We start from the raw sequence: 72,089 nt of genomic DNA on the forward strand, positions 1-72,089 counted from the left end.
CTTAAGGTGCAGACCAACACATGGTGACTCATTTCGGGTAATCAGACAGTCAAGTGTGGTATTTGCCACTTTGACCCTTGGTAACTCTAAATATCATTCTGAGCAACTGAGTTTTGTATTTTTTGTAGTTTGTACTCATTTGTAGTACTCTTTAAATTTGACGGTTGGTCGTTATTTTCTTCATTTTATTTTATTTATTAATGGTATTTCTTAAGTAACAACAATAACAATTATGGTATTTGTTAAGCATTTACCATGTGCCAGGCCCTGTACTAAGTGCTAGAGCGGATACAAGCAAATAGGGTTGGATACAGTCCCTGTTCCACATGGGGCTCACAGTCTCAATACCCATTTACAGATGAGGTAACTGAGGCATAGAGAAGTGAAGTGACTTGCCCAAGGTTACATAGCAGACAAATGGCAGTCAGGATTAGAATCCATGATCTTCTGATTCCCAGGCCCCTGCTCTATCCACTAAGCCATGCTGCTTCTCTAACTATGCTTCACTTACTGTGTTTCAAGCGCTATACTTAGCTCTGGGGTAAGTACAAGTTAACCAGGCCGGATAGAGTCCCTGTCCCATGGGGGGCTTCAAATTTAAGTAGCAGGGTGAACAGGTATTGAATATCATTTTGAAGTTGGGGAAACTGAGGCACAGAGGAGTTACTTAGGAATCTTGCTCAGCCATGTTTAATTGAAACTTTCACAGAATTATCATTTGGGTCCCAACTGGAGTTCCTATTTTTTTTAATGGCATTCAATAATAATGATAATAATTTGTTGAACAAACAGTTGGTTTGAAGCTAGTCAGAGAAAGCATGCTATAATGACCAAGGCCATTTGCTCCCAGTGCGGAAAGCAGTAATGTCGAAAAAAAAGTGGTTTAACAATGATAATAATAATGGCATTTATTAAGCACTTACTATGTGCAAAGCACTGTTCTAAGCACTGGGGAGGTTACAAGGTGATCAAGTTGTCCCATGGGGGGCCTCACAGTCTTCATCCCCATTTTTACAGATGAGGCAACTGAGGCCCAGAGAAGTTAAGTCTAACTCTTTTAGACTGTGAGCCCACTCTTTTAGACTGTGAGCCCACTGTTGGGTAGGGACTGTCTCTATATGTTGCCAACTTGCATTTCCCAAGTGCTTAGTACAGTGCTCTGCACACAGTAAGCGCTCAATAAATACAATTGATTGATTGATTAAGTGACTTGCCCAAAGTCACACAGCTGACAATTGGCAGAGTTGGAATTTGAACCCACGACCTCTGACTCCAAAGCCCATGCTCTTTCCACTGAGCCACGGTATGTCTAATGATAGTGAGAAAATCCCAAAACAAGTCAAAACTGCTCAGAGGTTGGAGAGGCAAAATCTGGTTGACAGGACAAGGTTAACAAATTCACATAGGTCAGAACTGGTGAAAATGTTATTGTTCTGTCCCATTCTTCATTGAAAGGCTTCATGGGATCAATCAATCAATCAATCGTATTTATTGAGCACTTACAGTGTGCAGAGCACTGTACTAAGCACTTGGGAAGTACAAGTTGGCAACATAGAGTGTGAGCAGCGGCTGTTTGGCTTCAATCACTATGGACGGGGAGCGTGTCTGCTGATTCTGTTTTATAGTACTCTCCCAAGTGCTTAGTACAGTGTTCTGTGCAGAGTAAACATTCAATAAACACCACTGATGGATTGGTTGATCCAGCACATGGCTCTAGTACCCCAGAGAGATGCTAATTTGTAGAGTTCAAAGGCTAAACACCACTCCACCATCCCAACCCTCAGAATGGGCAGCACTAAGATGTTGCCCAGGCCTGCTTATCTGATGAAGTGATGGCTCACAGTCCTTTGGGCTGCTCATCATCAGAGTGATGAGGTCGTGTGGTTAAATGGCAGAATCGGAATGGCTTGCGGGAGGCAGATGGGGTTGGTTTCTCTTGGTTGGCCCATCTCTACAGAGAATTTAGAGCAAGTTCAAAAGTTAGAACAGAGTAAATAAAATCAGAGCCTCTTCTGTGGGTAGGAAAGGATGCTGGTTCACTCCTCCCTCACAGGCTGATCTTTCCCAGCAGAATTCTTTGTTGAGAGCAGAAAGCTCGTATCTGTGGTAAAGTATAATTTAACTTGTTTCCTCAAGGTAAGGCAGCCAACTTTTATATTGCCTCCTAAAGAAGTCTCCCCTTCTGCAGTCTCCATTTGCTTCCCATGAGCTTAGATCCATTTGGCAGGGGAGGGGCTCGGTGCGGGGGGGGGCATGAAATGCATCTCCCAGCATTTCCAGGAAGTGAAGATTTAATGTCCAAGTACTATTTCTTCTACTCTGCTCCATCCTAATTATTTTATTTTGCTGCCTATCTCCTAAACAGTTGTTTGGTTTCAGTTTACTTCCACTATCTAGTCCAGTTGCTGTCCTGCCTGTACACATCCTGGCCTCGTTGACTCTCCCCCTACACCACTGAGGTATTCATTGTAAAAACATTAAGATCGACTGAGCTCACATGGTTGAATGCAAACGATGTCATGCCATTGGAATTTTATTGAAATTTAACCACAATTTAGCTCCATTTATTTTAAAGTTGATCTGGAAAACAAATTACAAAACACTCGCCCCACCTTTTCATAAAGCTGAATCTGGCTTCAGTAACAGTTTCACTCTAATGCTCTACCTTCAAGTATTTAAATTATCTAGACAAGAAAAGATCAAAGATGAACAGTTGTTTCTAAAGTATCATTTGATCCCTAATTTGGATTCCTTCTCTGCTGTGCAGTGTAGAGCCCCATAAGCCGTTTAAGGAGAAGTAGCAAGATAGGAAGCAGAGCTTCACAAGCTGCTCAATGCAAATTCACAGCCTTTTTGAGCTCACTGCAAACTCATGCCATCCATTTAAGTGGCTGAAGTTCTTTTGTTAAGTTTTCTTGCAGATTTTATGTCCTAGATAAAGCCCAAAATAAGCATCTTTCCCTTCCAACCGCCACTGAGTGATTGCTTCACCCCTGGTTTCAGATTCTTCCTGATTCTCTCTGCCCCTTCACATCCGCCAGACCACGGCACTCCCCATCATCGGAGCTCTTCTGAAATCTCATCTCCTATAGGGAGCCTTCCCTGATTATTCTCTCATCTACCCTCTCAACTTCCATTTTCAATCACCTCATCAATCAATCAATCAGTCGTTTTTCATCGAGCGCTTACTGTGTGCAGAGCACAGTACTAAGTGCTTGGGAGAGTACAGGAGAATCTAGTGTTTCATAAACCATAAATAGTCCTCCTCCCACTGGGATTTATGTACATACCTGTATACTCCATTTCCTCTCTCTTGGCGTAATCTGTTTTACTGTCTATCTCTCTGACAGCAAAGATCATGTCTGCTACTTCTAAAGTACTGTTCCAAATGTGGATCACATAACACGAAAGTCAAAAATATACAACTAGCTGGATGGATTGATTGAGGAATTTCCATTCGCACATCACTGAAGTGCTCGACACCATGTTAAAAGCAGTCTTTTCTTTCATAATGCAGCTGCAGTGACCTATTCCCATGTATTTAGCATTTACTGTGTGCAGAGCACTGTACTAAGTACTTGGAGTAGTCCAATTCAATCGAGTTGGCAGACATGATCCCTGAACTTCAGAAGCTTGCAATCTAGTGGATAATAAGGAGGTTAATACTACTACTACTAGTACTATTTGTCTTGTCTTATGGTGTCAAGTCGCTTCCAACCCACAGCGACTCCTTGGACACATCTCTCCCAGAACTCCCAATCTCCCTGTGCAATCATTCCGGTAGTGTAACCGGAGAGTTTTCTTGGTAAAAATATGGAAGTGGCTTGCCATTGTTTTCGTCCACACAGTAAACCACCTCACAGTAAACCACCACAAAGTTAACCACAGTCTCCACCTTCGATTCTCTCCCATGCCTCTGTTGCCCAGCACTGGTGAGTTTTGGCTTGTAACAGATCGCCTTCCTCCCTCCTGGCCAAGCTAGGAATGGAGTGGGTAGGTTATTTATTTCACTTGTATATATCTATTCTATTTATTTTATTTTGTTAGTATGTTTGGTTTTGTCTCCCCCTTTTAGACTGTGAGCCCACTGTTGGGTAGGGACTGTCTCTATATGTTGCCAATTTGTACTTCCCAAGCGCTTAGTACAGTGCTCTGCACACAGTAAGCGCTCAATAAATACGATTGATGATGATGATGATGATGCTTGACTCTTCCTCCTGTAGCCGAGACTGGTAGAGTACTGGAAACTCACCAGATGCAATCCTGAGAGGGGACTACTACTACTATTCATTCATGCATTCATTCAATCGTATTTCTTGAGCACTCACTGTATGCAGAGCACTGTACTAAGCGCTTGGGAAGTACAAGTTGGCCACATCTAGAGACGGTCCCTACCCAACGGCGGGCTCACAGTCTAGAAGGGGGAGACAGAGAACAAAACAAAACATATTAACAAAATAAAATAAATAGAATAAATATGTACAAATAAAATAAATAGAGTAATAAATACATACAGCCATATATACATATATACAGGTGCTGTGGGGAGGGGAAGGAGGTAAGGTTGGGGGGAAGGAGAGGGGAAGGAGGAAGGAGAGGGCTCAGTCTGGGAAGGCCTCCTGGAGTAGGTGAGCTCTCAGTAGGGCCTTGAAGGGAGGGAGGGAAGGGAGGAAGAGAGCTAGCTTGGTGGATGTGTGGAGGGAGGTCATTCCAGGCCAGCAGTCATATTACTACTACTAATAATAATAATAATGACATTTATTAAGCGCTTACTATGTGCAAAGCACTGTTCTAAGTGCTGGGGAGGTTACAAGGTGATCAGGATGTCCCATGGGGGGCTCACAGTCTTCATCCTCATTTTACAGATGAGGTAACTGAGGCACAGAGAAGTTAAGTGACTTGCTTAAAGTCACACAGCTGACAATTGGCAGAGCCGGGATTCGAACCCTTGACCTCTGACTCTAAAGCCAGGGCCCTTTCCACTGAGCCATGTTACTACTACTACTACTAAACTACTACTTCTAATACTAGAAGCAGTGTGGCTTAGTGGAAAGAGCTCGGGCTTGGGAGTCCCTCCCCCTCCCCCCCACGCCTTACCTCCTTCCCCTCCCCACAGCACCTGTATATATGTATATATGTTTATATAGATTTACTACTCTATTTTATTTGTACATATTCTATTTATTTTATTTTGTTAATATGTTTTGTTTTGTTGTCTGTCTCCCCCGTCTAGACTGTGAGCCTGCTGTTGGGTAGGGACCGTCTGTATATGTTGCCAACTTGTACTTCCCAAGCATAGTACAGTGCTCTGCACACAGTAAGTGCTCAATAAATACGACTGATTGAATGAATGAATGAATAAGTCAGAGGTTGTGGGTTCTAATCCCACTCTGCCACTTACCAGCTGTGTGACTTTGGGCAAGTCACTTAATTTCTCTGGGCCTCAGTTACCTCATCTGTAAAATGGGGATTAAAAGTGTGAGCCCCACCTGGGATGACCTGATTACCTTGTACCTACCACAATGCTTAGAACAGTGCTCGGCACGTAGTAAGTGCTTAACAAATACCATCATCATTATTATTATGATTATTATTAATGCTACTACTAATATTGAGTTTCTTAAACACTCACTATGTGCCAAGCACTGTACTTAGCAGAGGAAGAGATACAAGATAATCAATTCAGATGTAGTTCCTGTCCCACATGGGGTCCACAATCTAAGGAAGGGAGAGTACAGGTCTTGAATCCCCATTTTACAGAGGAGGAAACTGAGAAGTTAAGTCATACAGCAGGTCAGCGGCGGAGCGAGAATCGGAACCCAGGTCCTCAGACTCTCGGGCTCACATTCTTTCCACTAATCCATGCTATTTTCCACGGTGTAGATTTATATGTGAGGAATGCCATCATATCATTTTTTCCACACATTAAGACACTGTCTAAATGCCTATGAATTTTGCCATTTCAACTTCCCTATCGTTTATCATCTTTCAGACTGAACTGCCACAGGCACGGTGGATTATTTTCTTGTGAATCCTAATAAGTCAATTAGGACGGGAATAGACCCAGGGAAATGACTTTGGAAACTTGCTCTCTCACAGCATGAGCACGGTTGAGGCTATGCCAGAACATTTGCTTTCTTTCCTTTGTTCGTTTTGTTATTTTTCCTGCAATCCAATGAACCTTTCCCTTCCTAATTAGTTTTGTGCATGGCACCTTATCAAGTGAGTCTCTTCCAAACCAAATAGATCAACCCGCTCTCGAAGACTGCTAAGAGACTCCAAAGTTAAATAGCATGGAAGGGTAAAAAATAGCTGTTCCTGGATTCGTTCTGAGGTTTGTAGAAAACAGAAACATGCTCATTATTCTCTTCAGTCGGCTGTCCCACTTCACTCTTCAGTTAGCTTTGGAGAGTCACAGTGAAGAGCATGATTTTTTTTTTTTATCTGCAGCTAGGCAGTATTTGGATAAGAAAAAGGCAATTCTATTCAAGCTTTTCATTTCCTGGACAAAGACAGACGAAATCATGTTTTTTCAGTATGGATTTTATTCCTCCAAGACAGTTCACAGGACTGTTCTACGTAAATATCATTAAATTACACCTTAAACAGCTTGTGTTTGTGAATTCCGAGACCAGAATTTCCTGACAGTTAAAGGATAAACATATACTTTATTTCAAGAAAGGGTTTTTTGTTTTATTTAATGCCATTGTGCCCGAAGACTTGTGGCCAGAAAGCCTTGCATTTGTTTAAACACGATGCCGTGCACAGAACCGGGCCAATGAGATAGAACAGTATTCCAAATGTGAGCCCTTAAGCAGGTAAACATCTCACTGGCTTGAAGAACAGGGTGCTAGGATATATCACTCGGTTTCCAAGAAGATTCCCACAATAGAATCACAGGATAAGTGTTGCCCCGCCTAAAGGCTTTTCTCCTTTTCCAAACCCATCATTTCCATTTGTTTTGGCCAAGATAAATCTCTTGAAAATATGGAGATTTCAACAAAGGAGACATGTCAGGTAAACAGTTTCATTCTGTGGTTTTTGGGCTCAAGCTGTGTTTAAGCATTATTGTTTTGAATATCTATTGTCCACCCAGGCAAAATTTACTCAAGACGGGAGTACAACCCATTGGATTGCCTGCTTTGTAACCTAGGCACATTTACTTAACTTCTCGGTACCTCAGTTTCCTCATCTGTAAAATGGGGATATAATGGCTCTTCCTCCCTACTATTTACAGCATTAGAGTGTAAGCTCCTCGTGGTCAGTGAACGTATCTCTCGTGCTTGAACTGTCCTTTCAATCAATCAATCAATCGTATTTATTGAGCGCTTACTGTGTGCAGAGCACTGTACTAAGCGCTTGGGAAGTACAAGTTGGTAACATATAGAGACAGTCCCTACCCAACAGTGGGCTCACAGTCTAGAAGGTGTTTAGTATAGTGGGAAGCAGCATGGCCTTGTGGGTAAAGCCTGGGCCTGGGATTCAGAAGGATCTGGATTCTAATCCTAGTTCTGCCACTTAATAATAATAATAATAATAATAATAATAATAATAATAATAATGGCATTTGTTAAGCGCTTACTATGTGCAAATCACTTCTAAGCGCTGGGGAGGATACAAGGTGATCAGGTTGTCCCACGTGGGGCTTACAATCTTAATCCCCACTTTACAGATGAGGTAACTGAGGCCCAGAGAAGTGAAGTGACTTGCCCAAAGTCACACAGCTGACAAACAGCAGAGCCGGGATTTGAACCCATGACCTCTGACTCCCAAGCCCATGCTCTTTCCACTGAGCCACGCTGCTGCTCTACTGCTTCTCGCACTTGTCTGCTGTGTGACCTTGGATAAGTCATTTCACGTTTCTGTGCCTCAGTGACCTCATCGGTAAAATGGGGATTAAGACTGTGAGCCCCATGTGGGACAGTGACGGTGTCCAACGGAATTTGTTTGTTTCCACTCTAGTGCTTAGTACAGTGCCTGGTACATAGTAAGTTCTTAGCAAATGCTCTCCCGCTCGTTCCCCTCTCTATCCCCCCCATCTTACCTCCTTCCCTTCCCCACAGCACCTGTATATATGTATATATGTTTGTACGTATTTATTACTCTATTTATTTATTTATTTTACTTGTACATATCTATCCTATTTATTTTATTTTGTTAGTATGTTTGGTTTTGTTCTCTGTCTCCCCCTTTTAGACTGTGAGCCCACTGTTGGGTAGGGACTGTCTCTATATGTTGCCAATTTGTACTTCCCAAGCGCTTAGTACAGTGCTCTGCACATAGTAAGCGCTCAATAAATACGATTGATGATGATGATTGATGAAGTGCCACCGTTATTATTATTATTATCACTACTTCACGTCTCCGTGCCTCAGTTTCCTTACTGTGAGCCCCAAGTTGGGCATGGCCTGTATCCAACCCAGTTTGCTAATAGCCACCTTGGTGCTTAGTAAGTGCTTAACAAATACCGCAATTATCATTACTGTGTCTTTGTGGCCGAAAGGGTTGAAAGGGGGTGTTGTAGAAGCATTCATTCATTCATTCAATCGGATTTATGAGCAGACAGGCAACTGTCCGGTATTTTCGGCTGGTCCAGGGGGCCGCTTCCAGCTCCCCTGGTCTCCCCCTAACCCCCCAACACCTAGCCCCTAAATCATGGCCACCAGCTCAGGATTAAGGCCACAGTTTGGACACGAAAGGCCCAGCCCGGACCTCAGTGATCGTCAGGGGCGATGGTATAGGAGGCTTTTTTGGCGCAGAACCAGTTGGCTTGGACCGGAGTGATTTTCTGAGCCAAGCTCCAGGCTTCCACTGCTCATGAGGAGGGCCGGCGCTGGATAGGGCTCTGGCTGGTTACCCACTAGTGTCGGCTTTTAAAAATAATAATAATTCTGGCATTTAAGCGCTTACTATGTGCCAAGCACAGAGGTAGACACAAGCTTAGCGGGTTGGACACAGTCCCTATCCCTCAGGGGGCTCACAATCTCGATCCCCATTTACAGTTGAGGTAACTGAGTACTTCCCAAGCGCTTAGTACAGTGCTCTGCCCACAGTAAGCGCTCAGTAAATACGATTGAATGAATGAATGAATGAACTGAGGCCCAGAGGAATAATAATGATGGCATGTATTGAGCGCTTCCTATGTGCGAAGCACTGTTCTAAGCGCTGGGGAGGTTCCAAGGTGATCAGGTTGTCCCACGGGGGGCTCACAGTCTTCATCCCCATTTTACAGTTGAGGGAACTGAGGCACAGAGAAGTTAAGTGACGTGCCCAAAGTCACACAGCTGACAAGTGATGGAGCTGGAATTTGAACCCATGACCTCTGACTCCAAAGCCCGGGGTCTTTTCCACTGAGTCACACAGACTTGCCCAAGGTCTCACAGCAGACAAGTGGTGAGCCCACCTAGACTGTGAGCCCACTGTTGGGTAGGGACTGTCTCTATATGTTGCCAACTTGTACTTTCCAAGTGCTTGGTACAGTGCTGTGCACACAGAAAGTGCTCAATAAATATGATTGATTGATTGACATTGATTGGTGGAACTGGGATGAGAACCTAGGACCTTCTGACTCTCGAGGCTGGGTTCTATCCACTGCACCATGCTGCTTCTCTATTGTGGTGCTCATTAAGTGCTTACTAGGTGCCAAACACTGTGCTAAGCGCTGGGTAGATTCCAGATCACCAGGTCCCAGTTGGGGTTCACGGTCTACGAAGGAGGGAGAACAGGTATTGAAGCCCCATTTTGCGGATGAGGGAACTGAGGCACAGAGAAGTTAAGCAACCTGCCCGAGATCACACAGCAGACGGGGACAGAACTGGGATTAGAAGTCAGGTCCTCTGACTCTCAGGCCTGTGCTCTTTCCACTAGACCACACTGCTCTAATAACCACCATAATTGCCATATCTATGTCTTTGAATCTGTTCCTGGCAAACTGGGAAAAGCTCCCTGCCCCATCCCATCATTACCTCTCAAGTGACAGGAGAAGCAGCGTGGCTCAGTGGAAAGAGCCCGGGCTTTGGAGTCAGAGGTCATGGGTTCAAATCCCCACTCCGCCAATTGTCAGCTGTGTGACTTTGGGCAAGTCGCTTAACTTCTCTGGCCCTGAGTTCCCTCATCTGTAAAATGGGGATGAAGACTGTGAGCCCCCCGTGGGACAACCTGATCACCTTGTATCCTCCCCAGCGCTTAGAACAGTGCTTTGCACATAGTAAGCGCTTAATAAATGCCTTTATTATTATTATTATTATTACTCGAGAGCATGGACTTTTGAGTCAGAGGTCATGGGTTCAAATCCCAGCTCTGCCAATTGTCTGTACCTATTTATTTTATTTGTACATATTTATTCTATTTATTTTATTTTGTTAATATGTTTTGTTTTGTTGTCTGTCTCCCCCTTCTAGACTGTGAACCCGCTGTTGGGTAGGGACCGTCTCTATATGTTGCCAACTTGTACTTCCCAAGCGCTCAGTACAGTGCTCTGCCCACAGTAAACGCTCAATAAATACGATTGAATGAATGAATGAAAGGATCTGGGTTCTAATCCCGATTCCTCCATTTGTTGGCTGTGTGACTTTGGGCAAGTCACTTCACTTCTCTGTGCCTCATTTACCTCACCTGTAAAATGGGAATTGAGCCCGTGAGCCCCATGTGGGACAGGGACTGTGCCCAACCTGATTTGCTTGGATTCACCCCAGCACTTAGTACAGTACCTGGCATGTAGTAAGTGCTCAACGAGTACCACAATTATTATTATTACAGAGCAGCTTTGAGCAAATGAGAAAGAAGTAGAAGTAGAGAAGCAGCGTGGCTCAGTAGAAAGAGCCCGGGCTTTGGAGTCAGAGGTCATGGGTTCAAATCCTGGCTACACCACTTGTCAGCTGTGTGACATTGGGCAAGTCACTTCACTTCTCTGGGACTCAGTTCCCTCAACTGTAAAATGGGGATTAAGACTGTGAGCCCCCTGTGGGAAAACCTGATCACCTTGTAACCTCCCTAGCACTTAAAACAGTGCTTTGCACATAGTAAGTGCTTAATAAATGCTATCATTATTATTTGGAGTCAAAGGTCATGGGTTCGCATCCCAGCTCTGCCAACTGTCAGCTGTGTGACTTTGGGCAAGTCACTTAACTTCTCTGGGCCTCAGTTCCCTCATCTGTAAAATGGGGATTAAGATTGTGAGCCCCCTTGGGGGCAACCTGATCACCTTGTAACCTCCCTAGCACTTAAAACAGTGCTTTGCACATAGTAAGTGCTTAATAAATGCTATCATTATTATTTGGAGTCAAAGGTCATGGGTTCGCATCCCAGCTCTGCCAACTGTCAGCTGTGTGACTTTGGGCAAGTCACTTAACTTCTCTGGGCCTCAATTCCCTCATCTGTAAAATGGGGATTAAGATTGTGAGCCCCTTTGGGGGCAACCTGATCACCTTGTAACCTCCCCAGTGCTTAGAACAGTGCTTTGCACATAGTAAGTGCTTAATAAATGCTATCATTATTATTTGGAGTCAAAGATCGTGGGTTCGAATCCCAGCTCTGCCAACTGTCAGCTGTGTGACATTGGGCAAGTCACTTAACTTCTCTGGGCCTCAGTTCCCTCATCTGTAAAATGGGAATTAAGACTGTGGACCTCCTGTGGGACAACCTGATCACCTTGTAACCTCCCCGGCACTTAGAACAGTGCTTTGCATGTAGTAAGCGCTCAGTAAATGTCATTATTATTATTATTATTATTATTATTATTATTATTATTAAAGTGGAGAGGTGGGTAATAATGATGATGTTCCTTAAGTGCTTACTATATGCCAGGCACTGTAATAAGCACTGGGGTGGATCCAGGCAAATGGAGTTGGTTACAGTCCCTGTCCCATGTGGGACTCACGGTCTCAATCCCCATTTTCCAGATGAGGTAACTGAGGCCCAGAGAAGGGAAGTGACTTGCCCAAAGTCACTCAGGTGACAGTTGGCAGAGCCGGGATGCGAACCCATGACCTGCTGGTGCTCTATCCACTGCCCCATGCAGTGCTATCATCATCATCATCAATTGTATTTATTGAGCGCTTACTATGTGCAGAGCACTGTACTGAGCGCTTGGGAAGTACAAATTGGCAACATATAGAGACAGTCCCTACCCAACAGTGGGCTCACAGTCTAAAAGGAGGAGACAGAGAACAAAACCAAACATACTAACAAAATAAAATAAATAGAATAGATATGTACAAGTAGAATAAATAAATAAATAAATAAATAGAGTAATAAATATGTCCAAGCATATATACATATATACAGGTGCCGTGGGGAAGGGAAGAAGGTAAGAAGGTAAGATGGGGGGATGGAGAGGGGGATGAGGGGGAGAGGAAGGACGGGGCTCAGTCTGGGAAGGCCTCCTGGAGGAGGTGAGCTCTCAGCAGGGCCTTGAAGGGAGGAAGAGAGAATCGATGAGCTGCGGTCCATCAGAGCCACGGGAACCAGCTAAAGCTCACTCTCAATTTAGCACTCAAAGACCTGTGAGCCTGATGTTCTCAACACATTTCCCATCTGTGAAGCCGGTGGGAGAACCGCCGTCGGAAGGAAATGTGATTTCATTTAAAATTAGCCCGTCCAGACGACAGAAATAGCCGCCCTAATACCAAAGTGGAGAGGATGTGGCAAACGACACCAGCCCGAGGAATGTACGAAGTACAATTAGGCCGGACTGTGTGGAATTCCAATGACTTCTGTGAACAGCACTATTCTTTTTCAAGCAATGACTCCAGTGTAGACCTGATATCTGCGCAAGGGCCGCTTTGTGAGGTTCTTCGTTGCCTCATCACTTTGGCACGGGAGCTGAGATTAACAGGCCAGTCAGCCCAGGACTATGGGCCTCTTGATAAGTTCAGAGCTGTAGAACAAAGCCATCATTCTCCCGAGCAGTTTAATGTGCTATAATGAACTGAAATAAGGCAGAATGGAAGGAAGGGAGATACAGGCACTCTGGTGGAAAGCAAAGTCATTAAAAATAATGAGCAGCCTTTCACTTCCTCCTTTTTATTAACTTTCTGCAAAGGACAACCTGACACTTTATTTTTTAACAGTCTGTCCTCAGCTAATACTCTTTAGCAGATGGCTAGAAAATTTCCACAACATGATCCATAATACTTAGAGAAGTGCTGGGGAAAAAAAAAAGCAAAACTCCTTTTTCTCCTTCACTCTAGATAAAATGCCAGTTTTTTTCCCCTTTGCGTTAGCAAGAAGAGGAGTGACAGAGTTGACTTCTTAATGATGCCTCTAAGCTAAACAGCAGGTTGCCAACCCTGAAAAGTATCAGAAACATAAGCACTTTTTAAAAGAGAATTGAGGACACACACCTATAACTGAAAAATTATTTTAAGTTCGGAGGGAAAGAGCTATTCATTCAAGATTTTGCATTTTTCCTCAAACCTCTGCAAACATTTATGGGAAAAAGATCTGCAGCGATGACTGCTTTGCTTGGGGAAATAACAATAATAATGATAATAATAATAATGATAATAATAATGATGGTGATGATAATAATAATAATAATAACAATAATAATAATAGACTTTACTAAGCACTTATTAGGCACCAGGTTCTGTACTAAGCACTGGGGTAGATAATCATTCATTCATTCATTCAATAGTACTTATTGAGCATTTACTGTGCGCAGAGCACTGTACTAAGCGCTTGGGAAGTACAAGTTGGCAACATATAGAGACGGTCCATACCCAACAATGGGCTCCGAGTCTAGAAGGGGGAGACAGAGAACAAAACAAAACATATTAACAAAATAAAATAATTTGATATGAGGTAATTGGGTTGGACACAGTCCCTGTCCCACAGTGGGCTCACCATTTTCATCCCCATTTTACAGATGAGGTGAGCCCACTGTTGGGTAGGGACTGTCTCTATATGTTGCCAATTTGTACTTCCCAAGCGCTTAGTACAGTGCTCTGCACATAGTAAGCGCTCAATAAATACAATTGATGATGATGATGATGAGGTAACTAAGGCACAGAGATATGAAGTGACTTGTCCAAGGTCACACAGCAGGCAAGTGGTGGAGCTGCGATTAGAACCCAGGACCTGTTACCTCCCAGGACCATGCTCTATCCACTAGATCACAGCACTTCTGGAAACTGACGATAAGAGAGTGGACCCGGATTATCTTTGTCCAGAAACGCTCTGGACATATTACTCCTCTCCTCAAAAACCTCCAATGGCTACCGATCAATCTGCGCATCAGGCAGAAACTCCTCACCCTGGGCTTCAAGGCTGTCCATCACCTCGCCCCCTCCTACCTCACCTCCCTTCTCTCCTTCTACTTCCCAGCCCGCACCCTCCGCTCCTCCACCACTAATCTCCTCACTGTACCTCGCTCTCGCCTGTCCCGCCATCGACCCCCGGCCCACGTCATCCCCCGGGCCTGGAATGCCCTCCCTCTGCCCATCCGCCAAGCTAGCTCTCTTCCTCCCTTCAAGGCCCTGCTGAGAGCTCACCTCCTCCAGGAGGCCTTCCCAGACTGAGCCCCTTCTTTCCTCTCCCCCTCGTCCCCCTCTCCATCCCCCCGTCTTACCTCCTTCCCTTCCCCACAGCACCTGTATATATGTATATATGGTTGTACATATTTATTACTCTATTTATTTATTTATTTATTTATTTTACTTGTACATTTCTATCCTACTTATTTTATTTTGTTGGTATGTTTGGTTCTGTTCTCTGTCTCCCCCTTTTAGACTGTGAGCCCACTGTTGGGTAGGGACTGTCTCTATGTGATGCCAATTTGTACTTCCCAAGCGCTTAGTACAGTGCTCTGCACATAGTAAGCGCTCAATAAATACGATTGATTGATTGATTGATTGATTGACTAGCAGAGAGGCAAAGTGAGTGAGAGCTTTGGGCAGAGAGAGTTCAGATGTGCAGGACTGAAGATATTTCAGTTTCGGACTGGGGTTCCCTTCAGACCTGCTACCTGTGTAGGTTTAGCTGCCACCCCCAACATGAAATCCTCTAATTCCCAGGCCCTTGCTCTATCCATTAGGCCACACTGCTTCTCGGAAAGGTGGCACCAGATGATGGAGGGCCTTGAAGTCGATTGTGTGCTTTGGGTTGTGGTCTCATGTAAGCTCCCTGTGGGCAGGGAATGTGCCTGTTTATTGCTACATAGTCCTCTCCCAAGCGCTTAGTACAGTGCTCTGCACCCCCTAAGTGCTCGATCAATACAACTGAATGAATGAAATCCCCTATCTCAGACAGCGGTCATCAGACTGATAATTTGTTTTCATTTTTCACTTTGTTTTAACTTGCCCCACTCTTCCTTCACCCACTATCTAAAACTCACTCCTCCACCCCAAACATTTATTTGAACTGACTTGCATATTGTTCTTTTTTGAAACAGTGCTTAGTAGGTACTTGTACCTCGGTCTCACCTATCTCGCCACTGACCTCTCACCCACATGATGCCCCTGGCCTGGAACTCCCTCCCTCTTAGTAATAATAATAGTAATAATGATGGCATTTATTGAGCACTTACTATGTGCAAAGCACTGTTCTAAGCGCTGGGGAGGTTACAAGGTGATCAGGTTGTCCCACGGGGGGCTCACAGTCGTCATCCCCATTTTACAGATGAGGTAACTGAGGCACGGAGAAGTTAAGTGACTTGCCCAAAGTCACACAGCTGACAATTTGCAGACAATTGTCCCATCTGACAGACAACCACTCTCTCCATCTCCAAAGCCTTATTGAAGCGCTCAATAAATAAATTGAATGAATAAAGGCACATCTCCTCTAGGAGATCTTCCCTGACAAAGCCCTCATTTCCTTTTCACCCATTCCCTTCTGCATCACAGTAAGTGCTCATTAATACAATTGAATGAATGAATGAACGCATTGCCCTTGCATTTGGATTTGCTCCCTTTATTCACCCCTCTCTCAATCCCACAGTAATAATAATAACAATGATGGTATTTGTTAAGCACTTACTATGTGCAAAGCACTGTTCTAAGTGCTGGGGAGGTTACAAGGTGATCAGGTTGTCCCACGGGGGGCTCACAGTTTTAATCCCCATTTTACAGATGAGGTAACTGCGGCACAGAGAAGTTAAGTGATTTGCCCAGTCACACAGCTGACAGTTGGCGGAGCCAGGATTTGAACCCATGACCTCTGACTCCAAAGCCCGGGCTCTTTCCACTGAGCCACGCTACTTCTCTACTCATCTATGATTTATTAATTTATTCATTTATATGAATGTCTTTCTCCTGCCTTAGACTGGAAGGTCACTGTGGGCAGGGAATCTGTCTACCACCTCTTTTTTTTGGACTCTCCCAAGCACTTAGTACAGGGCTCTGGATACAGAAAACGCTCACTAAATATGATTGATTGATTGATTACCAGAGACTGTATTAAGTCCCGGGGCTCATAGTCTCTAAAGGAGGGAAGAGGATTGAATTCCTGTTTTACATACAGGGTAACCAAGGCACGGAAAAGTTAAGTGACATCCCCGAGGTCACAGAGCAGACAAGTGGCTGAGGCAGGATTAGAACGCAAATCCTCTGACTCCTAGGACATGCTCCGTTTGCTTGTTTCCACTGCTTTCCTAACAAGGACTTTCCTCCCATCCCCATTCCCATCCCCTCCCCCAATCAATCAACCGACCATATTTATTGAGCGTTTACCCTGTGCCGACCACCATACGAAGTGCTACAGACTTGGCAGACACATTCCCTGCCCATGGCAAGCCTTCAGTCTGGGAGACAGAAATAAATATAAATAAATGAACTAGATTATGGGTAGGTACATAAGAGCTAAGGGACTGAGAGGGGCGGGGAATAAAGTATGCCAAACCTACTGCGAGGGCGACGCAGAAGGGAGTGAGAGAAGAGGAAATAAGGCCTTAGTTGGGAAAGGCTTCTTGGAGGAGATGTGCTTTTAAGAAGGCTTTGAAAGTGGGGAGAGGGATCACGTGTTGTGTAGGAAGAGGGAAGGTGCTCCAGGGTAGAGGTGGGACACGAGTGAGGGGTTAATAGAGAGGTAGATGAGATCAAGATACAGTGAGTACCAATCTCAGACATCTCCCATCTCCAACCTCTTTTATCTACCCCTTTTTATAAACCTCAGGCCTGTGAAAAGCAGTGTGGCCTAATGGAAAGAGCACAGGCTTGGAAGTCAGAGGACTTGAGTTCTAATTCCAGCTCTGCCACTTGTCTGCTCCCACTCGTCCCCCTCTCCATCCCCCTCATCTTACCTCCTTCCCTTCCCCACAGCACCTGTATATATGTATATATGTTTGTACATATTTATTACTCTATTTATTTATTTTACTTGTACATATCTATTCTATTTATTTTATCTTGTTAGTATGTTTGGTTTTGTTCTCTGTCTCCCCCTTTTAGACTGTGAGCCCACTGTTGGGTAGGGACTGTCTCTATATGTTGCCAACTTGTACTTCCCAAGCGCTTAGTACAGTGTTCTGCACACAGTAAGTGCTCAATAAATACAATTGATTGATTGATTGATTGATTCTGGGCAAGTCACTTCATTTCTCTGTGCCTCAGTTTCCTCATCTGTAAAATAATAATAATAATAATAATAATGGCATTTATTAAGTGCTTACTATGTGCAAAGCACTGTTCTAAGTGCTGGGGTGGTCACAAGGTAATCAGATTGTCCCATGGGGGGCTCACAGTCTTAATCCCCATTTTACAGATGAGGTAACTGAGGCACAGAGAAGTTAAGTGATTTGCCCAAAGTCACACAGCTGACAAGTGGCGGAGCTGGGATTTGAACCCCTGACCTCTGACTCCAAAGCCCGGGCTTTTTCCACTGAGCCACACTGCTTCCCCAAATAGGGAAGCAGTAAAGTGGAGATTAAGACTGTGAGCCCCATGTGGGACAGCGACTGGGTCCAACCCAATTATCTCATATCTACTCCAGTCTTTAGTACAGTGCTTGGCACACACTAAGAGCTTAACATATTTATTTTATTTTACTTGTACATATTTACTATTCTATTTATTTTGTTAATGATGTGCATATAGCTTTAATTCTATCTGTTCTGACGATTTTGACACCTGTCTCCATGTTTTGTTTTGTTGTCTGTCTCCCCCTTCTAGACTGTGAGCCCATTGTTGGGTAGGGACCGTCTCTATATGCAGTTGACGTACTTCCCAAGTGCTTAGTACAGTGCTCTGCACACAGTAAGCGCTCAATAAATACGATTGAATGAATGAATGATTATTGACCACCCACACCCATTGGTAGACTACAGACCTTCCACCCCCTTTGGCAGGGGACTGGTGGGGGACTACAGATTTCTCAGCCCCATTGGTGGGCGACAGCAGACCACCATCTCCTATTGTCCAGAGACTACAGACCACCCCAACCACTGGTGAGGAACTACAGACCACCCCAACCACTGGTGAGGGACTACAGACCACCCAACCCCATTAGCAGAGTACTACAGCCTGTTGACTCCTATTGACAAAAAACCAGAGCCCACCCGCATATTGGCAAGGCACTGCAGCCCACCCAACCACCCCCATGGGTAAGGCACTACAGCCCACCCACTCCCATTGACTCTGTGCCAATTCCGGCCTCCAAGATCTGCTCCCCTTTACCCCATATACCTGGCTCTCCCACAGGGCCCCTCTGGATGGTGGAATGGGTGGGAGAGTAGAGACAACAGTGGAGGGCATTGCTAGTGGGGCCATTGACCCAGGGTTGGGCTGTGTTCATTCATTCATTCATTCAATCGTATTTATTGAGCACTCACTATGTGCAGAGCACTGTACTAAGCACTTGGAAAGTACAAGTTGGCAACATATAGAGACGGTCCCTACCCAACAACGGGCTCACAGTGTAGAAGGGGAAGACAGACAAAAAAAAAAACCACATGTAGACAGGTGTCAAGTTGTCAGAAGACATAGAATTAAAGCTAAATGCACATCATTAACAAAATAAATAGAATAGTAAATATATACAAGTAAAATAAATAGAGTAATAAATCTGTACAGACAAATATACAGGTGCAGTGGGGAGGGAAAGGAGGTAGGGTGGAGGAGAGGAAAAAGGGGGCTCAGTATGGAAAGGCCTCTTGGAGGAGGTGAGCTCTCAGTAGGGCTTTGAAGGGGGGAAGAGAGCTAGCTTGGTGGATGTGTGGAGGGAGGGCATTCCAGGCCAGGGGGAGGACGTGGGCCAGGGGTCAATGGCGGGACAGGCGAGAATGAGGTACAGTGAGGAGGTTAGCAGCAGGTTAGAAGCAGTGAGCAGCTTTAAGCAATAAAAAGTAGGCAGAACAGGATTGGGCATGGGGTAAATCATGAGGGGTCAGGGCCAAGTGGAGTGTCCCCAGAGTCATGGATTGAGCAGCCTGGAAAAGCAACGTCAACTGTTCCTGCTTCCCCAAGAGGCAACGGTGTTGCCATCTCTTGTGGAAAAGAACAGATAAGAAGGGACAGCTAGAGGAAAAAAGTTATTTCAGCCTTTGATATAACGGAGGGCTAAAGCGATCAATCTTCAGAATCCAGCTAAATGGATTTTGACGAGCCATTATTTAGAGATTGGATACATTCAATATATCTTTGTCTTACTTGATAAGTGGAAGATGGTTGTTGTCATGAATCAGTTGGGAGGATCTTTCTGGCAAAGTCATCTCTAAACCAAAATGTATTTCAGGATAAGTCAGTTTTAATCAATAATGTTCTAAATAATGATTAGTAACCACTGAGATATAATTCATTCCTTCAATCGTATTTATTGAGCGCTTATTGTGTGCAGACCACTGTACCAAGTGCTTGGAAAGTACAATTCGGGAACAGATAGAGACAATCCCTACCCAACGACAGCCTCACATAATGATTATTTTTAATGATTACTCCCCCAAGGGCTTAGTACAGTGCTCTGCACACAGTAAGTGCTCAATAAATATCACTGCTTGATTCTTTTTTCAATTTAAATTATAATGATTAAGCACTTACTCTGTGCCAGGCACTACACTAAATGTTGGGTTCGATACAAGGTGGACAATGTCTGTGTCCACATGGTGTTCCAAGTCTTAATCCCCAGTTTACAGGTGAGATAACTGAGGCACAGGGAAGTTAAGTGACTTAGGTCACATAGCAGACGAGTGACAGAGCAAGGCTTAGAACCCAGGTCCTCTTACTCCCAGACCTGTGTCCTTTCTACTAGGCTATAATGCTTCTCAGATTAAAAGTATCATCACCTACTCTGAAAGTCCTTAAACCCATGATTTCAATAATTCCCAAACTTGAGTCATGTAAGAACATCAGATGCTCAGAGTAAATAAACTGCCCGGTAAGCTGCTTAAATAAGAAATGACTTTTCCAGAGAAAAATTCTGAGGAAGAAAGCCTGCTGGATAAGGAAAAACAAACAAATAAGGATTTCAGGGTTTGTTTGCTTCTTTTGGTTGCCTTGCCTATGCCCTTCAAAGTTTTCTCAGACCCCATTTCTACACATATTCATTTCAATTTATTTTTCAAAGTAGAACGTAAGCACTGTTTTGTTGTGGAAATCCCAGTCAGTGTAGGCCCCGTGGGGAGAGGAAATGGCACCCCAGTCATTGAGATGTCCATGTGTGTCTTCATACATCTTTCATCTTGTGCCCAGAATGCTTCCCTTTCATTCTTGAGCTGCTCCGCCTACCCATCTCTCATTCCTGCTCAGCGAAATTTCTAAGCAGATATAAATGAAATAAATTGGTCCAAACACCACTGATGGCTCACTCTTAGTTCCTTCTTTTTCCTTGACCTTCTTACCTTGAATTAAGAAACATTTAATGATAATCATTTTATTAGTTTTTATTAGGACTGAGAGTAAGAAGTTCTAATCCTAGCTCCACCGCTAACCTATTGGGTGGGCCTGGGCAAGTCACTTAAATTCACTGGGCCTTAATATCCTCATCTGTAACATGGGAACTGAATCATCATCAATCATCAATCATCAATCATCATCAATCGTATTTATTGAGCGCTTACTATGTGCAGAGCACTGTATTGCCTCGCTCTTAGTCTGTGGGCTAGTTTTACGAGGAGCAGGGACTATGTCTGATCCTGTAGTTTGGTATCTACCCCAGCACTCAGGAAAGTGCTTGGCACACAGTAAGCGGTTAAAAAATACCCCAATGATCATAATTCTCATTATTAATATGATGATTACTTTGGCATTTATTAAGCACTTGCTACCTGCCAAAGCACTGTGCTAAGCACCGGGCTAGGCAGCATGGCAAACTGGTCAGAGCATGGGCCTGGGAGTTGGGAGGTCATAGGTTCTAATCCTGACTCCACCTCTTGTCTGCCGTGTGACCTTGAACAAGTCATTTCACTTTTCTGTGCCTCAGTTACCTCATCTGCAAAATGGGGATTGAGGCTGGAAGCCCCACATGGGACAGGGACAGTGTCCAACTTGATATGCTTGTACTAGCACTTAGTACAGTGCCCGGCACATGGTAAATGCTTAACAAATACCACCATCATTATTATTATTATTACATGAGTAACACTTAACAAATACCATAATTATTGTTATTAGATGGGAAAAAGTCCCTGTCGTATAGGGCTCTTAATTGAAGATACTCTTCTTCCCATTTTCCAGACAAGGAAACTGAAATTCAGAACAGGCAAGTGATTTCATTCATTCATTCAATCGTATTTATTGAGCGCTTACTGTGTGCAGAGCACTGGACTAAGCAACTTGCCCTAGGTCACACACCAGGCCAGTGGAAGAGCTGGCATTGGAACCCAGAACTCCAGACATCTCTCTCCATCCTCGCTTCACTAGGCCACACTGCCTTCTCATGCTGGCCACCTGTTCCCTTGGAATTGACGGCATCCTCAACTCTGAAGAAAAGCAGCCTGCAAATGTGGTGCAGTGTAGATCTGGGGATGTGCTTGACAGAAAACTGTAACTGTCCACCTTTTGGGCTTCATACACAATTTGGATAAAATAAAAATGTTTACCATTGATAACTATTCCTTCATCTCCATTTAATTCCCTCCTCAGCCCCCCGCACCCCTGCCAACAATCTGGCCATCTACTTCATTAAGAAAATTAACACCTTCAGGTGTGAGCTCCCCCAAATCCCCCCCACCCATCCGCCCTCATCTCAGCCCCCTTTTCAACTTTCCCATCCTTCCCAGCAGTATCTTCAGAGGAGATCTCCTGCCTCCTCTCAAGTATCACCCGCTCCACATGCTCATTGGACCCCATTCCTTCACACCTTATTACAACCCTTGCCCCTTCCCTCCTTCCCTCCTTAATTACCATCTTCAACTGCTCCTTCTCCAATGGCTTCTTGCCCACTGCCTTCAAACATGCCCATATCTCCCCGATCCTAAAAAAACTCACCCTTGACCCCACAGTCCCCTCCAGTCATTACCCCATCCCCCTCTTACCCTTCCTCTCGCCTACACTCACTGCCTCAAATTCCTCTCCTCCAACTCTCTCCCCCTCCAATCTGGCTTCTGCCCCCTTCACTCCACTGACACCACCCTCTCTAAGGTCACCAAGGACCTCCTTCTCTCCAATTCCAACTGCTCCTACTCCATCCTAATCCTCCTCAACCTCTCAGTTGCCTTTGATGCTGTGGGCCATCCTCTTCTCCTCAATACGCTATCCAACCTTGGCTTCACTGACTCTGACCTCTCATTCATTCATTCAATCGTATTTATTGAGCACTTACTGTGTGCAGAGCACTGTACTAAATCCTCTCCTTGTTCTCTTCTTATCTCTCTGGCTGTTCATTCTAATTCTCCTTCAGGGGCTTCTCCTCCCCAACCCATTCCCTAACTGTAGGGGTTCCTCAAGGGTCAGTTCTTGATCCCCTTCTGTTCCCCATTTACACTCACTCCCTTGGAGAACTCATTCACTCCCATGGTTCCAACCAGCATCTATATGCAGATGACACCCAAATCTATGTCCCTGCTAGGCCACGCTGACTTTCCTTTGAGAATTTGAGGAGTGTGAAGATAGGTGGCAGAATGACATTTCAGAAAGATGTTGCCACAACGTTGCTGCAGCATGGCGTAGTGGATAGACCACAGGCTTGGCAGTCAGAAGGTCATGGGTTCTAATCCCAGCTCTGCCACTTGTCTGCTGTGTGGCCTTTACCTCATCTGTAAAATGAGACTAAGACTGTGAGCCATATGTAGGACAGAGACTGTGTCCAACCCGATTTGCTTGCATCCACCCCAGCGCTTAGTACAGTGCCTGGAACATAGTAAGTGTTTAACAAATACCATAATTATTATTATTATTAAGTATTATTGACAGTGCTATGCACAGGATATCACACACACACCTGTGGATCACGCAATGGAAAGGGCCATCAGAGTCCACTCGAAGGGGAAATACACTGGAAACCTAGGTCCAGCTGAAGTGTGGCTGCTACTTTGAAAATTGGCAATGGCCTATTGGAAGTCAGACTCCAGACCTCCAGATCAATAATAATAATAATGGTATTTCTTAAGCACTTACTATGTACCACTGTTCTAAACGCTGGGGTAGATACAAGGTTATCAGGTTGTCCCACATGGGACTCAGTCTTAATCCTCATTTTCCAGATGAGGTAACTGAGGCACAGAGAAGTGAAGTGACTTGCCCAAAGTCACACAGCTGACAAGTGGCAGAGCTGGGATTAGAACCCATGACCTCTGACTCCGAAGCCTCTGCAACTCTGTCCTCACATGCCTTTGTAGGCTGAAGCCTGCGGGAGAATGCACAACCATCCCAAGCCCTCAAATGGTTTCTGAACCTTTGGAATCCATTCCCTTTCTGGCTGTCTTCCCCTCTGCCTTGTTCTTAATCCCATGAGTGGTTGCCTTAGGCAGCATTTCTCACATCATTTTCTTCTCACTTCATTCTTACAGCTTAGTTTCGCTGCCCCAGTCATAAAGCACGATTGTCCGGTGGAGGAAAGAAAGAGCCCCCAATATCTTTCAAAGTGTCTCTGCACACGCAAACTACAGGCATTTCACTATGGTGCTTAAGTATTTTCTAAAGGCCAAAACACTGTGTTAAGCACAGTCCCTGTCCCACACGAGGCTTTGTCGAAGGGATGTATGGCTTATGATAATTACTTACAGGCTGATGATTTTCAAGCTGACAAGAGACAGCTGATACTGCAGAGAAAACATTTTAAAATAAGAGGTATTTCCTAAATTGAAAGCCAACAGCTGTACCCTTTCCTCCTCAGGGAAATAGTTGCGAGTGCTGGTCTGTGCTTGGGTTTTTAAGAAAGACAGAGCAAGGATTTAACGTTTACATAGCCCATATTATGTGGAGACAAGACTAAAGACTGAAATGCTTCACATTTAAGCAAATATTTCTGTTACCCCCGTCTAGCTTGGCATTTTTTGTTAGATTCCCCGCTTGAGAATATTTCAAAATCAAAATACCATATCAAGTACATTCTAGTCTGTGGTTTGTTTACAGAATAATGACAGCCATATTGGACTGGCTTACACCAGAATTTAAAAAGATACTAAGCTTCAACTCAGCCACTCTAGCTCAAATAACCGCACTGTGTTACTGGCACCCAGATCCCTTCCCATAGGGATTATGGAGTTCTTGCAAATAGAAACCTGGTCCATTTTGGCAATCCTCTTGTCACTTTTCCAGAGACTTCTTCCAGGGGTCAGAGACTTCAGGTCCCAGTCTCTCTTGGGAGTTATTCCCTTAAAATGAGCTGATGTCATGGTAATCAACTCACTCATCCGTTCTCCAGCTGAAGATCAGGTATTTCACTACATGTTGTTGTTTCTTTGCCTGCCAGTAGCATTTTAGTCCTAGGAACATCTGAAGCAGCGTGTCAAAGTGGGTAGAGCACAGGCTTGGGAATCAGAAGGTCATAGGCTCTAATCCTGGCTCTGCCACTTGTCTGCCATGTGACCTTGGGCAAGTCACTTCTAGTGACTCGTCAAATCTACATATCCTCCCCTGTTCTCTCTCCCTCCCTCCAGGATCATATCTCCTCCTGACTTCGGGACATCTCCACCTGGATATCTGTCCGCCCCCTAAAACTCAACATGACCAAGACTGAGGTCCTTATCTTCCCTCCCAAACTCTGTCCTCTCCCTGACTTTCCTGTCACTGTTGACGGCACTACCATCCTTCCCATCTCACAAGCCCGCAACCTTTGTGTCATCCTTGACTCTGCTCTCCCATTCACCCCACGGATCCAGTCTGTAACCCAAACCTGTCAGTCTCATCCCCAAGATCCGCCCTTTCTTCTCCATCTAAACCGCTACCTCGTTAGTACAATCGCTCATCATATTCCAACTGGATTACTGCATCAGCCTTCTTTCTAATCTCCCAACCTGCTGTCTCTCCCAACTTCAGTCTGTATTTCACTCTGCTGCCTGGATTATCTTTCTACAGAAACGCTCTGGGCATGTCACCCCTCTCCTCAAAAATCTCCAGTGGTTGCCTATCAACCTTCACATGAAGCAAAGACTCCTCACTATTGGCTTCAAAGCTCTTCATCACCTCACCCTCTCCTACCTCACCTCCCTTCTCTCCTTCTCCAGCCAGTCCACACACTCTGCTCCTCTGCCACTAAGCTCCTCACTGGGCGTCGTTCTCGCCTATCCCACCGTCTACCCCCCGCCCACACCCTGCCTCTGACCTGGAATGCCCTTCCTCCTCACATCCGCCAAACTAGCGCTCTTCCTCCCTTCAAAGCTATTGGCTTCACTATTCACTCTTGGCTTCAAAGCTCTCCATCACCTTGACCCTTCTTACCTCACCTCCCTTCTCTTCTTCTACAGCCCAGCCCGCACACTCCGCTCCCCCTTCAAAGCCCAGCTGAAAGCCCACCTCCTCCAGGAGGCCTTCCCAGACTGAGCCCCTTCCTTCCTCTCCCCCTCGTCCTCCTCTCCATCCCCCCATCTTACCTCCTTCCATTCCCCACAGCACCTGTATATATGTATATATGTTTGTACATACTTATTACTCTATTTATTTTACTTGTACATATCTATTCTATTTATTTTATTTTGTTAGTATGTTTGGTTTTGTTCTCTGTCTCCCCCTTTTAGACTGTGAGCCTACTGTTGGGTAGGGACTGTCTCTATATGTTGCCAACTTGTACTTCCCAAGCGCTTAGTACAGTGCTCTGCACACAGTAAGAGCTCAATAAATATGATTGATGATGATGATGATGATGATGACTGTCTCTATCTGTCACCAAACTGTACTTTCCAAGCATTTAGTACAGTGCCCTGGCACACAGTAAGCACTTAACAAATACTGTCATTATTATTATTATTATTATCATGTGGCATCCTCAAAGATGTTGTCATTCCCCTTTCTTTCAAATCACTTCCAAAATAGTAATAATAATGGTATTTGTTAAGCGCTTACAGTGCTTGTACAGTGCTCTGCACACAGTAAGCGCTCAATAAATTTGAATCAATGTTAAGAGTTTACTATGTGTCAAGCACTGTACTAAGCACTGGAGTAGATACAATATAATTGGGTTGGACACAGTCCACGTCCCCCCTAGGGCTCACAGTCTTAATCCCATTTTACAGATGAGGTAAATGAGGTCCAGAGAAGTGAAACGACTTGCTCAAGCTCAGCAGACATGCAGCAGAGCCGGGATTAGAACCCAGGTCCTTCTGATTCCCAGGCCTGTGCTCTATCCACTAGGTTGTAAGTTCCCTCCTGAAATGTAAAACCTTGAAAAGGCAGCTTGACCATCCCAGGTTCTGCTGTCTCAGCCAGATTTCCACAGGTGAGTGAGGGAGGGGTGACAATCTGTTACAGAATTCATGCCGAATGGCTACCAAACTTTCTGCCCTTCTCCCTCCCTCAGTTTGACCAACAGTGTACTTCCTGTCCTTTAAAACCCTTTTAAGGAGCCAACTCTTCCATCAGGCCTTCTCTCATCTCCCCTCTCCACATCCTGATCATGCTATTTGTCAGTTACCTAAACTCATACATACTTATCTGTTTATTGGTTAGGTTTTTCCTGCTCTTGTAATTATTTCATAGACATCCGTTCATTTCTGGCCTTCCTCCCCATGAGATCACAAATTCCTTGAGGGCAGGAATCACGCCTGAGGGCAAGGTGTGTGCCTTGTATTTCTCTATGTCCTCTACAAGCACCTGTAACTCCCCAAACACCTGCATAGTGCTTTACACACAGTAAACCCTCAATAAATACTGCATCCAGATGTTTACATTTGGGTGCAATTCTCTCCATTTTTAATATAAATTTTGATCTCCCTTCTGACCTACAGCAAATCTTTTCTTTCCCTTTCTCTTTACCTTTGTCCTTTTCTTTTCCCGCTACTTCCTAAAGAAAGAGTAATGCTTTCCCTCCATGATATTCTCTCAAATTGACACCCAAGCCCCTGAAATAGCCCCACTCCCCAAATTTGTATAAACCCACTCTAAAAAACACTGGGTTAGATGTCTGTTTACCTAAACTTTCCTAATTACAAACGGCTTCAATGTCAGTCAATTTATTCTCAAAGAAAGAAAGAATATTTGACTTAATATGCTAATATCTGGAATTCCGTCTCCAGGATGGAATTAAAGTCTTTGGAAAAGCAAGTGGCAAACTGGAAGGATGGTTTTAGAAGTGAGTAGCTTCCATTCAAAAGTGTTTTGGGGATCATGAACGGCAAGTCATAAACAGCGATTGTTCAATGCTCAGATGTCTATGTTAAGGCCATGACAACTACAGTTTGCCTTTTTGCACCTTCCATCAAAAGAGATCAAGTGTACCCGTAACATTGTCTCTTGCTGGCATTTTATGGCCACATTTAATTAAAGTCAAACTGTAGCAGAAACAGTCTTCTTTAATACATTCCTCACTTGTCCCAAATTGCTTTATCCCAGAGTAAATGAAAAATATCACTAGGCAGTTCACTAGGCGCTAAAGAAAAGAATGTAAAATGTAAAGCTTCCATTTTAGTTATTTTCATTATTGCATCGAGGTAGAAGATTGAAAAGACAGAGATGAACAGGAAAGATTTGGCCTCTTGTCTCGAAGAACAGAGTTGAGAGGGAATAGGTTTCAAAATCATGAAGGGTCCAAAAGGCGTTAACAGAGAATTGTTCCTAATGACTCTTATAACAACAGGTGGTGGGGTTGTCATCGGATCCCAGAGCTGACTGGTCCTTTCTCCAGAGGGTAAGTGGATGGGAATCATTGCTACAGGAAGTAGTATCGCTCCAAAGCTTCAGTAGGTTCAGAAAGCATTTGGATAAATTCATTAATCCATCAAGTCAATCAACCAATCAATCAATCGTACTTACTGAGCACTTACTATGTTCAGAGCTCTATACTAAGTGTTTGGGAGAGTACAAGACACCAGATTTGGTAGATATGGTCCCTGTCCACAAGGAGTTTACTGGGTGTGAGTAATGGGCAAGCCTTCCACTCACCTTCACCCCAAATCCTTCCTTCCCTTTTAAGTCCATTGGAATCACTTTTCAAATTAGGTGATAGTGGGTAGGGTTTTTGAATGAAAACCGAATGTCAGGGGCCACAGATGGACCAGTACGGTGCACTGAAATCAACAAAGGAGTATCTATGTTCGAGCAGGAGCTTCATAAGGATCGTGAGACGGAGGCAAAACTGAAAATCTCCAGATCCCACAGATGGTAAAACAAGTCTGTCCTTGTGTGTGCACAGAGCCCCTCCTTCCTCTCCCCCCCCAACCCCCCGCCTTACCTCCTTCCCTTCCCCACAGCACCTGTATATATGTTTGTACAGATTTATTGCTCTATTTATTTTACTTGTACATGTTTACTATTCTATTTATTTTATTTTGTTAATTTGTTTTGTTTTGTTTTCTGCCTCCCCCATCAAGACTGTGAGCCCGCTGTTGGGTAGGGACCGTCTCCATATGATGCCAACTTGGACTTCCCAAGAACTTAGTACAGTGTTCTGCACACAGTAAGCGCTCAATAAATACGATTGAATGAATGAATGAATGAATGAATGAATGGTCTTTCCTACCACATTTGAATCCACAGGTGAATTTCACCATCTGTGAAATTTTTGAGCCCAAAGCACAACTACACTTATCCTTTTCTCCATATGATGCCAACTTGGACTTCCCAAGCACTTAGTACAGTGCTCTGCACACAGTAAGCGCTCAATAAATACGATTGAATGAATGAATGAATGAATGGTCTTTCCTACCACATTTGAATCCACAGGTGAATTTCATCATCTGTGACATTTTTTAGCCCAAAGCACTTATCCTTTTACCTTTAATATTTATCCTCTAGGGTACAGTGTCAAATAATCATTTTTGCATCAGTAAAAAAATGAGGCTTTTTGTTACTTATCAAAATGGGAGGTATTATCTAGATTATTCATCTGATTATCTGGGTTACAGAGAGCTAGAAAGAGGGTTATCACTCTTGAGTTTCCTAGGGGAACAAAAGGAGGAGGGTGGAAACTGAATCGATTCATCTCAGTGGAATGATATGTGGATGGGACATTGAACCGTAGTCGTTTTCAATCAAATTTCTTTTCAATTTTCTTAACCCTTATATGGTCATGCCATTTATCTGCAGTCTTTCACGAGAACAATTGAATCCCCCCATGACTTTTGCAAAGGGTTGGCAATTTATAATCCATTGCAGCAAAGAATACTCTGAAAATGGACATAAGTTTTATTTTCATTTTGCCACAAGTCAAAACTTTTCCTCTTTCAACATTTGGCTATGATAACAACAACAATAACAATAATCATAATAATAATATTTTACTTGTATTTAGATACAGCTAACATTTTTCAAGTACTCAACAGTACACAAAGCATTGTACTAAGCTCTAAGATAAATACAAAATGATAAAATCAATTAATCATTTGTATTTATTAAGCACTTATTCTGTGCAAAGTACAGTACTAGTAGAGTATGGCAATTGGGAAAGTAAAATGGAGTTAGTAGATCACTGCTCTTAAAGTGATCATACTCTGGTAGGAGACAAAATAAATTACAAGTTGGGGGAGCAATACTGTTAAAAATATATCTATATATATATAAGTAGTAGTAATAACCCATCTCAGGGTTGGATCTGGAGAGTTTCCAGTACTCTACCAGTTTTCACTATGGGAGGGAGAGTCAAGCAGAGGCATATCCATTCCATTCCTAGCTTGGGCATCAACTAGCCAGTGGAAGACAATCTGCTACAAGTCAAAACTTACCTGTGCTGGCAGCAGCATGGGAGAAAGTCGAGGGTGGAGACTCATATTTACTACTCCAATTGAGGCAACTATAAACCACGTCCGTATTTTGACCAAGAAAACTCTATGGACACACAACCAGAATGATTGCAACTGGAGGTGGGGCGTTCTGGGAGAGATGTGTCCATGGCGTCACTATGGGTCGGAGACCACTCGACAGCATCAGACAAGTAGTAATAATATTTATTAAGTGCTTACTGTGTGCAGAACACTGTAGTAAGTGCTGGGAAAGAATATGCAGGTGGGAATTAGACATGGACCCCATCCTTCAGGATTGGGAATGGTGGTTCCACAAGTGCTTCGGTGATACACGTTCTCAAACTCACCCACTCTCCCATCCTCGTCCCCATCCCTTCTCTCATCCCCTCCATGATCCCCATCCCCATCTTGCTGTTACTGCTTCCTCCTTTCTATGACTTATCTTAGTGCCTGCCTCCTCAGCTAGACTATATACTCCTCAAGGGATCGAGTTTACTATCTTTATTGTATCTCCAAAGTGCTCAGTAGAGAGGTCTGCTTATTCAAGAAGCTCAATAAACATTACTGATTGTTTGCCCGCTGGGTTCTTGGGCCACAAGGGGCTTCCAATCTAAGCAGGGAGAATCACTCATGTCCAGAAGGCTATGATGCAAATAAGTGAAGCCAGGTTAAGATTAAATAATAAAATAATTTATAATAGAAATAAGTTCACCTAACAGTCCTTGGAGGTGAAAGACTTTGAATACCTCACCAGCACAGGGAAACAGATGGAACCTCCCCAACATATGACAAGGAAGGAAGGCAGCTTCTCCCATTCCAGCGAGAGCGATGAGATTTGTCAGCAGAAGGGGGTGGAGGAGGCTGATTCCGGAGCCCCATTTACACAGGAAAAACTGGATGGCTTCATTTTTTCTCTTCCAACACACTGATATATTTCATTCAATGCAACTCTAATGATCGGATGGCTTTAGACAACTAAAAGGCAGCCATATTTTTTCCCACCATAAAAAACAAATAAATTTAATCGGCTTCTCTCACACTAGTGCCCAAAAGATGATGGGCCTTATGGTTGAGGAAGCACATTTCCAATTGAGCAGTTGGTTTGATAATTTTTTAAAAAATATATATTGCCCTCAGGGCTGGCTCAACTTCTTTTAGTTTCTGGGCAACAGTTGTACGACTGTCAATATGCCTGCTGTTTCACTGTGAATATGTTCAGTTAAATACATCTTTGGAAATGTGCTGAATTGTAAGAGCTTTGCCAAATGTGGGCTCAGGATTTTAAGTTATGTGATTTCTTTTTGAATATCTTGAAAGCTAAATTTATCATCATTGGAGGAGTCAATCTGTGAGGGTTAGAAACTAAGCTAAAATATTGCACATAGCTCATCAAAATCCCACCCAGATGCTTAGAAGTAGGCTCAAAATTATTTATAATTTCCGGGTGATAAATAGTCTAGAAAAAAATCCTGCAAGAGAGCAGAATCAATCATGAAAGTAACAGCATTAGTGACAAGTTAATTAAGGCAAAAAGTAACTGGGCAAGTTCAATTTAAAAAATAAAAAGATCTAATAAATGGAAATGAGCACCATCCCAGTCAACACTTTACAAAATGGCCTCCCAACTTTTAGTTTAATATTGCTGCTGGCGATGATAAAACATAAATCATCCTTTGTCCCTTGCATCATCCTCAGGCGCATTTCATTCAGTGCAAGTCTAATGATCAGATTTAATGCCACTACACAAAAAGAGCAAATTCCTCCCTCCAGAGAGGTATGGCAGCTTTTCAAGCTTTACAAGATGCCTGGTAAAAGGTCGTTACATATTAGCTAATGAAACCTCCAGGGGAGAGGTGCATAGCTAAATGCCTTCCTAAAATTCCAAGCCGATGTCTCAATCTGATTTCTAGCATCTCTGAGGCAAATCCCGCTGACCAAAGGTGAGTTAACTTAGTAGGGGTCCAGGTTCACTGCTAGGTGAAGCAAATGAGAGGCTAGGTTCTGTGTTCTCCTGCGAAAATGAGAAGCCACTTATTTTTTTCTTTTTATGTGTAAATGGAACCAAGGGGGCTAGAGAAAGAAACTGATCTACCACTGCCACAAAGTCCAAAGGTCTATGTGAATGGCATTTAGGGTAGTGGGTTGGTAGCTACTGCGGGGGCTGGAAACCAGTCTGAGATCAGAAGTGTAAAAACCTCATTCACCCTCCAAGGTGATCTGAAGTAGCCATGGAGGAGCCACGTGACATTTTGAGAAAGGTATACTTAACTGGGACAAAACATAATAATAATTATTATTATTTGCTAAGCACTTACTATGTGCCAAGCATTGTTCTAAGCACTGGGGTAGATAAAAGGTAATCAGGTTGTCCCATGTGGGGCTCACAGTCTTAATCCCAATTTAAGAGATGAAGTAACTGAGGCACAGAGAAGTTAAGTGGTTTGCTCAAGGTCACACAGCAGACCAGTGGTGGAGCCGGGGCTAGAACCCACGGCCTCTGACTCCCAAGCCTGTGCTCTTTCCACTAAGCCACATCACGGGATATGATAACAATAATAACAACAATATGAATAATTATAAATACCATTAATAATAACTATAAGTCCTGAGTAGCTTGTATCAACTTGATTAACTTGTATCTACCCCAGCACTTAGTACAATGCCTGGCACAAAGTAATTGCTTAGCAAATACCATTTAAAAGCACTTTTGCACTATCCCTCCTCCTCCTTCCTTTTCATCATCAATCGTATTTATCAATCGTATTTATTGAGTGCTTACTATGTGCAGAGCACTGTACTAAGCGCTTGGGAAGTACAAATTGGTAACATATAGAGCCAGTCCCTACCCAACAGTGGGCTCACAGTCTTTTCCTACCCCTCCTTTGAAGCCCACATTATCCGCCTCTACCACCCCCTCCAGTTTCTTATAGCATCATCTACCACCACCCACGGCCCCACCTCCAACTTCTCTAACGATTTTGAGCCCTTTCTCACCTTCCTTCTCTCTTTTTCCATGCCCACTCTGATCCTCGGAGACTTCAACATCCACATGCATGTCCCTGGTGACTCCTCTGCCACCCGCCTTCTATCTCTCCTAGATGCTGCCATCCTCCTGCTCCACCCCACCTCGCCCACTCACCAACTTGGTCACAACCTCGACCTCCTCATCTCCTATCACTGCACTATCTCCACCCTCACCAACTCTGAAATCCCACTCTCTGATCATAACCTTCTCATCTGCCTCCTCACTCACACTCCTCCCCACCCTGTAAATCTATATTACTGCCCCACAGAGGCCTCTGCTCTCTCGACCCCATCCATCTTTCTCAGCACATCACACCCCACCTCTCCTCCTTATCCTCTCTACCCAATCTTGATGACCAGATTACTGCTCTCAACTCCACCCTCTCTATTCAAATCAACTCCCTCGCTCCCCTTTCCCTTCGTCGCTCTCGTACCACTAACCCACAGCCTTGGATCACTGCCACTGTTCACCTCCTTTGCTCCTATGCTTGAGCTGCTGAACGCTGCTGGTGAAAGTCTAAACACCAAGCCAACCTCGTTCACTTCAAGTTTATCCTTTCCTGCCCTAACTCTGCCCTCTCCTCTGCCAGGCAATACTATTTCTCCTCCCTTATTGACACCCATGCCCATCATCCCCGTCTGCTGTTCCATTCATTTAACTCTCTTCTCAGGCCCCCTGTTCCTCCCCCTCCTCCATCCCTCACCCCCAATGATCTGGCCTCCTATTTCATTAGTAAAGTTAACTCCATTAGGTCTGAGCTCCCCAAAGTCACCCCTCCCCTTCTCCATCCCTTCCACTCTCAACCCTCTCTGCTACTCTCCCATCCTTCCCAGCAGTATCCTCAGAGGAGCTCTCCTCCCTCCTCTCAGTTGCTACTCCATCCACCTGTGCTTCAGAACCCATTCCCTCTCATCTTATGTAATCTCTCTCCCCTTCCCTCCTCCCCTCCTTAACTTCCATCTTCAACTGCTCACTCCCCACTTGTTCCTTCCCCTCTGCCTTCAAACATGCCCACATCTCCCCCTTCCTAAAAAAACCCTCTCTTGAACCCACGTCCCCTTCTAGTTATCACCCTATCTCCCTCCTACCCTTCCTTTCCAAACTCTTAGAACGAGTCATCTAGACTTGCTGCCTAGAATTCCTCAATGCCAACTCTCTCCTTGACCCCTTCCAATCTGGTTTACATCCCCTACACTCCACCGAAACTGTCCTCTCAAAGGTCACCAATGACCTCCTTCCTGCCAAATCCAATGGCTCCTACTTTATCCTAATCCTCCTCGACCTCTCAGCTGCCTTCGACACTGTGGACCATCCCCTTCTCCTCAACACGCTATCCAACCTTGGCTTCACAGACTCCGTCCTCTCTTGGTTCTCCTCTTATCTCTCCGGTAGTTCATTCTCAGTCTCCTTCACGGGCTCCTCCTCCCCCTCCCATCCCCTTACTTTAGGGGTTCCTTAAGGGTCAGTTCTTGGTCCCCTTCTGTTCTCTATCTACACTCACTCCCTTGGTGAACTCATTTGCTCCCACTGCTTCAACTATCATCTCTACGCTGATGACACCCAAATCTACATCTCTGCCCCTGCTCTCTCTCCCTCCCTCCAGGCTCGTGTCTCCTCCTGCCTTCAGGACATCTCCATATAGATGTCTGCCTGCCATCTAAAACTCAGTATGTCCAAGACTGAACTCCTTATCTTCCCTCCCAAACCCTGCCCTCTCCCAAACTTTCCCATCACTGTAGACAGCATTACCGTCCTTCCCGTCTCACAAGCCCGCAACCTTGTTGTCATCCTCGACTCCGCTCTCTCTTTCACCCCACACATCCAATCTGTCACCAAAACCTGCTGGTCTCACCTCCACAACATCGCCAAAATCCACCCTTACCTCTCCATCCAAACCGCTACCCTGCTGGTTCAATCTCTCATCCTATCCTGACTGGATTACTGCATCAACCTCCTCTCTGATCTCCCATCCTCCTGTCTCTCCCCACTTCAGTCTATACTTCACTCTGCTGCCCAGATCATCTTTGTGCAGAAACGCTCTGGTCATGTTACTCCTCTCCTCAAAGATCTCCAGTGGTTGCCTGTCAACCTACAAATCAAGGAAAACCACCTCACTCTCGTCTTCAAGGCTGTCCATCACCTTTCCCCCTTCTACCTCACCTCCCTTCTCTCCTTCTACAGCCCAGCCTGCACCCTCCGCTCCTCTGCTGCTAACTTCCTCACTGTGCCTCGTTCTCACCTGTCCCGCCATAGACCCCCGGCCCACCTCCTCCCCCTGGCCTGGAATGCCCTCCCTCTACACATCCTCCAAGCTAGCTCTCTTCCTCCCTTCAAAGCCCTACTGAGAGCTCTCCTCCTCCAGGAGGCCTTCTGAGACTGAGCTCCCTTTTTCCTCTCCTCCTCCCCACCCCCCAACCTTACCTCCTTCCCCTCCCCACAGCGCTTGTATATATTTGTATGGATTTATTACTCTATTTTATTTGTACATATTTATTATATTTTGTTAATGATGTACATATAGCTTTTATTCTATTTGTTCTGATGATTTTGACATTCATTCATTCATTCAACTGTATTTATTGAGCACTTACTGTGTGCAGAGCACTGTACTAAGCACTTGGGAAGTACAAGTTGGCAACAGATAGAGATGGTCCCTACCCAACAACGGGCTCACAGTCTAGAAAGGGGAGACAGACAACAAAACAAAACATGTGGACAGTCATCAGAATAAGTAAAAATAAAGCTAGATGCACACCATTAAACAAAATAAATAGAATAGTAAATAGTCAGGGAAGGCCTCAAAGAGGAGATGTGCTTGACACCCGTCTACATGTTTTGTTTTGTAGTCTGTCTCCCCCTTCTAGACTGTGAACCCATTGTTGGGTAGGGACCGTCTCTATATGTTGCCGACTTCTACTTTGCAAGCACTTAGTACAGTGCTCTGCACACAGTAAGCGCTCAATAAATACGATTAAATGAATGAATGAATTTTTTTTAAATAATAACAATGATTGTGGTATTTATTCAGCACTTATGAGACAAGCAATGTACTAAGTGCTGGGATAATTAGAAGATAATCAGGTTGGGCATAGTCATTCATTCATTCAGTCATATTTATTGAGTGCTTACTGTATGCAGAGCACTGTACTAAGCGCTTGGGAAGTACAAATAGGCAAAATATAGAGACAGTCTCTACCCAGCAACGGTTAGGATAAGTGCATTCATTCATTCATTCAATTGTATTTATTGAGCGTTTACTGTGTGCAGAGCACTGTACTAAGCACTTGGAAAGTACAATTCGGCATCCAATAGAGACAATCCCTACCCAACACAGTCTATAAGGGGGGAGACGGACAACAAAGCAAAACAAAACAAAACAAGTGGACGGGCGTCAAATTGCGGGGAAGCAGCGTGGCTCAGTGGAAAGAGCACGGGCTTTGGAGTCAAAGGTCATGGGTTCAAATCTCTACTCCGACAATTGTCAGCTGTGTGACTTTGGGCAAATCACTTCACTTCTCTGGACCTCAGTTCCCTCATCTGTAAAATGGGGATTAAGACTGTGAGCCCCCTGTGGGACAACCTGATCACCTTGTAGCCTCCCCTGCGCTTAGAACAGTGCTTTGCACCTAGTCAGTGCTTAATAAATGCCATCATTTATTATTATTAGAAGGGGGAGACATAGTTCCTGTCCCACAGGGGCTCATAGTCTAAGGGGGATGAAAACGGGTATTTAATCTCCATTTTACAGATGAGGAAAGAGAGAACAGAGAAGTTCAGTAAGTTACCCAAAGTCACACAGCAGGTGAACGGTGGAATCACAATTAGAACCCAGGTCCCCTGACTCCTAGGCCTGCGCTCTTTCCTTTCAGAAGGGAACAGTTGGTCACCCTGTCCCGGAAAAATGGTGTTTTTCTGTTTCTCTATTGGCGCTGTACTTGCTATACCAGAAGCATCCAGTTAGCTATATTCACCAGCGGTAGTGGTAGTCGTAGTAGTAGTTCTAGGGGAACACGACAAGTCTAAGAATCCAATAAACTGCGAATTGTTCTGTCTGGCTAAGCTTCTGGAGATCTTCTCTGATCACATACCATCAGTTAAAAGGCATTTTTCCACTGAGCACCCACTGGCTGCTTCCTCAGATAGACCCCTACTGAGGGGTGCTGATGGAGAAGCAGCGTGGCTTCATTCATTCATTCATTCAATCGTATTTATTGAGCGTTTACTGTGTGCAGAGCACTGTACTAAGCGCTTGGGAAGCACAAGTTGGCAACACATAGAGATGGTCCCTACCCAACAGTGGGCTCACAGTCTAGAAGATGGAATGGGCATGGGCTTGGGAGTCAGAGATCACAAGTTCTAATTCTGGCTCTGCCGCTTGTCAGCTGTGTGACTTTGGGTAAGTCACTCAACTTCTCTGTGCCTCAGTCCTCTCATCTGTAAAACGGGGATTAAGACTGTGAGCCCCACATGGGACAACCTGACAACCTGGTATCTATCCCAGTGCTTAGAACGGTGCTTGGCACATAGTAAGTGCTTAGTTTTTTTTCCCCTTTTTAGACTGTGAGCCTGTTGTTGGGTAGGGCCCGTCTTTTTATGTGGCTGATTTGTACTTCCCAAGCGTTTAGTACAGTGCTCTGCCCACAGTAAGTGCTCAATAAATACCATTGAATGAATTGAATGAATGGATGAACTGATGGGCATATCTGCCAATCTCCTTGTTAAGTTGCAACTTCTGGATCTAACGCAGAAAGGAGAGAGGACAGACAGGATTAGATTGGTGGGCCCATCGGCCAATTTGCCCGTTGAGACGCAACTGCCGGCCAGGCAGGATGAAGGAGGCATTTACTTGGCCTGGCAAAGGTGACTTTGACCTCCCCACTTCCACCCCTTCCCTAGGAGCTGGGAAGAAGCCACCTCGGGTTTTCCCACCCTTCAGAGGGAGGAGGATAATCAAAACTGTACTCTCAGTTAAGCATTTACTATGCACCAAACACTATACTGACTCTTCCTTTTTGTGTCTTTCTAGGGGCCTCTGCATTATAATAATAATGATGGCATTTTTTAAGCGCTTACTATGTGCAAAGCCTTGTTCTAAACGCTGGGGAGGCTACAAGGTGATCAGGTTGTCCCATGGTGGGGGGGGCTCACAGTCTTAATCCCCATTTTACAGATGCGGGAACTGAGGCCCAGAGAAGTGAAGTGACTTGCCCAAAGACACAGCTGACAATTGGTGGAGCGGGGATTTGAACGCATGACCTCTGACTCCAAAGCCCATGCTCTTTCCACTGAGCCACGTTGTTCATTCAATCGTATTTATTCAATTATTATTATTTATTTATGTTGCCAACTTCTACTTCCCAAGCGCTTAGTACAGTGCTCTGCACACAGTAAGCGCTCAATAAATACGATTGATAATTTATTGAGCACTTACTGTGTGCAGAGCACTGTACTAAGCGCTTGTCCTCATTTTCTCTTTTCCCACTCTCCTCTGCGTCACCCTGTTTGCTCCCTTTATTCACCCCATCTTAGCCCCACAACACTTAATGTACATAGCCATAATTTATTTATTTGTATTAATGTCTGTCTCCCCTTCTAGGCTGTGAGCTCATTATGGGATGGGAATGTGACTACCAACTCTGTTGTATTGTACTCTCTCAGGCACTTAGTACAGTGCCCTTCATGCAGTAAGTGTTCAGTAAATACAACTGATTGATTAGAGAAGCAGCGTGGCTCAGTGGAAAGAGCCCGGGCCTTGGAGTCAGAGGTCATGGGTTCAGACCCCGGCTCCGCCAATTGTCAGCTGTGTGACTTTGGACAAGTCACTTCACTTCTCTGTGCCTCAGTTACCTCATCTGTAAAATGGGGATTAAGACTGTGAGCCCCCCGAGGAACAACCTGATCACCTTGTAACCTCCCCAGCACTTAGAACAGTGCTTTGCACATAGTAAGTGCTTAATAAATGCCATTATTATTATTAGTTGTAGTAGATATCTCTGTATTTCTGTCTTTCACTCTTTCTGTCTCTTATTGTCTCTGTCTTTTTCTTTGCATCCCTCTATCTCTGTCTCTCTCTCTGTTTCTCTTCCAATAAATCAATTTACTGAGCTTTTACTGTGTGCCCTTCCACCTTTGACCAGGCTCCCTGTGATATTTAGCATGGCTCAGTGGAAAGAGCACGGGCTTTGGAGTCAGGGGTCATGGGTTGGAATCCCAGCTCTGCCAATTGTCAGCTGTGTGACTTTGGGCAAGTCACTTAACTTCTCTGTGCCTCAGTTCCATCATCTATAAAATGGGGATTAAGACTGTGAGCCCCCGGTGGGACAACCTGATCTCCTTGTAACCTCCCCAGTGCTTAGAACAGTGCTTTGCACATAGTAAGTGCTTAATAAATGCCATTATTATTATTATTATTATATTTCCTGGTGGTTTCTGGGTGCCGAGTCTTAAAAAAACCTGCCCAATCTTCTTACTGTGTACCATCCCACCCCCTCAGCCAAAAGTTATGGTGAACATTGGGTGGCTGGCTGCAGTTGGAGGAGGGATGGGGGCAGCTGGAGATGAGAGGAGACTGTTGGAAAGCCCCTCACTGGCTGCAACCTACTCCCTTCCCCCTCTTCAAAACCACTGTCAAAAAGGAGCTTAAACAACTAAGAGAAATGTAGAGCCAGGAAACCTAATAACTTGGACTACCCTGGAGAATTTCTCCAAAATGCAGTATTGCTGTCCATTAAGGTGCATTTCTGTCACAACTGTGGTATTTGTTAAACACTTATTGGGTATCAAGCACTGTACTAAATATCGGGCAGATGACAAGATAATAATAATAATAATAATAATAATAATAATGGCATTTATTAAGCACTTACTATGTGCAAAGCACTGTTCTAAGCGCTGGGGAGGTTACAAGGTGATCAGGTTGTCCCACGGGGGGTTCACAGTTTTAATCCCCATTTTACAGATAAGGTAACTGAGGCACAGAGAAGTGATGTGACTAGCCCAAAGTCCCACAGCTGACAATTGGTGGAGCTGGGGCTTGAACCCATGACCTCCGACTCCAAAGCCCGGGCTCTTTCCACTGAGCCACGCTGCTTCTCTGGAACTTCATGGATGCACCACGATAGAATCAGAGAGATGAAACTAAACATGAAGATGACATAAGGACATGAGTGAATATGCCAAATTAAAAACAAAGATGTGGTCAGGGGAGCAGAATTTTGGGCTCCTCAGGGGTTAGAATCCAACATTTCCGCTGCAGCCCCTATGACCACTTGGGCGGTCATGGTGGGAAGGCTGCGGCTACCAATTTTCTAGCTTAGCCATCTGGTTGAGAGAGACAGGGATGAGCAATAATAATTTAAATCCCCATAAGCCTCCAATGGACAGCAATTACACTAAAACTGAGTGTTGAGAAGCAGCATGCCTAGTGTACAAAGGCCTGGGAACTCAGAAGGGCATGGGTTCATTCATTCATTCATTCAATCATATTTATTGAGCGCTTACTGTGTGCGGAGCACTGTATTAAGCGCTTGGGAAGTGCAAATCGGCAACATATAGAGACGGTCCCTACCCAACCATCCCGGCTCTGCCACTTGTCTGCTGTGTGACTTTGGCAAGCCACTTCACTTCTCTGTGCCTCAGTTCCCTCATCTGTAAAATGGGCATTAAAACTGTGAGCCCTGTGGGGGACAGGGACTGTCTGTCCAACCCAATGACCTTGATTCTAGAGTAGGGCCTGGTACATAGTAAGCACTTAACAATAATAATAATGATGGTATTTGTTAAGCGCTTACTATGTGCAAAGCACTGTTCTAAGTGCTGAGGGGATAGAAGGTGATCAGGTTGTCCCACGTGGGGCTCACAATCTTAATCCCCATTTTACAGATGAGGTAACTGAGGCACAGAGAAGTTAAATGGCTTGCCCAAGTTCACACAGCTAAGTGGCGGAGCCGGGATTCGAACCCATTACCTTTGTTAATATGTTTGGTTTTTTGTTAATATGTTTGGTTTTGTTCTCTGTCTCCCCCTCCTAGACTGTGAGCCCACGGTTGGGTAGGGACCGTCTCTATATGTTGCCAACTTGTACTTCCCAAGCACTTAGTACAGTGCTCTGCACACAGTAAGCGCTCAATAAATACGATTGATTGATTGATTGATTGATTGAAGCCCGTGCTCTTTCCACTGAGCCACCTTAACAAATAGTATGTTTCAGCCTGCCTCTAACAAAAGTCACTCTTCTCAGGAATCTCCTTTAGCAAAACAGTTGAACACTGTCACTGCAGTTTGTGACTGAGTGTACATGAGTCCAATGATAATGTGTTGGTGAAGTCAATACATTAGTTTTTTTTTTGTGTGTGTGTGTGTGTATGTGTGTTTACACCATGAATTCTCACCAACAATTGTGCCAAGATTTTAAAAATAGCCTCCTCTGAAAGTAGGGACCTATATCAGCTCACATTTCATTTTAGACATTTAGGATTGTATAACTATGTTTGAGTCTTTCCTAGATGGAAAGATCCCAGGATGGTCTAAATCCTCATTCATTTCACCCTTTCGTTGGTGTAAACCAACCGGGCCCATTGGGTTACTCTTCGAATAGCTTGTGTTCAAGGACAATTGAACGGGCCATGTCGAGCAAGCTGTCCCTTGCCAGATTTTGAAAACGTGATTGTAATCCAGCATTCCCCTGATCGTCTTTCTTTCCTTATTTATTCAAATTCCTGCTAATTAACATCTCCCTGCTAGTATGGAGCTTTTCGCCAATTGGAATGTTTTGGATGCAAAGAGCCACGATTGTAGCCGTGTGACAGAAGGAGACCCGTGGCATTTGGGGGTCCTAGAAACAAGTCCTTTGCAGCGGCATCTTTTCAGAGACGAGCGTTTGCCCGGTGAACAGATCTGCAGCTGGTAAATATCCCCTGCAGTGAGCGCTTAGCTCTCCCGCCAAGTTTGCGTGGATCCTAGACTCCAAAATGCTTGTGGCTGTTTGACTGGGACAGGGCTTTTGAGAAACACTTCACACAGCACGGTCCAGATCCAGAGGGTTTTGAGCCGGAAGCTCGGGGAGAGAAAACTGGGAAGTCTGATTATGTTTCTTAACTCTGTTAATAAAATTTCCCCTGGAATCAGTGTGGAGAGGAACTGGCGCCATCTTACATTATCTGAAACCACAAACTGCCTTTGTTCCAAATATTCCAGGATTTCAAACACTATTATAACATCTTAACGACTTGAAATCTATTCAGCCTAACTCTTCATCTTGGGATAGTCAACACTTTCTCTGAGGGATCAGACTAAGGAGATGGGGAGGGGAAAGTGGATTTAATTTAATGTTAAAATACAAGCAAACAGTTGCTTCGAACTTTGCCTTAGTTCCAGACAAACTATTCTTATTTTGCCTTTTGATTAGAAACTCTGCTGAAGTGTTGGTTAATGTTATCAATCAAACAGTGGCATTTATTGAGCACTACGTGTTGGGTTGATTTATTCATTCATTCAATCGTATTTATTGAGCACTTACTCTGGGCAGAGCACTGTACTACGCGTTTGGGAAGCACAAGTCGGCAACAGATAGAGACGGTCCCTACCCAACAACGGGCTCACAGTCAAGAAGGGGGGGAGACAGACAACAAAACAAAACATGGAGAGAGGTGTCAAAATCGTCAGAACAAATAAAATTAAAGCTATATGCACACCATTAACAAAATAAATAGAATAGTAAATATCTACAAGTACCTACTTGTTGATGAGACTGATGGGTTGATGAGACTGGGATATTATAGATTGATCAGGGAAGACTTTCTGGATGAGGTTGGGGTTTAGAAGGTCTCTGAAGATGTTTTTCTACCTCCTAGATGGTCAAAGTCCACCTTTGCTCACTCCTCAAAAACCTCCAATAGTTGCCCATCCATCTTCACAACAACATAATCACTGGCTTTAATTCATTCAATCAGCTCTCCTCCTCCAACCTTATCATGCTGACATAAAACAACCGAACTCACACACTTCACTCTACTAATACTAACACCAGCCCCGTGGCTCACTGGAAAGAGCCCAGGCTTTGGAGTCAGAGTTCATGGGTTCAAATCCTGGCTCTGCCAATTGTCAGCTGTGTGACTTTGGGCAAGTCACTTAACTTCTCTGTGCCTCAGTTACCTCATCTGTAAAATGGGGATTAAAACTGTGAGCCCTCCGTGGGACAACTTGATCACCCTGTAACCTCCCCAGCGCTTAGAACAGTGTTTTGCACACAGTAAGTGCTTAATAAATGCCATTATTATTATTATTAATCTTACCTTTCTCTCTGTCGACCTCCCCCTGCCCTTTTTATGATATTTAAGTGCTTGCTCTATGCCAGGCACTGTTCTAATTACTGGGGAAGATACAAAGCAATCAGGTTGGACACAGTCCAAGCCCCTCATTCATTCATTCAATCGTATTTATTGAGCGCTTACTGTGGGCACAGCACTGTACTAAGCGCTTGGGAAGTACAAATCGGCAACATATAGAGACGGTCCCTACCCAACAACAGGCTTACAGTCTAGAATCAATCAATCAATTGTATTTATTGAGCGCTTACTGTGTGCAGAGCACTGTATTAAGTGCTTGGGAAGTACAAGTAGAAGGGGGAGACAGACAACAAAACAAGTAGGGAGATGACATTGAGAAGCAGCATGGCTCAGTGGAGAAGAGCCCGGGCTTTGGAGTCAGAGGTCATGGGTTCAAATCCCGGCTCTGCCAAATGTCAGCTGTGTGACTTTGGGCAAGTCCCTTAACTTCTCTGAGCCTCAGTTCCCTCATCTGTAAAATGGGGATGAAGACTATGAGCCCCCACCATGGGACAACCTGTTCACCTTGTAACCTCCCCAGCTCTTAGAACAGTGCTTTGCACATAATAAGCGCTTAATAAATGCCATCATTATTATTATTATTGGTGTCATAGAGAAGGTGTCAGAGAAGCTGTGGTGGATAGAGCACAAGCCCTGGAGTCAAAAGATCATGGTTTCTAATCCTGGCTCTGCCGCTTGTCTGCTGTACGACCTTGGGCAAGTCACTTCACTTCTCTGGGCCTCAGTTTCCGCATCTACAGGCAGAGCATGGGGCTCATGATCTCCATCCCCATTTTCCAAATGCAGTAACTGAGACACAGAGAAGTTAAGTGAATTGCCCAAGGTCCCACAGCAGACAAGTGGCAGATCTGGGATCAGAACCCAGGTCCTTCTGACTCCCAGGACTGTGGTCTATCCAATTAGGCCAGCAGAGAAGCAGCATGGCTCAGTGGAAAGAGCCCGGGCTTTGGAGTCAGAGGTCATGGGTTCAAATCCCGGCTCCACCACTTGTCAGCTGTGTGACTTTGGGCAAGTCACTGAACTTCTCTGTGCCTCAGATACTTCATCTGTAAAACGGGGATTAAGACTGTGAGCCCCACGTGGGACAACCTGAACACCTTGTAACCTCCCCAGCGCTTAGAACAGTGCTTTGCACATAGTAAGTGCTTAGTAAATGCCATTATTATTATTATTAACTCCTGGCCCACATCCTCCCTCTATCCTGAAACCCCCACCCCACTCATAACCAAGAGACTATCTACCACCCTCCCCATCTTCAAAGCCCCACTAAAATCTTATCTCCATCAAGAGACTGTCAACTCACTGAGGGCAGGGAATGCTTCCATTATATTGCTATGTTGCTCTCTCCCAAGCGCTAGGTACAGAGCTTTGTACACCGTAAACACTCAATAAATACGATTGACTGATTGAAGAGAACTTTGACTAAGCCCTTACTTTCCCAATTCACCCTCTCTTCTGCATCCCTTATTATACTAGTCTCTACTCCTTAAGCACTTCTTATCCCGGATCCGCCACTTGCCAGTTGTGTGACTTTGGGCAAGTCACTTCACTTCTCTGTGCCTCAGTTCCCTTATCTGTAAAATGGGGATTAGGACTGTGAGTCCCACCTGGGGCAACCCGATAATCTTGTATCTCCCACAGTGCTTAGAACAGTGCTTGGCACATAGTAAGCGCTTAACAAGTACCATCATTATTATGTCCATATTCATATGTAATTCATTTTAATGTCCATCTATACTCTCTGTAAGCTCCTTGTGGTCAGGCATCATGTCTACCTACTCTATTGTATTGAACTCTCTCGAGGGTTTAGTACAGTGTTCTGTACATGGTAAATGCTCAATTAATACCATTGATTGATTGATTTCTAACTACTGATAAATCAAGTCCTGCATTAGAAGACTATGATCTTTCCATTTTACTAACTGCACAAATGAAAACTGAGGGTAAGGGCTTTTTGTTTTCAATTTATATAGTACAAAAGAAAGATAGAGGCCTTCTTACAACAATGTTAGATCCAAACCTTTCCCTAATTCTAGTCTATTCCACACCTAGTTCATTAACGAGTGGTCACCTGAATACACTTCCTTAAAATGGCATTGCTTCTTTCTGTTAGATGGAAAGCTCCCTTGAAGAAAGGAATTGTGTCTTTTTCACTTTTGTTGTGTTCTGCTAGGTACTTTGTATAGTGCTCTACACCAAATAGGTGGTATTGATTGATGGACTGTTTTGTTTTGTTGTCTGTCTCCCCCTTCTAGGCTGTGAGCCTGTTGTTGGGACCGTCTCTATATATTGCCTATTTGTACTTCCCAAGTGCACACAGTGAGCGCTCAATAAATACAATTAAATGAATGAATGAATGGTTATGAGAATCTTTTTTAATACTTATATATTTTTATCTCTTTTATCTTGAACTGTTCTCATAACTAATACTGCCCTAGTTTGAAATCAGACTTCTCCACCTCCACCCAGATTAACTAGTTTTCAACTTGATTTATCTTAATATGCATGCGCTCCTGACTTCAGGCCTCACTAAGAATTTAAATAAAGACTGAAACCAGCCCCAATTTCCTGTTGGAAAATCTAGTTCAAACTAGTTTTTTCTCAAGTTCTTAAACAGCCTGGCCATTCCCCAAGGATTGGCACATTTTGCACTCCTACCAGTTAGTCAAAATGATATGATTGAACAGTAGGTTATGTCTACTGATTCACTGGCTTGTAGTTTAAATTATTAGGTTGCCCAAGCTTCTGAGCAGGGAGTGGCATTGGAGAAGAGGGAGGTGGCATTTTCCGTGAAGCTCCAAAGGAGGAAGGGGCTCAGGATAACTATGGGCACATCCATCAAGGGAAGGGCAGTGTCGACACAGTGAGGACTGCCCACCAGGGATGAATTTGCAAGGTTTCCTCTGGACATGAAGTGACATATTCCCCGCTTTTTTTTTGTATGGTATTTGTAAGTGCTTTCTATGTGTTAGGTACTATTGTAAGAGCTGGGCGAGATTCATTCATTCATTCATTCATTCAATCGTATTTATTAAGCGCTTACTGTGTGCAGAGCACTGTACTAAGAGCTTGGGAAGTACAAGTCGGCAACATATAGAGACGGTCCCTACCCAACAACGGGCTCACAGTCTAGAAGGGGGAGACAGACAACAAAACATGTAGACAGGGGTCAAAATCATTAGAACAAATAGAATTATAGCTATAGGCACATCGTTAACAAAATTCATTCATTTAATCATATTTATTGAGAGCTTACTGTGTGCAGAGCACTGTACTAAGCGCTTGGGAAGTCGGCAACATAGAGAGACGGTCCCTACCCAACAACAGGCTCACAGTCTAGAAGGGGGAGACAGACAACAAAACAAAACATGTAGACAGGGGTCAAAATCATTAGAACAAATAGAATTATAGCTATAGGCACATCATTAACAAAATTCATTCATTCAATCGTACTTATTGAGAGCTTACTGTGTGCAGAGCACTGTACTAAGTGCTTGGGAAGTACAAGTCGGCAACATATAGAGACGGTCCCTACCCAACAGCGGGCTCACAGTCTAGAGGGGGGAGACGGACAACAAAACAAAACATGTAGACAGGTGTCAAAATCATCAGAACAAATAGAATTATAGCTATATGCACATCATTAACAAAACAAATAGAGTAGTAAATATGTACAAGTAAAATAAATAGAGTAATAAATCTGTACAAATATATTCGAGTGCTGTGGGGAGGGGAAGGAGGTAAGGCGGGGGGATGGGGAGGATGTGTGGAAGGAGGGCATTCCAGGCCAGGGGAAAGACGTGGGCCGGGGGTTGATGGTGAGAACAAGGCCCAGTGAGGAGGTGAGTGGCAGAAGAATGGAGGCTGCGGGCTGCGCTGGAGAAAGAGAGAAGGGAGGTGAGGTAGGAGGGGGTGAGGTGATTCATTCATTCAATCATATTTATTGAGCGCTTACCATGAGCACTGTACTAAGCACTTGATATGAGCTAATCAGGATGGACATAGTCCATGTCCCTCATGAGGCTCACAGTCTTCATCTCTGATTTAAAGATGAAGTAACAGGTAAACAGAGGTTAAGTGGCTTGCCCAAGGTCACACAGCAAACAAGGGCGGAGCTTGGATGAGAACCCAGGTCCTTAGAAGAATAATATTATAATAATTATAATATATATAATAATAATAATAATAATAATATAATAATAATAATAATAATGGTATTTGTTAAGTGCTTATTAGGAGCCAGTCACTGTACTAAATGCTGGGGTAGATACAAGCAAATTTGGTTGGACACAGTCCCTGTCCCTAGTGGGGCTCACATTCTCAATCCCCACTTTACAGATGAGGTAACTGCGGCAAAGGGAAGTGAAGTGACTTGCCCAAAGTCACACAACAGACAAGTGGCAGAGCCAAGATTAGAACCCATGACCTTCTGACTCTCAGGCCAATGCTCTACCCACTAAGCAACACTTCCTTCTCTCCATAACCCTTGGCTACCGAGGCTGCCGCCCCTCCAGGGGCAGAGGGCTCCGCCAGCTCCGCCAATTGGCAGCTGTGTGACTTTGGGCAAGTCACCTAACTTCTCTGTGCCTCAGTTGCCTCATCTGTAAAATGGGGATGAAGACTGTGAGCCCCACGTGGGACAACCTGATCACCTTGTAACCTCCCCAGTGCTTAGAACAGCACTTTGCACATAGTAAGCGCTTAATAAATGCCATTATCATAATTATTATTATTATTAGAGAGGAGGCAGAGGGTGTGTGGGTGAAGGAGGACCAGAAGACAGATAGGCCACTCAGGAAGGGGCATAAGGGAATGAAGTCCATCTCCCCACTTGTCAGCTTGGGCTCTGGACTGACGGGAGGAGCAGGGAAAAGTAGGATAGCCTCAGCAGCTCCTTACCAGACTCTGGACCCTCTGGCCCGGCCCCGAGGTGGATGGAGGTGTTTGTTTCCTTTTTATTTAAAAGCACAACAAAATAATCAATCCCCCAGGCCAGCATCAGTCCGGAGAGTGCTGCGAACACGGCCCAGCCTCCATCACAGCTATGTGGATGCTGGGGACAGGCACTATGTTGGGGTCAGACTGGATCATTGGAGACCTTCCCAAACTGAGCCCCCACTTTTCCTCTGCTCATCCTCCCCTCACCATCGCCCCGACTCTCCCTGCCCCACAGTACTTGTGTATAATAATAATAATAATAATAATAATAATAATAATAATGATATTTGTTAAGTGCTTACTATGTGCAGAGCACTGTTCTAAGTGCTGGATAATAATAATAATGGCATTTATTAAGCGCTTACTATGTACAAAGCACTGTTCTAAGCGCTGGGGAGGTTACAAGGTGATCAGGTTGTCCCATGGTGGGGGGGGCTCACAGTCATAATCCCTATTTTACAGATGACAGGCCCAGAGAAGGGAAGTGACTTGCCCAAAGTCACACAGCTGACAAGTGGCAGAGCCGGTATTTGAACCCATGACCTCTGACTCCAAAACCCGGGCTCTTTCCACTGAGCCACACATATTTATTATTCCATTTATTTTATTGATGATGTCTATTTATAATTTTATCTATTTATATCGATGCTATTGATGCCTTTCTACTTGTTTTGTTTTGTTTTTTTGTCTGTCTCCCCCCTTCTAGACAGTGAGCCCGTTGTTGGGTAGGGATTGTCTCTATATGTTGCCAACTTGTACTTCCCAAGTGCTTAGTACAGTGCTATGCACACAGTAAGTGCTCAATAAATACGATTGAATGAATGAATGAGCGCTTACTATGATTGATTGATTGATTCGCTAGTATACCCGCACAAATTCGGCATCCAATCGGATGCCTCTTATAACCTGTCACAGGCCCAAGAAGACTTAACACTAAGAGAGCTGAGGTAGTCCATACACTCGTGTTTCAATCTCCTCAGTCCATTCATATTTATTGAGGGCTTACTGTGTACAAAGAACTGTACTAAGCACTTGGGAGAGTACAATATACAATATTGTACAATATAGTACAATACCCCGTCTGGACTACTGTATCAGCCTTCTCTCTGATCTCCCATCCTCATGTCTCTCCCCATTTCAATCCATACTTCATGCTGCTGCCCAGATTGTCTTTGTCCAGAAACGCTCTGGGCATGTTACTCCCCTCCTCAAAAATCTCCAGTGGCCACCAATCAATCTGTGCATCAGGCAGAAACTCCTTACCCTGGGCTTCAAGGCTCTCCATCTCCTCGCCCCCTCCTACCTCACCTCCCTTCTACAGCCCACCCCACACCCTCGGCTCCTCTGCCGCTAATCTCCTCACCGTGCCTTGTTCTCGCCTGTCCCGCCATCGAACCCCCGGCCACGTCATCCCCCGGGCCTGGAATGCCCTCCCTCTGCCCATCTGCCAAGCTAGCTCTCTCCCTCCCTTCAAGGCCCTGCTGAGAGCTCACCTCCTCCAGGAGGCCTTCCCAGACTGAGCCCCTTCCTTCCTCTCCCCCTCGTCCCCCTCTCCATCCCCCCATCTTACCTCCTTCCCTTCCCCACAGCACCTGTATATATGTATATATGTTTGTACATATTTATTACTCTATTTATTTATTTATTTATTTTACTTGTACATATCTATTCTATTTATTTTATTTTGTTAGTATGTTTGGTTTTGTTCTCTGTCTCCCCCTTTTATTCTGTGAGCCCACTGTTGGGTAGGGACTGTCTCTATATGCTGCCAACTTGTACTTCCCAAGCGCTTAGTACAGTGCTCTGCACACAGTAAGTGCTCAATAAATACAACTGATTGATTGACTGATTGAATATAGCAATGAAGAGACACATTCTCTGCCCACAATGAGCTTAAAGTCCACTGCCCTCTAGGTCTCCGTCAGCCATCTCGTGTCCCTAGAGCTCCAGGGAGCCCCAGCTGAGTTTCCTGCCTGTCGGTTTGTTTCACCTTCGTCAGAATTTCTCCAATTTTCGCCAAATTTGTGGTGCTTGCCTGGAGACCGGCACAGACCGTCTACCCAGGTGAGGTGGCCCATTAACTCTAACCACCCATAGGTTCAAGTCCCAAATAGGTTTTCCGTATGGGCTCCATATCCCTGCAGGCAGGATAAACCAGCAGCTGAAGTTGGGATAATTCCTGGCATGAACTAAGGGGAGACCAATTTCTCTCACCAAAAGAGAGAGTTTGACATCTGACCCAGCCTTTCAGCCAGGTTCAGGCTGGCCTGGCTTCTCCATGGGTCCTGGCTACAGTCAGGATCCATGTGTGCTTCATGTCTACGTGAAGAATATACAATGATATATGCCAAGTTTCAATTCATGTTTACACTGTAAGCCTTGTCTATGAATTTAGTTTGAAAAATGGGACTGTTCTGGGCTTTAGTAGCCTTGAGTTTCAGAGATAAGAAGGGCAAACCAGAACACTTCATTCAAATGTCTCTTCTAGACTGCAAGCTCATTGTGGGCAGGGATGTGACTTTTAGACTGTGAGCCCACTGTTGGGTAGGGACTGTCTTTATATGTTGCCAACTTGTACTTCCCAAGCGCTTAGTACAGTGCTCTGCACACAGTAAGCGCTCAATAAATACAATTGAATGAATGAATTGAATGAACGAATGTGACTCATGTTGTGGTATTATACTCTCCCAAGCACTTAGTACAGTACTCTGCACATAGTACATAGAGAAGCAGCTTGGCTCAGTGGAAAAGGGCACGGGCTTTGGAGTCAGAGGTCATGGGTTCAAATCCTGGCTCCACCACTTGTCAGCTGTGTGACTCTGGGCAAGTCACTTCACTTCTCTGGGCCTCAGTTCCCTCATCTGTAAAATGGGATGAAGACTGTGAGCCCCATAGGGGACAACCTGATCACCTTGTAACCTCCCCAGCACTTCGAACAGTGCTTTGCACATAGTAAGCGCTTAATAAATGCCATTATTATTATTGTTATTATAGCATGTGCTCCATAAATACGACTGCCCATCTGACAAAATGTGCTTTGGCTTCAGATATGATTATCTCAGGAGTTAACCTGTAAAAAACTGGAAAACAATTCTGATATGGAAATGTATTATATCTCTACTTTAGGTTTTAGCATTTTTTTTGGCTATGATTCTCCTCCATTCCTTCCACATGTGTAACACAAAGATCTGCAGATTGTTCAAAACCATAATGACTGTTTAGGAAAAACATGACCACGCTGATGGTAACACTGTGAAGTGGATGACTGAAGTTTAGGAAGAAGGATTAAGTAGAACTGCAAAATCCCCCCAAATTGAAGAGAACGTGGCAATGTATGGTTTGGGGGAAGGATATTGTTAAATAGACTAATAATATTGGTCTTGTATTTGAGGGATTTCGGTTGAAAAGTTATGGAAGCCTTTTATCCTTGTTCAAAAAATTATAAAGTTCATCCCATTTGCAGAGCTTTTAATGAGAATCTTGAAACTTGATACAGGCAGATGCTCAAATTAATGATAGTTAATGAACTAGTCTTTATGATTGTGTACAATTCCCATTTGGTATTCTTTCCCAGCATTTATCTGCAGTCTCGCATTTCCTCCTGCCTTCAAGACCTCTCTACTTGGATGTCCTCCCGTCACCTCAAATTTAATATGTTTAAACAGAACTTCTTATCTTCCCACCCAAACCCTGTCCTCCCTCTGACTTTCCCATCACTGTAGACAGCTCCACCATCCTGCCTGTCTCAAAAGTCCGTAACCTTAGCATTATCCTGGACCCTCTCATTCAATCCACATAGTCAATCCCATCACTAAATTCTGTCACTTACGGCCCTCAAAACATCGCTAAAATCCGTCCTTTCCTCTCCACCTAAACTGCTACCATGCTAATTCAATCACTTATCCTATCCCGCCTCGATTACTGTATCATCCTCCTTGCTCAACTCCCAACCTCCTGACTCTCCCCACTCTAGTCAATACTTCACTCTGCTGCCAGGATCATCTTTCTACACAGACGTTCAGGACATGTTCCCCACTCTTTAAGAAACTCCCACGGTTAACCGTCCACCTCCACAGCAAAGAGAAACTCCTTGCCATTGGCTTTATAGCACTCAATCACCTTACCCCCTCCTACCTCATCTTGCTACTCGCCTTCTACAACTCAGCCTGCCCAATTCGCTGCTCTGAAGCTAACTTTCTCTCTGTACCCTGAACTGAGTAGCTTAGTGGAAAGAGCACAGGCTTGGGAGTCAGAGGTTGTGGGTTCTAATCCCGGCTCCGTCACTTATCAGCTGTGTGACTTTGGGCAAGTCACTTGACTTCTCTGTGCCTCAGTAAATTAATCTGCAAAATGGGGATTAAGACTGCGAGCCCCACACGGGACAACCTGATTACCTTGTATCTACCCCAGCGCTCAGAAGCAGTGCTTGGGACATAGTAAGCGCTTGACAAATACCATCATCATCATCTATTTCACTGCCGACCTCTCATCCATGTCCTGCTTCTGGCCTGGGAACACCTTCCCTCATATCTGATAAACAATTACTCCTCTCCCGTTCAAAGTCTTCCTGAAGGCACAGCTCCAAGAATCCTTCCCTGACTAAGCCCTCCTTTCCTCTTCTCCCACTCCCTTCTGTGTCACCCTGACTTGCTCCCTTCATTCATCCCTCCTTCCCAGACCCACAGCACTTATGTACATATCTGTAATTTATTTATTTATATTAATATCTGCACCTCCTCCCTGCCCCCCAAAGTGCAAGCTCATTGTAGGCAGGGAATGTGTCTGTTCATTGTTGCATTGTACTCTCCCAAGCATTTAGTACACTGCCCTGCATACGGTAAAAGCTCAATAAATATAAAAATAATTATAGTATTTATTAAGTGCTTACTATGCGCCAAGCACTGTACTAAGCACTGGTTTGGCTAAAAGCAGATCAAATTGGACACAGTCCCTGTCCCCCGTGGGGCTCACAGTTTTAATTCCCTTTTTACAGATGAGGTCACGGAGGCCCGGAGAGGTGAAATGACTTGCCCAAGGTCACACAACAATGGTGGAGCTGATTGAATGAATGAATGAATGATTGTGTCCAACGTTGTGCCCAAGCTCGTATCTACTCCAGGGTTTAGTTCTATGCCTGGCACATAGTAAGCGCTTAACAAATACCATAAAAAAAATATATTGTCTCAACTTCCAGCTCATCATTTCCATTCCCATCTCACGGCAGTGAACTCAGCCTCTCTTTCTGCAAGTGCCTGAGAACCCATCTTACTCCTCCCCAAAGACACGGTCTGGCCAATCTTGCCATATTATTTACCGGTCGTTGGGGCCTGGTTCTCGTGGCCCCTGTCTTGGGAAACCCACTCCTGTCTCTCACCTGCCACAGACCCAGCCTCCACTTCCCCAAGGTGGGAGGGAAGCCCCTTCCACAGCCTAGGCAGAACCGTCCTCAGCTCCCACGGGGGTCCCGACATGAGTGGGGGGGATGTTTTAGTGGAAGTGGCCTCCTGATTCCCCTTTCCACCTCAAACCTTGCTTCCGCTCACTGTAACTTGAGGGTACTGCCCAGAGAATCGCACCCAATACCTCAATATCATCTTTTTAAAATGAAGAGCAAATCAATCCATCCTGCCTCACCTTTCATCCGCTAATGTTCCGAAACGAAAATTATTGGTTCTTGTAGTAATCATTTGGGGCCACGAAGAAGCATCTGAAAACAAGCTACTCCATCATCATCTGTTCTTGAAAGTCCTTCAGCATATTAGATTGCAAGTTCTGCAAGAGGGATTGTGTTTTTCTTCTATTATATGTTCCCAAGTACTTGGTATAACGTTCTGAACCTAGTACTAGATGGGTTTGCAATGGATGTCAGTTGCAAGTGTGAAAGATTGCTTCATTTGTGTACCAATCTCCAGCCACTAATACACCACATTCCCTGAGGCCTCACAGCCCGCTGAACATATGACGGTGGGCATACCGTCTCTTTGAATCTGTGCCCCTTGCATAAAAAGCCTAATGAAATTAGACTGTAAAAGCCAGTTCTGAAGAAGCGCTTCAATATTCATAACCACAAGTTTTTCTTTCCCAAACAGCCGTGCCATGCGAGAAAGACTCGACTTTCCGGCTATTCCTCTGTGGCTTTAAAGGTTTGCAGTTACAAACCCAGTTATTCTGGCTTTTTCTCTTTTTGTTTGTACAAGTTAGGTTCAAATCATGTGGGCTTTCAAATCACGTTGAGGCAGCCACGATTTTCCATAAAAGGGAAAGCATTTATTTGTGTATCAGAGGTTCTGGACAGCAGAGCACGGTCAGACGTGAGACAGATGTATGTATGCACAGCTGTTTGTGTTTAAAGACAGAATACAGACATAAATAAGGTTAGATCTCCTTGCTTTGGTGCTACAATATTTTTATACACCATATTCAAAGGGATATCAGTCATAACTGAAAACAAGGATAAATTTATCAGAAACAGAGTGCAGGCTCCTTCTCCAGAGCCAGGATAAACAAAACCAATATGAGTCTAGCAAGCCATGGCCTTGTAAAATAAACTTCGTTGTGCAAAAGAAAATAGCTTTATTTATAAGAGACGATTCAATGCTAAAGATTCCTCCAAAGTCAGATAACTCAGTCTTCTATATCGTGACAGTCAGAGCTGGCTTTATGGTGCGTCGATTATGATCAGTATTCATTCATTCATTCATCCATTCAATCATATTTATTGAGCGCTCATTGTGTGCAGAGCACTGTACTAAGCGCTTGGAAAGTACAATTTGGCAACAGAGACAATCTCTACCCAACAACGAGCTTACAGTCTAGAAGAGGGGAGGCAGACAACAAAACAAAACAAAGCAAGTAAACAGGCATCAATAGCATAGATATAAATACGTAGAATTATATATACATGCACATCATTAATAAAATAAATAGAATAATAGGTATATGCATATATACACATTGCTTTTGTACCGAACGTCAATAGCTCCAAAACATGCCTCTTTTAGAAACCTGCAGAGGCCAGGTTTAGAGTTTTGCTCTGGCATGAGAATTAGAGCAAAGTGTGTTGTACCTTGTCTAGATTGAAGGATCCCCAAATACATTGTTTCCAAATATTATATTTGTGTGTATATGCGTTTCGAGTGTACATGTGTGTATGTGTGTTTCTATGTATGTGGCTGAGAAGACCAAAAAATATCTGGAAATTCCTTCTTCATCACGTCTATGGAAAATGAAGCACTGTGGCCTAGTGGAAAGATCACAAGTCTGGAAGTCAGGAGCCCTGGTTTCTACTTTCAGCTCTGCAGTGTCACCTTGGACAAGTCATTTAGCTTTTTTGTGGCTCTGTTTCCTCATCTGCAAAATCAATCCATCAGTCAATCCGTGTAAGCTCGTTGTGGGCAGGGAATGTCTCGGTTTATTATTGTATTGTACTGGCCCAAGTGCTTAGTGCAGTGCTTTGCACACAGTAAGCGTGCAATAAATATGATTGAATGAATGAATGATTACTTATTGAGCACTTACTATGTGAAAAGCACTGTATTGAGAGCTTGGGAGAGTCCAATACCACAGAATTAGCAGGCACACTCCCTGCCCATAACAAGCTTATGGGCAATTAATTGCCCATTCTCCCTCTTTTTTAGACTCTGAGCAGATTGTACCTATTCCACTACTTAGGAGAGAATAAGTGCTTTAACAAATATCACATGTATTGTTGTTATTATTAAGTTTGTCCCTCTAGACCATAAGTGGTCTGTGAGCAGGGAATGTGTCTACCAACTCTGTTACACTGTACTCTCCCATGCACTTAGTACGGTGCACGTTTCTCCAGTAAACACTCAATAAATACGGCCGATTAATTGTCCTTTGCCACGAGGCTGCATTCATTATTCACAATCTGGCATCCTATTCATTTTCTCTCTTGGAGTTGTAATTCCTCTGCTCCAAATCTTTCATCCCATTTCTAAGTACCATATGCCATACTGATTGGTCTTCTCCGGGGTTCTCTCAATGGCCGACTCCTAAGCCACAGAGTTTTGCTCATTGGAATCAATCAACCAAACATATTTATTGAGCGCTGATTGGGTGTAAAGGATAGTACTAAGTGGTCGGGAGAATGCAATATAACAGAGTTGGTTGACGTGTTCCCTACATAAGGAGCTTCCAGTCTAGAAGGGAAGAAAGATGTTAATATAAATAAATAAATTACAGATATGTTCATATGGGCCGAGGGCAGGATGAATGAAGTGTGCAAATCCAAGTGCAAGGGTGATGCAGGAGGGAGGGGGAGAAGAGGAAATGAGGCCCTAGCTGGGAAAGGCCTCTTGAAGAAGACGTGCTTTTAATAATAATAATACTAATGGCATTTATTAAGCGCTTACTATTTGCAAAGCACTGTTCTAAGCGCTGGGGAGGTTACAAGGTGATCAGGTTGTCCCACGGGGGGCTCACAGTCTTAATCCCCATTTTACAGATGAGGTAACTGAGGCACAGTGAAGTGAAGTGACTTGCCCAAAGTCACACAGCTGACAAGTGGCAGAGCTGGGTTTTGAACCCCTGACCTCTGACTCCAAAGCCCGGGTTCTTTCCACTGAGCCACGCTGCTTCCCCGATAAGGCTTGGAAGGTGGGGAGAGGGATCGTCTGTCATATATGAAATAGAAACTCCTAACCATCAGCTTTAAATGAATAACAGTAATATTTATGGTACTTTTTAAGCCCTTATTGTGTGGCGTGCACTGTACTAAGCCCTGAGAGGCTACAAGGTAATCAAGTTGGACACATTTCCTGTCCCACTTGTGTCTAACGGACACAAGGAGGGAGTTGGATTTAATCCCCATTTTGTTGCTGATAATAATCAATCAATCAATCAATCTTATTTATTGAGCACTTACTGTGTGCAGAGCACTGTACTAAGCACTTGGGAAGTACAAGCTGGAAACATATAGAGACAGTCCCTACCCAACAGTGGGCTCACAGTCTAGAAGGGGGAGACAGAGAACAAAACAAAACATACTCACAAAATAAAATAAATAGAATAGATAGGTACAAGTAAAATAAATAAATAGAGTAATAAATATGTACAAACGTATATACATATATACAAGTGCAGTGGGGAAAGGAAGGAGGTAAGATGCGGGGGATGGAGAGGGGGACGAGGGGGAGAGGAAGGAAGGGGCTCAGTCTGGGAGGGCCTCCTGGAGGAGATGAGCTAATAAGATGAGCTATAATAAGCACAATAGCAGTATTTGTTAAGTTCATATGCCGTATCAAGCACTGTATTAATTACATGGGTAGTTACACTATAGTCAAGTCGGACCACAACCCCTGCCCCTCATCGGACTCACAGACGAAATAGGAGGAAAACCAGGTTTTCTCACTTTACAGTTAAGGAAACTGAGGCACAGAGAAGTGAAATGACTTGTCCACGTTCACAACACAGCAGGCAAGCGACAGAGCAGGGATTAGAACCACAGGCCCTCTTAATTCCAGGCCCGGTCTCTATCCACTAGGCCACTCTGCTTCCCATCCTCTCCAGACCTGTCCATTGCTCTTCAGGAACTGGAGCAATGTGGGACAGGAACTGCGTCCAACACGATTTGCTTATATCCACCCCAGAAGCAGCATGGCTCAATGGAAAGAGCCTGGGCTTGGGAGTCAGAGGTCATGCGTTCAAATCCCGTCTTCGCCAATTGTCAGCTGTGTGACCTTGGGCAAGTCACTTCGCTTCTCTGTGTCCCAGTTACCTCATCTGTAAAATGGGGATTAAGACTGTGAGCCCCATGTGGGACAACCTGATCACTTTGTATCCTCCCCAGTGCTTAGAACAGTGCTTTGTACATAGTAAGCGCTTAACAAATTCAATTACTCATTCATTCATTCAATCGTATTTATTGAGTGCTTACTGTGTGCAGAGCACTGTACTAAGTGCTTGGGAAGTACAAGTTGGCAACATATAGAGATGGTCCCTACCCAACAGCGGGCTCACAGTCTAGAAGGGGGAACAAATGCCAACATTGTTATTATTAGTAGTAGTAGTATTATTATTACAGTGCCTGGCACTGTAAGAGCTTAACAAATACAATTATCATTAGTATTATTAGAACCCATATCCTTCTGACACCCAAGCCCGTGCTTTATCCACTTAGCCACGTACCTAGACATGTAAGTACTCACCCTCCCCTCACAGGGCTTCCCCTACCCATGATTTATGTTGTTACAGCTCCCTCCTCACTAGATTTAAACTCCTTTACATGCAAGAATTGTATCTAGTTAATCACTGTACTCCCCCAAACTCTCATCTCAGTGCTATGCACAGCATAAGCCCTTAATAAATATATTTGAATGATTAATTAATGGCTGGCAGGCAAAGGTAAATAAGAGGTTGAGAGGCTGGGAGTCATTCAACTATAGGTGGTAGTTGGAGCCATGTGAATGATGAACTCCCCGAGAGAGTGAATATTAAGTGTAAAGCGCTGTAAATTCCTTTTATAGCAGGGATTGCATCTACCAACTCTATTTTTTTAGGGTATTTGTTAAGCACATAGTATTTTCCGGCATTGTAATGATAATAATAATAATAATAATAATAATAATAGTATTTGTTAAGCACACTATATGCTAAGCACTGTTCTAAGAGCTGGGGTAGATACCAGGTAATCAGGCTGTCCCACATGGGGCTCACAGTCTTAATCGCCATTTTACAGATAAGGTAACTGAGGCCCAGAGAAGTTAAGCGACTCGCCCAAAGTCACACAGCTGACAAGTGGCGGAGCTGGGATTCAAACCCACAACCTCTGTCTCCCAAACCTGGGCTCTTGCCACTGAGCCACACTGCTTCTCAAGCTCTGGGGTAGAGACAAGTGAATCAGATTGGATACAGTCCATGTCACCATTTGACAGATGGGGTAAGTGAGGCGCAGAGAAGTTAAGTGACTTGTCAAACCTTCATGCAGCAGGCAAGTGGCAGAGCCAGGATGACAATGCAAGTCCTTCTGGATTCTGGACCCACGCTCTATCCACTAGGCCATGCTTATTGCATTTACTTTCCCAATAAGCACTCAATAAGTAGTCAATAAATACCACTGATGGATATGGGGTCCAGAGCAGAATCTTTAGAGGGATACCCACAGTTAGGGAGTGACAAAGAGAAAAGGATTGCCAAACATTGCCAAGATCCACCCTTTCCTCTCCATCCAAACCGCTACCCTGCTTGTTCAAGCTCTCATCCTATCCCGTCTGGATTACTGTATCAGCCTCCTCTCCGATCTCCCATCCTCGTGTCTCTCCCCACTTCAATCCATACTTCACGCAGCTGCCCGGATTGTCTTTGTCCAGAAACGCTCTGGGCATGTTACTCCCCTCCTCAAAACTCTCCAGTGGCTACCAATCAACCTACGCATCGGGCAGAAACTCCTCACTCTTGGCTTCAAGGCTGTCCATCCCCTCGCCCCCTCCTACCTCACCTCCCTTCTCTCCTTCTCCAGCCCAGCCCACATCCTCCGCTCCTCTGCTGCTAATCTCCTCACCGTACCTCGTTCTCGCCTGTCCAGCCGTCGACCCCGGGCCCACGTCATCGCTTTGGCCCAGAATGCCCTCCCTCCCCACATCTGCCAAGCTAGCTCTCTTCCTCCATTCAATGCCCTACTGAGAGCTCACCTCCTCCAGGAGGCCTTCCCAGACTGAGCCCCCTCCTTCCTCTCCCCCTCCTCCACCTCTCCATCCCCTCCACCTTATCTCCTTCCCTTCCCCACAGCACCTGTATATATGTATATGTGTTTGTACATATTTATGACTCCATTTATTTTACTTGTCCATATCTATTCTATTTATTTTATTTTGTTAATATGTTTGGTTTTGTTCTCTGTCTCCCCCTTCTAGACTGTGAGCCCGCTGTTGGGTAGGGACCGTCTCTATATGTTGCCGACTTGTACTTCCCAAGCGCTTAGTACAGTGCTCTGCACTCAGTAAGTGCTCAATAAATACGATTGAATGAATAAATGAATGAAAAGGAGCAAGTAAAAGAGATAGAGAAAGACCATTCAGAGAGTACTTCCTTATTAATGGTGAATATTTCTGGCTGTGTCTCACTGGAGACTGCCATTCTCCATCCCGTCATTCCCACTGTTCCACCAGATTGGAACTCCCTTCTTCCCCACATCAGGCAGATTCATTCATTCATTCATTCAATCGTATTTATTGAATGCTTACTGTGTGCAGAACACTGTAATAAGCGCTTGGGAAGCAGATCACAGCCTGCTGATGGTTTGCTGCTGCCGGTAATGATTCTAGGATGCTTCAGGATGGCTCTAGCACCTCGCCCCCCAGTCCTTCCCAATTCCTCCATCGTGAGACTGAGAAAGGCATTTTCTGGAGAGAAAAATCATGAGAGGTACTTATTATGTTCCAAGCACTTTATGAAGTGCTGGGGAAGATACAAACTGATCAGATTGGACACAGTCTCTGGCCCACATGAGGCTCACAGTCTAAGTAAATGATGGATAGATAGATAAGCTTTAAGAGATGACTGCAAAACCATGAAGATCATTACGTTTTCTAATAATAATAATAATTGCGGTATTTGTTAAGCACTCACTACGTGCCAGGCACTGTATTAAGCAAGAGGTGGATACAAGCAAATCGGGTTGGACACCGTCCCTGCCCCACATGGGGCTCACAGACTCAAATCCCCATTTTACAGATGAGCTAACTGAGGCACAGAGAAGTGAAGTGACTTGCCAGTGGTCACACAGCAGACAAGCCATAGAGCTGGAATTGGAACCCATGTCCTCCTGAGCCCCAGGCCCGTGCATTATCCACACGTCATGCTGCTTTTCTATCCTTCTGAAACTAAAGAGGGATTCAGAATAATAGTAATAATAATAATAGTCATTATTATTATTAAGGTATTTGTTAAGTGCTTACTATTCAATCGTATTTATTGAGCGCTTACTGTGTGCAGAGCACTGTACTAAGTGCTTAACTGTATCCAGGGGTTGAAGACCCATCTACTTCTAAGGATGGATAGAGGAAGGAAAAGGAGCCGATTATGTGATTTTACAGCACTTTTGGAAAATGTTTTATTCATTCATTCATTCATTCAATCGTATTTATTGAGCGCTTACTGTGTGCAGAGCGCTGTACTAAGTGCTTAACTGTATCCAGGGACTGAAGACCCATCTACTTCTAAGGCTGGGTAGAGAAAGGAAAAGGAGGCAATTATGCAATTTTACAGCACTTTTAGAAAATGTTTTATTCATTCATTCATTCATTCATTCAATCGTATTTATTGAGCGCTTACTGTACGCAGAGCACTGTACTAAGCTCTTGGGAAGTACAAGTCGGCAACATATAGAGATGGTCCCTACCCAACAACGGGCTCACAGTCTAGAAGGGGGAGACAGACAACAAGACAAAACGTTTAGACAGGTGTCAAAACAGTTGGAATAAATAGAATTATTTTTAATTATAATTATATAATATAATTATAATAATAAATAGAATTATTCCATTTATTTTATTGGAATAATCACTGGTATTTATTAAGCTCTTACTCTGTTCTGTGCACTCGGGTAGGCACTTGGGAGAGTACAATACAATAAATGATACCTGCCTATAAGGTGCTTATAGCTTAGAGGGGAAGACAAAAATTAAAATAAATTACAGAAAGGGCAAGTGGCAAATTGTAAGGAAATGTACATTTTATCCACCCCAGCACTTAGAACAGTGCTTTGCACATAGTAAGCACTTAACAAATACCAAAATTATTATTATTATTATAAGTTCAAGTAGCGTGTGGCCTAGTAGTAATAATAATGATAATAATTGCGGTACTTGTTCATTCATTCATTCATTCAATCGTATTTATTGAGCGCTTACTGTGTGCAGAGTACTAAGCGCTTGGGAAGTACAAGTTCTAGAGAAGCAGCGTGGCTCAGTGGAGAAGAGCACGGGCTTTGGAGTCAGAGGTCATGGGTTCAAACCCCGGCTCCGCCAATTGTCAGCTGTGTGACTTTGGGCAAGTCACTTCACTTCTCTGTGCCTCAGTTACCGCATCTGTAAAATGGGGATTGAGACTGTGAGCCCCACGTGGGACAACCTGATCACCTTGTAACATCCCCAGCGCTTAGAACAGTGCTTTGCACGTAGTAAGCGCTTAATAAATGCCATCATTATTACAAGTTGGCAACTTATAGAGACGGTCCCTACCCAACGGCCGGCTCACAGTCTAGAAGGGGGAGACAGAGAACAAAACAAAACATATTAACAAAATAAAATAAATAGAATAAATAGGTACAAATAAAATAAATCAATAAATAGAATAATGAATATGTACAAACATTTGTTAGGTGCTTACTATGGGCCGGGCACTGTACTAAGCACTGGGTGGATACAAGCAAATCGGATTGGACACAGTCCCTGTCCCACACAGAGCTTAAAGTCTTAATCTCCATTTTACAGATGGGTAACTGAGGTTCACAGAGAAGGGAAGTGACTTGGCCAAGGCCACACAGCAGACAAGTGGCAGAGCGGGGATTAGAACCCATGACCTTCTGACCCTTAGGCCTGTGCTCTCTCCACTATACGATGCTGCTTCCCCAGAAGCGTGGCCTGGGAACCAGAGGACCTGGGTTCTAATCCCAGCTCCATCACTTACTTGCCGGCTAGGGGACCTTGGGCAAGTCACTTCATTCTCTGGGCCTCAGTTTCCTCAACTGCAAAATAGGGATTCAATACCTGTTCTCTCTCCTACTCAACTGCGAGCCCCATAAGGGACAGAAACTGTATTTGACCTAATTAACTTGTATCTACCAAATATCTGTACCGACAAATACAATATTTGTATAACCTGTATCTACAAATACCAAAATTATTATTAGTAGTAGTACTATATATGTTTGTACATATTTATTACTCTATTTGTTTATTTTACTTGTACATTTTCTATTTATTTTATGTTGTTAATTTGTTTTGTTGTCTGTCTCCCCCTTCTAGACTGTGAGCCCGCTGTTGGGTAGGGACCGTCTCTGTAAATTGCCAACTTGTACTTCCCAAGCGCTTAGTACATTGCTCTGCACACAGTAAGCGCTCAATAAATACGATTGAATGAATGAATGAATGAATGAATGATATTATCAGGTTGTCCCACGTGGGGTTCCCACAGCACCTGTATATATGTTTGTACAGATTTATTACTCTATTTTACTTGTGATGATGATGATGGCATTTATTAAGTGCTTACTATGTGCAAAGCACTGTTCTAAGCACTGGGGGGGATACAAGGTGATCAGGTTGTCCCACGGCGGGCTCACAATCTTAATTCCCATTTTACAGATGAGGTAACAGGCACAGAGAAGTTAAGTGACTTGCCCAAAGTCACACAGCCGATACATATTTACTATTCTATTTATTTTATTAATGATGTGCATCTATCTTTATTTCTATTTATTCTGATGACACCTGTCCACATGTTTTCTTTTGTTGTCTGTCTTCCCCTTCTAGACTGTGAGCCTGTTGTTGGGTAGGGACCGTTTCTGTATGTTCCCAACTTGCACTTCCCAAGCGCTTAGTACAGTGCTCTGCACACAGTAAGCACTCAATAAATACGATTGAATGAATGAATGAAATACCGTAAAAAAGTACCATGGGGTGGTGGAGTGAATTAAGGGGTACAGTCAGATCAAAGGGCATAGATGAATCAGAGAAGACACCAGTTGTATAGTCCTCAAGTCATCTAAGGGTTAACTGTTACTTCCCTCTCTAAACCTTCTCTCCAAATTCCCCAATTTCCTTCATTTCTTCAGTCCCTTTTATGGCCTTTAAGCCCATTTGTGTTTCCTAGGATTCTCAATCAATCATATTTTTATCAATCTATTAATCTATTTTTAATCGATTTAATAAATTAACCTATTTTTATTTATTCTCCCCGGCTGAAGTTCTGTTTCTCTCCACCCACCCACCCTCCAAGCCCTTGTCCAGCTCCAAGGTCCTGGATTACCTGCCCTTCCCGTAAAGTCCCGTGTCTGACTACCGTCCTCTCCTATAAGACTGGATTTCATTTCTCCCCGATTTGAAGGTCCTCCCTCAGGAAGCCGACTCAGATTTCCCCCTGAAATAGGGAGACAATTTGCTGGAGGCCTCAGCCCACCTCCCCACTCCGTGTCTCTGGCTCTAGTTGAACATAAGGGTTTTTTCACATAGCAGCATTCCTGACGTTCCGCACCTTCTGCTGATTTCTAAAAAGGAAACCCGATTTTTCTTCTTCTTGCCACTTCATCAATCATCAATCGTATTTATTGAGCGCTTACTATGTGCAGAGCACTGTACTAAGCGCTTGGGAAGTACAAATTGGCAACCTATAGAGACAGTCCCTACCCAACAGTGGGCTCACAGTCTAAAAGAGTGGGCTCACAGTCTAAAAGGGCTCACAGTCTAAAAGTTCACTTGAGGAGTAGGCATATCTAAAATGCTCTGGGCATTGCTTTGCCTTTTGCTTGCAAGTGCTATTACCTACTGACCACAGCTGAATGATAATAGTGCCTGCATTTTTCAGCTGCCTCTCAATAATAATAATAATAATAATAATAATAATAATAATAATAATAATGACAATAATAATAATGATGTGTATAATGTAATAATATGTATAAATTCATATTATATATACACAGATCTGAGAATCAGAAAGACCTGGGTTCTAATCCTACCCCTGCCACTTGTTTGCTAGGTAGCTTTGGGGAAGTCACCGTACTTCTCTTTGCCTCAGTTATATGTATAAATAATATGTATAAATGCATAAATGTATATATATAAATAAATGTATAATAATTATGTATAATATTAAATATAATACTATTATGAACCATAAGTGGTTCATTTGTTTCAGTTCTAGAAATAAATGACCGTGCAACCTTGCAGAATCACCGTGTTATCCTGCTTCTAAGAAAAAGAGACAGAGCACAGACAAACAAAATGACACATACGCACCTAGATATACACACAGAGGGTCACAGAGGTGCCTGACCACCACTCAGCTCCTTTCTCCCATGAGAAACACACACACACATATTCACCTTGTAATTTCCCCAGTGCTTAGAACAGTGCTTTGCACATAGTAAGTGCTTAATAAATGCCATTATTATTATTATTATCATTATTATTATTATTATTATTATATTCCTTTCTCTCTCTCTCTCTCTCCCCAAAGAGAAGCAGCCAGGCCTAGTAGAAAAAGCACAGATCTCTGAATCAGAAAGACCTGGGTTCTAATCCTACCCCTGTCACTTGTTTGCTGGGTAGCTTTGGGGAAGTCACCGTACTCCTCTTTGCCTCAGTTATCTCCTCTGTAAATCAGAGATTAGGACTGTGAGCCCCTTGCGGTATATGGAATGTGTCTAACCTGATTAGATTTTATCTACCCCAGCATTTAGTACAGTGCTGGACACATAGCGTTTAACTCATTTTGGGGGTTGGGGGAGGGCAACCTATCTTCTAGTTCTGTTGTAGTGCTCTCTTCCAAGCTCTTAGTACAGTGCTCTGCACATAGTAAGTGCTCAATAAATACCAATGATTGATTGATCAACATATAATAATAATAATGGCATTTATTAAGCACTTCCTATGTGCAAAGCACTGTTCCAAGCGCTGGGGAGGTTACAAGGTGATCAGGTTGTCCCACGGGGGGATCACAGTCTTAAACCCTATTTTACAGATGAGGTGACTGAGGCCCAGAGAAGTGAAGTGACTTAATGATAATAATAATGATGGCATTTATTAAGCGCTTACTCTGTGCAAAGCACTGTTCCAAGCGCTGGGGAGGTTACAAGGTGATCAGGTTGTCCCATGGGGGGCTCACAGTCTTAATCCCTATTTCACAGATGAGGTAACTGAGGCCCAGAGAAGTGAAGTGACTTGCCCAAAGTCACACAGCTGACATTTGGTGAAGATGGGATTTGAACCCATGACCTCTGGCTCCCAAGCCCATACTGTTTTCCGCTGAGCCACACTGCTTGCCATGCACAAAGGCAAGTAGAGTGGCCAAAGCAGAAAGGATATATCAATCAATTAATCAGTGGTATTATTGAGCAGTTACTATCAGAGCAGTCTACTAATCGCTTGGGAGAGTACAATGCAACAGAATTATTATCATACATGTTTCCATACCATATAAACTGCTACCACAATCACCACCGTCACTACCACTATCCCTGTAGCTGCAATTGGCAGTTGCAAAACAACATCTTTTAGACTGTGAGCCCACTGTTGGGTAGGGACTGTCTTTATGTGCTGCCAATTTGTATTTCCCAAGCGCTTAGTACAGTGCTCTGCACATAGTAAGCACTCAATAAATACGATTGATGATGATCAGCCTCAATTCCACTAGGCGCAACCCCATTGCAACCTTTAGCTAGAGCGGTCAAACTGAGTGAAAAAAAGGAACAGTTAATTTTTTTTTTTTGTTCCCGCTAGCCAGGAAGTCATCAATCACATTTGTTGAGCAGTTACTGTTGCAGAGCATTGTACTAAACTGTTGGGAAAGTACAATATAATAATATAACAATATAACAGACTCATTCCGTGCCCATAATGAGCTTACAGTCTAGAGGGGGAGACAGACATTGATATGAATAAATAAATTACAGATGTGTACATAAGATATAGAATGGGGATGAATAAAGGGAGCAAGTCAGGGCAACGCAGAAGGGAGTGGGAGAAGAGGAAAGGAGGGCTTAGTCAAGGAAGGCCTCTTGGAGGAAATGTGACTGCAATGAAGCTTTGAAGAGGGGAGAGTAATTGTCTGTCGGATTTGAGGAGGGAGGGTGTCCCAGGCCAGAGACAGGATGAGGGCAAGGGGTTGGTGGCTTCATACTGAGCTCCCAGGTATGCCCAATCAAGCCCAACACAAGAACTGTGCACCTTGGGCAATCCCAGAGAAGCTACCTTTCTAGTAAGATTGTACAGAGTTCTTCATTCAATCAATCAATCAATCAATCAATCGATCATATTTATTGAGCACTTACTGTGTGCAGAGCACTGTACTAAGCGCTTGGGAAGTACAAGTTGTCAACATATAGAGATGGTCCCTACCCAACAGTAGGCTCACAGTCTAGAAGGGGAAGTCTCTAGTTCTTGTTCAATCATACTTATTGAGCACTTACTATGCACTTGGGACTCCCTTCAAAGCCCTGCTGAGAGCTCACCTCCTCCAGGAGGCCTTCCCAGACTGAGCCCCCTCCTTCCTCTCCCCCTCCTCCCCCTCCCTATCCTCCTGCCTTACGTCCTTCCCCTCCCCACAGTACCTGTATATATGTACGTATGTTTGTACGTATTTATTACTCTATTTATTTATTTTATTTGTTGGGTAGGGACTGTCTCTATGTGTTGCCAACTTGTACTTCCCAAGCGCTTAGTACACTGCACACAGTAAGCGCTCAATAAATATGATTGATTGATTGATTGACGACACCTGTCCACATGTTTTGTTTTTGTTGTCTGTCTCCCCCTTTTAGATTGTGAGCCCGTTGTTGGGTAGGGACCATCCCTATATGTCACCGACTTGTCCTTCCCAAGCGCTTAGTACAGTGCTCTGCACACAGTAAGGGCTCAATAAATACCACTGAATGAATGAATGAATGAATATTTATTCTATTTATTTTATTTTGTTAATATGTTTTGTTTTGTTGTCTGTCTCCCCCTTCTAGACTGTGAGCCCGCTGTTGGGTAGGGACCATCTCTATATGTTGCCAACTTGTACTTCCCAAGTGCTTAGTATAGTGCTCTGCAAACAGTAAGCGCTCAATAAATATGATTGAATGAATGAATGAATGAGACTACAATATAACAATAAACTGACACATTCCCTGCCCACCACGAACTTACTGTCATACATCAATCAATCAATCAATGGTATTTATTGAGCGCTTACTATGTGCAGAGCACTGTACTAAGTGCTTGGGAGAGCACACTATATGAGTTGGTGGACATGTTCCCTGCCCACAACCAACTGACCGTCTAGAGGGGGAGACAGACATGAATATAAATAAATTACAGATATGTACATAAGTGCTGTGGGGCTAAGGGAGGATTAAAGGGTGCAAATCCAAATTCATTCATTCATTCATTCAATGGTATTTATTGAGCGCTTACTGTGTGCAGAGCACTGTACTGATTGATTGATCAACAAATACCATAATTAACTTGCCTTGGAGTAAGGCAAGTAGAGTGGCCAAAGCAGAAAGGATATAGCAATCAATTAATCAGTGGTATTATTGAGCACTTACTATCAGAGCACTCTACTAACGCAAAGGTGACACAGAAGGGAGTGTGAGTCTTTTAGACTGTGAGCCCACTGTTGGGTAGGGACTGTCTCTATATGTTGCCAACTTGTACTTCCCAAGTGCTTAGTACAGTGCTCTGCACACAGTAAGCACTCAATAAATACGATCGATTGATTGATTGATTGAGTGGGAGAGGTGAAAATGAGAGCTTAGGGAAGGCGTCTTGGAGATGTGCCTTCAGTAAGGCTTTGAAGGTGGGGGTGGGCAGCCGAGAAGAGAGTGACTGTCTGTCGGAAGAAGGAGGACATTCCAGTCCAGAGGCAGGAAGTGGGAGAGAGGTGAGTGGCGAGATAGACAAGATTGAAGTACGACGAGTAGGTTGGTATTAAATGAGTGAAGTGGTCAGGCTGGGTTGTAGTTGGAGAGGAGTGAGGTGAGGTAGGATGATGGAAAGTAATTGAGTGCTTTAAATCGTGAAAGGGGTGGGGGAGTGGGGTCATGCCAGGGGCACTTGGCACCAGAAGCGAGAGCGCCTCGGGGCTCAGCCTCCAATCTCACAGGTTTGTGAAAAAATGATGAGTACCGCTGCTTCACCGGCGGCCCAGGAACCCGACCTTCCCCCACCTCGCGGAGAAACCGAGAGCCTCCCAATTGTTCTACATCTCCCAGGTCTCTTCACCAGGCCAGGCTAATGTCAAGCTCAACAGCAGCTTCTTTCCCCACTGATTCCATGGGTGTCTATCCCAGCTCTGCCGCTGATCAGTTGTTTGACCTTGGACATCTCAATCAGCTTCTCCGGGCCTTGGTTCCTCCCTTCAAGGCCCTACTGAGAGCTCACCTCCTCCAGGAGGCCTTCCCAGACTGAGCCCCTTCCTTCCTCTCCCCCTCGTCCCCCTCTCCATCCCCCCCATCTTACCTCCTTCCCTTCCCCACAGCACCTGTATATATGTATATATGCTTGTACATATTTATTACTCTATTTATTTATTTATTTTACTTGTACATATCTATTCTATTTATTTTATTTTGTTAGTATTTTGGTTTTGTTCTCTGTCTCCCCATTTTAGACTGTGAGCTCACTGTTGGGTAGGGACTGTCTCTATATGTTGCCAACTTGTACTTCCCAAGCACTTAGTACAGTGCTCTGCACACAGTAAGCGCTCAATAAATACAATTGATTGATTGATTGATTGATCTAAAAGATGCACCTAAGTTACGTGGTGAGACCCATTTGGAACAGGGCCTGGATTCTAGTACCAACCCTTGATTTCATTCATTCATTCAATTGTATTTATTAAGTGCTTACTGTGTGCAGATCACTGTACTAAGCGCTTGGAAAGTACAAGTGGGCAATATATCTACTCTGATGCTTAATAATAATAATAATAAAGTTGGTACTTGTTAAGCACTTACCATGTGCCAAACACTGTTCTAAGCACTGGGGTAGATACAAGGTAATCAGATTGTCCCATGTGGGCCTCACAGTCTTCATTCCCATTTTACAGATGAGGGAACTGAGGCCTAGAGAAGCCACTTGTCAGCTGTGTGACTTTGGGCAAATCACTTCACTTCTCTGTGCCTCAGGTACCTCATCTGGAAAATGGGGATTAAGATTGTGAGCCCCACCGTGGGACAACCTGATCACCTTGTAGCCTCCCAGCGCTTAGAACAGAGCTTTGCACATAGTAAGTGCTTAATAAATGCCATTATTATTATTATTAATTGATTTGCCCAAGGTCACACAGCTGACAAGTGGCGGAGCTGGGATTTGAACTCACGACCTCTGACTCCAAAGCCCATGCTCTTTCCACTGAGCCTCGCTGCTTCCCCTAAGCACTAAGCCACTAACCGTACTGCTTAGTTCACAGTACGCCCTTAAACATATCATTAATATAATAATAAGAATAGTAATAATGATTAAAAAAGGGTTTTATGTGCAGGCTGCAGGTATAATTAGATCGGTTTGTTATGATTTACTATTTTGTGGGGTAGTTGAATGGTGAATACTAAAACTTGATTTAAAGCAGTGTTTTGAAAATCCTGAATCAATGCTATTCATGGATGAGAATACATATATCTTTAATTTCTCTTTATCAAAACCATATTTGAACAAAAGCAGAAGAGTTGGCTGATTTCCTCTAATATTCAATGCTGTTTATACAGTGGAAAACTACGCCTTTGGAAAAAATGTGCTCTCCCCCTCTCTCTCAATTCTTACACAAGGCTCAGTCAAAAAATTATAAACTCTCACAAACTTGCCAAACTTCTGAAGATGACTGTTGGATAAATGTTCTGCACTGGGTTTTGATCCAATTTTGTGCGTTTAACAATAATGGTAATTGCGGTATATGTTAAGCACTTATTATATGTGGCAGGCATTGTAGTAATCAATCAATCAATCAATCAATCAGTCATATTTATTGAGCACTTACTGTGTGCAGAGCACTGTACTAAGAGCTTGGGAAGTCCACGTTGGCAACATATAGAGACGGTCCCTACCCAACAGTGGGCTCGCAGTCTAGAAGGGGGAGACAGAGAACAAAACAAAACATATCAACAAATATGTTAATAAAATAATAAATAAAAAATAAACAATAAATAAATAAATAAATAAATAAATAAAATAAATAGAATAGATATGTACAAGTAAAATAAATAAATAAATAGAGTAATAAATACGTACAAACATATATGCATATATACGGGTGCTGTGGGAAAGAGGGAGACACAACAAAACAAAATGTCTTTAATGTTTGAGGTAATCAATCAATCAATTGATCGTATTCATTGAGCACTTACTGTGTGCAGAGCACTGTACTAAGCACTGAGATACAAGATAATTGAATGGTATATTGTCCCTGTCTTATCTAGGGCTCGCAGTATTAGTCCCCCTTTTGCAGATGAGGGAACTGAGGCACAGAGAAGTGAAGTGACTTATTCAAGGTCACACAGCAGACTGATGGCAGAGCCAGGATTGGAACCCAGGCCCTCTGGTTACCAAGCCCGTGTTCTTTCCACTAGGCCATGATGCTTTATAGCGTCACAATAAGTTCTGGATGAACAGGCTCCTATCCACCAAGTCAATATGGAAGTGATTTTTCGGAGGAAACATCTAGAACTCACGAGAGGAAGGTGAAGGCATGAATTCTTCTCTCTGAGGAGGAAGACGAGGGGGAAGAAGAGGCAGTAGCAAGCAGTAGCAGCACCGCCCTGAAGACAAAAGGAGCAGAGAGAATCACATGGAAATCCTCTTTCTCTGGGCAATATCTTATGCAGCTTCCCTTCAAAGCCCTACTGAGAGCTCACCTCCTC

The 72,089-nt window shown here is 43.9% G+C and overlaps 1 non-coding gene across 1 annotated transcript; it reads left to right on the forward strand.

Moving 5' to 3' along the window:
• The first annotated feature begins 30,033 nt into the window (after positions 1–30,033).
• On the forward strand, positions 30,034–30,171 carry LOC119924447. Its single transcript, XR_005449160.1, has one exon. It is a non-coding gene; the product is annotated as a small nucleolar RNA SNORA7 (small nucleolar RNA).
• Positions 30,172–72,089: the final 41,918 nt, after the last annotated feature.

This window comes from Tachyglossus aculeatus, chromosome 2 (assembly GCF_015852505.1).
Source record: "Tachyglossus aculeatus isolate mTacAcu1 chromosome 2, mTacAcu1.pri, whole genome shotgun sequence".
NCBI classification, from domain to species: Eukaryota; Metazoa; Chordata; class Mammalia; order Monotremata; family Tachyglossidae; genus Tachyglossus; species Tachyglossus aculeatus.